Source organism: Macaca nemestrina, chromosome 13 (genome assembly GCF_043159975.1).
Source record: "Macaca nemestrina isolate mMacNem1 chromosome 13, mMacNem.hap1, whole genome shotgun sequence".
Taxonomy (NCBI): domain Eukaryota; kingdom Metazoa; phylum Chordata; class Mammalia; order Primates; family Cercopithecidae; genus Macaca; species Macaca nemestrina.
Genome location: NC_092137.1, coordinates 12,807,926 through 12,880,014, shown reverse-complemented (window position 1 = coordinate 12,880,014; position 72,089 = coordinate 12,807,926). Strand labels below are relative to the sequence as shown.

Sequence of the window (72,089 nt, the reverse complement as noted above, 5' to 3'; positions counted from 1 at the left end):
CCTCCCAAATTGCTGGGATTACAGACATGAGCCACCGCACCCAGCCTATCCTTCTGTTTCAGAGAGTTATCTCAAAAACAAAAATCAAATTATTCGTTTCCCAGGCTCAATAATCTTCTATCATCCCACTACACCTAAAAGAAAAATCTAAGCCTTCTCCTCTTCTCTCTCTAAAGGCCCCTGTGACCTCCTCAAGCCTCATTGTACCACCTCTCTCTCGTTCGTGAAGGTCCAGCAACCCTGGATACTCTTTCTCTGAACAGGCAAAGTTTATTCCCAGCTCAGAGCCTTGGCTCCTGCTGTTCCCACTTCCTGGACCAGAGTTCCCAGATTCTTCTCATAGTCATTGCTTCTCGTCCTCCCGCTTGCAACAACTTAGTTGCTATATCTTTTTTTTTTTTTTTTTTTTTTTTTTTTTTGAGAGAGTGCAGTGGCCCTATCTCAGCTCACTGCAACCTCCCCCTCCTGGGTTCAAGCAATTCTCCCGCCTCAGCCTCCCTAGTAGCTGTGGTTACAGGCATGCACCACCATGCCTAGTCAATTTTTTTATTTTTAGTAAAGACAAGGTTTCACCATGTTGGCCAGACTGCTCTCGAACTCCCGACCTCAAATTGTCCACCTGCCTCAGCCTTTCCAACTGCTGGGATTACAGGTGTGAGCCACAGCATTCAGCCATTGCTATCTTTTTGAGAGGTTTCTCTTAAGCAGGCCATCTAAGATAGCATCCCCAATATTATTGTGAATCATATCTCTCCATTTATATTCTTGATATGATCATCTGAATTTATCTCCTTTAATGATTTGTTTATATTCTGTTTTCCCCAAACTCCCACTACAGTGTACATTCATAATATGAGATAATTTTGTCTTTTTTTCTTCTTTATCACAAGTGTCTCTATTATATCTGGCATGGAGTTGGCCCTAAATAAATGTGATCAAATAGCATGTATGAAAGGTGAATTGAGTACCTACAGCAGGAGTTATGAATGGAATAGCTACGCCAGGCTTCACTTTCTTGAGGACCACGCACTTAGCAGAGGGACCAGAGAGTATGACCCAAAGGAGTCACAAGAGTGTAGGCACTGAGTTGAAGACACAGCCATGTGGTGGTTCTCCCTTCAGATCTAAACTTTGAACATTTAGTTCAGGAACTAGGAAAACTAAACTTGAATGTTTCTTGGTCTATATAATAGAAATGTGGTATTGAGAGCAAAAAATAACAACCCTGCACCTCAGTACTCTCATCTATAAAATTGGAACATATGATCTGCTTTATAGGATGATGTCATCATTCTAGTGTCACACTGAAAGTTAGTGACAGAAGTGGAATTAGAGGGCTGATCTCCCACGTTCCTACTCTGCTGTGTATTCTCTGCCCGTATGTATGTATATTTGTGTGTGAGCGTGTCTACATCTCTGTGGGTGATTGTACAACACCATCTCCAAACAATGCTCCTGTATTAAACCACAGCTGAATCTGACAGGATGAAGCATGAGACCTCCCTAAATCTCCTGACTCCTGCCTGCATACCTGAAGCAAGTAACGATGACATTTCTTATCACTAAAAACTCTTCTCTAATTCTTGAGAATTCTGTGACCAGATGGCATGAACAGCTGATTCTCCTTAGAAAAATTAGTAAGAAACGGCAGGAAATAGAAGAATACAAAAATACTTTCCAAAGTTTCAGGGCAGAAAACAAAAATTGTGCAGACGAGAATAAAAAAGACATATTAAGTAAACCAGTTCTAGGGGTTCAACTTGAAGGGGAAAACAATACAGAGAAGGCTATCAATGGCAATGCTGTAGGTAGTCTGGATACGGATGAAAAACATCCCTCCAGGTAAAAGCAATGCACTTCAGCGGAGCTAACACCAAAGCTAAGTACACAGAGTTGGCAGAAAATAGATGCCATTGAGATGCCACCAACTTCTTCACAAGTGAATGAACGCCATGGAGCCTCTGTGGTGGCTAATTATCTCTACTTCCTTCTGAATGTATTTGCCACATAAAACCTTTTTCGTTTGCTTTTCAAAATAAGTTATCATTTTCTAGTAATGCATATGCTTTGGTGCACTTCATTGAATGGTAATATGAAGAAACAAGTGGAATCAGAAGCCTAAAGAGCTTAGAACCGATGGTTGCTGAGCACCAGCCAAATGCCAAACAGCACAGCAAGAAGCAACCAGACCCTCCAGAAACAGATCTGTGTTAGTCAAGAAAACCTAAGTCTCTCATTCTTGCAACAATTTCTACAAAACTGGTAGTGTTATACCACAGTTGAAGTAAGAAGACTGAGACTCTGAAGGATTAAATGACCTGCTCAGAATAAAATACAGTAGGATTTGCATCCGGGTTTGTGTGGTGCTGAAGAAAACTGCTTTAATTTTTTTTTTTAAAGGTTCCTTAAAGTAATTTTAACAAAATTAGTCAAGATGATTCTGAAAGAAGGTTGCACAGAGCTTTGCTATCTTTCTTCTCAAAATTTTCTCTACTTCATTTCATTGCCTTGCTTAGTCTTTTTGGACTCTTTACAGAAATGTGAAGTGTGGGCTTGGAGTGCTCACTTGCATCCTCCTCCTCCTGCATTATCTCCATGCTTGCTGAGAAGTTCGGATGCACAAACAAGCCATGGGGCAGCACAAGAGGTCAGAAAACCATCACTCCAACAGTGTTCTCCAGCTGCCTGTTTCTCCTGGTAAAGCACTGGCAAGGGAGCAAGTGTGAAGTTTTCCACTTCTAGCATCGTTCAGAGACAGCAGTGACTGTGAGCTGAAAGGCAGCCCGGGCGGCCTGATCAGCTCCACAGTTGCACAAGTTCTTCCTTGGAGAAAGTCATCGCCTCGCGTGGGGGCGGGCAGGACAGCAGCTGCCTGGAAACCCGTCCACATTTGTCTCTCTGATTTCCTTTTTTCACTCTCTTCTCTTCTTTTTTCTCTTTCTCTCCTCTCTTTTGTCCCCTTTCTCCCCTTATGTCTCTTCTATTCAGCCTCCCTACATCCTTTGCTGCAAGTTACTCTTCATTCTTTCTTCCTTTCTTTTCTTCCTCCCTCCTTCTCTTTTCCTTCTTCCTTTTTTTCTTGCCTTCTTTCATTTCTTTCTTCCTTTAACTTTTCTTCTTTTTCTCCCTCTTTCTCTTTCCTTGCTTTCTCTTTTTCTGTCTTTTTGCTTGCTTGCTTGCTTTCTGAAGTCCACAACTAAGATGTTTTGCACAACACATTGCCCAGTTTTACAAAAAAAAAAGAAAAGAAAAGAAAGAGAAGACAACCATAATTTTTAAAAAATCAGAAGCCATGTCGTGCTCTCTCTTCTGTATCTCTTCCTTCTGATTCTAAAAATGATTTAAGTCTTCATCTCAGAATTAAAGGGAGCTCCAAAGAACAGCTAGTTAAATTCCCAGCTGGTGCAGGAATCACCTTGACGACACCCTCAACAGGTGTTCTCCAGATAGTGGTCAAACGGATGCAGATGTGGCAGAGGAGAGTCTGAGGAGAGACGAGGGCCAGGCAGCTCAGCATAGCACCATGTCCCCCTGAAGAGTGGAGGCCCTAGAGAAGGCAGCCAGCTCTAAGCTGAACACTCTTTCTCGACAATCACTTGGATCTGTAGAAAAACTGACAGGCTTCAAAATTGGCGTGGCAAAGTGACCTGGGCGAATTAAGTGGTCCTAGGTTTTCACTAGGGTGTCAGGACAAGCGAGTGAGATGCTATTGTGGAGAAAGACCATTGAAAAGGCCATGCACTGTCTTTATTTTGTAGATGAGCAGAGAAAGGGAAACGTATGTGTCAGTTAGTGCAAGAACCAAGACAAGAATTCAAGCCCCTTAACAGTTATTATTACCTTAGTCCATTGCACTCAGCTAAATATTCGTCTCTCAAAAGAAAGCAAGTTGGTCTTACCAAAATACTTGGCTGAAGACCTTCCACACAAACGCAGCTCCGCAACTATCCTCCTCTGCCACCTCACACTCGTGTCTCCTTTTTCTCCCTCTCTGCCTCTTCTCCTACCCGATCTCCTCTTCACTGACTTAGTCTTCCCTTATCCTAGCTGATGGCTTAGATCTGCCAATGACATATGGTGGCCTTCCTAGTCTACTGGTCATCAACACCTAGCCAGATCTTTGTCCTGAATAAGAAGAAAGAATATCATGCTAGAGTGAAAAGACAAGAGTCAACCCCATCAGTACCAGCACTGAGCCCCAGAGCAAACATTCATCATGGGACCCCATCTGCCTTTGTGTGCAATCATGAGGTATGGGGGACTGCTCTTTTTCACTGAGTTATTGCAGGAGGAAGCATTAGTCTCTAAAGATTCTATATCTCTACATGCATCAGCCTAGATGGGAGTTTAGAGATATCTACCCCAACATTTTTGGAATGTAAAACAAAGCCTAGAGAAGAAAATAACTTGCCAAAAGTCGCACATCATTTAGTGATGAATCTAAACTGAAAACAAAGTCTGTCTCTTGTTCCGGTCTCAAAACACCAACCATTGGGTGAGAGACACAGAAGTCAGTAAATGCTGGTTTCTTCATTCATTTTCCCTTTCCTCCCTCCTTTTGCTCGCCTTTCCTTTTTTCTCCTCAGATTAAAGTGAGCTATAAGCACTCAATGTTTGTTTGCCTGGGATTTTTCCAACTTTGGTTAGATTTATAGATCTATATTTTTCTCCTTTCATTCATGTCTATAAATGTACTCAAAGGGCTTCTGAGGTCCTTTCTCTGACCTTCTTTTCTTCCCATTCTACACAGAGTGGGGGCGAAGCTAAACAAATGACTTCCCAGATAATATTCAAACCCTGCATAAACTTCCACAGGAATCTGGAAGGAGCACCAAGGAGCCAGACATGCTCCTGGCATGCTGAAGACACCGCACTGCTGGCACTGCCAGGGTGCACTCAGGAGAAAGAATAGGATAGGCAGAGAAAGAGCTGAGGAAGATGGAGGTGGTAGGAGGAGGAGTTCCCAATTCTCAGTGTCTCAGTCTGGCTTTGTGAATATGCAATGTGCGGTTGGGTTTGCCAAAGACAAAAGGGTAACATTTGCCTACAAATTCCAGTGGATTGAAGCCATATAAAATCTCAGTGCTGGGCCAATGAGAGCAACCATCATCTTGCCTTGTCCTGGAGATGAATTTCAGGGGTTCTTCTCTTCAAGGAAGTGAAGAGGAGGGCAAAGAGGGGAAGGCAGGGTATGAAACATAGGTCCAACGTGGCCTGGGCCTTGAAACCAGAGACCTGATCTGAACTCCAGCTCTGGCACCCACTACCTGAGTGACTGTAGCAGAGGCAATTGGTAGGTTGACTGGCCTTATTGTCTCAGGTCCACCCAAGTCAGATGGACCTTGGGTAAGCTACTTAATCTTTGCAAATCCTCATCTCCTCACATATATAAAGGGTCTGATGATACCTATCTACTTAGCAGGACTGTTATGAAGATCAGAAATTATTAGCATGGAGTACAGAATGGTTATTACACAGAGGGACAAGGGAGGGCCATTTCTGTAGTCCTTCATTGAAGTGGGAGGATTTTGGAGTGGAAACTCTTGCAGGCCATTGGGCATGGGCAGAGTGAGTCCTGCACTGCAGCCTGAGAACCTGCTGTCTTTGAGTTGTGTGCCTGATGGGAGGCACACAGAATACTCACCAGATGGGTGTTGTATAAATAGCGTCTTTGCCACACTACTGCTACTGCCCAAACTTCCTTACCAAGAACTAGGTTGTGCCTGCACTTGTGGGTACCCCAGTCCTCGCCCTGACTTGCTGTGGCCCCTGGTCACCCTGGGGGACACGTCCCTACATGAGGATTCCGGGGATTCTGTGAGCTGCGAGTGGCTCCCTGGCTGCAGCAGTCTATTCAGTCAAAAGAGAGCAGCACTGGCGGATCCGAATCCAAGTGTGCAGGCGCGTCTCCATCTGGCCAAGCATCTTCTGTCTGGGATGCGACCACCCACACCATTCTCTTCTGATCAAACAGTCGGACTTGCCGTGATTCAGCTTCCATTCCAGTTCTGCAGGACCCACTCTCCTCCAAAGGACTGGAAGGCCTGTCTAATGAGTGAGCAGGAAGTGTAGGCTGTGCAGTCCTCCCAGCTGAGACTCCCGGAGAGCCAACTCACATCTGAGATGTCGGTGGAATTTTTCTCCTGTCATTATTTTTAGCCTCATTAGTTTTGCATTGTTTTTGAGAGATGAAGCACAAAGAAGGCGTAGAGAGAGGCCGTCAGGCAGCTTGGCTTCGGGTTCTGACTTGCTCGCTTGTAACTGTGTGACCTTGGACATTTGTTTTTACCTCTTTGAGAATCACTGTCCTCATCCATGCAATGACAATAGTACTGCCTGCTCATCTTGCCATCGAATGTTGTTTCTAGACTCAAAAGAGAGAATATAATGACTATGAAAGAGCTTTGTCAACTGTAAAACACCAGTATTTGGTGATTATAGCTTACTAACCCCCATGAAGATATTTCCTTTTTTCCTAAAACTGCTCCTTTTAGATGTCACCAGAATGTGGGTTGGAGGCAGGGGTTGTGACAAGGGCTCAAGAGATTAGAGGGAGAGAGGAAGCTAAAGGTCTCAGAGTAAATGGGGGGCAGATTCTAGGTTTCTGGAGTTTGCTAAACTAAGCCCTTTCTTTCCCATCTTTCCTGCTCCCTACTCTCCCAGCGCTCCTCCTAGCAGAGACTCTGAGCATTGCTTTGGCAGACACTGATGCAGGTGCTAGAGACACAATGATGTGAAATCTTCAAGGAACCAAAAGTGTAAAAGGGAGGCAAAAACAAAAAGGAAACTCAAACATGGCGTGTGAGGCTATCTCCAAGCAAGTGCAGGATTCAGAAAGCCCAGGGAGAAAGCAACTGATCAGCTTTAGGTAAAGGAGCTAATGGAAGCCTCCTGAGAGAGGTAATATTAACTCTATTTTACAGGTGAGGAAACTGATGCTGAGGAAGGTTGGATGATTTGCCTAAGGTCAAAAATCAAGAAGTGATGTAGCCTGTACCCAATTGTATTCTATCCAGTTTCTTCTCTTTCCATTCTACCATTTTGAGCAAAGCTGGCTTTATGGGAGGAAGCATGATGCTATTAAAAGAAAATTCTATATCAAGGTTATTGGAGTGAGGAGGTAATCATCCTCGTTGTACCCTAATTCACACTGAGAGGCTTTTTATTCTAAGGCCTTGTCCCCAGGCTAAGCCTTTAGCTTCTTAGATGAAGACTACGGCATTCCTGATGCTAGCGCTCATCTTTCCTCCTCGTAGACATTGTACAGACTTCATCAGGTCAGTGCCTGCAGGAAAGTGGTATAAACTTGTACGCCACTTCTAGGCTCTACTCTGTTCTTTCTGTTCTACCTCACTGGCTTTCAACTTTCTCCCAAATTCACACAACGAAACTTGCTCTCCATTCTTATTTCCCTGAAGTTCACTATCTGAGGGTTGGAGGAGTGAAAAGAACAGCTCACAGAGTCAGAGACCTGGACTCTGCTCCCAACTCTGCCATTAATAGTCTGTCAACTTGAACAAGGTTACTGAGGTCTTTGAGCCTCGGTTTCTTTGTCTCTAAAATGAGAACATTAACATTGACCCCTGGTTGCATGATGTGAGGCTCAAGTGATATGATTTATTAGTGATAGCTAAGTCAAGTGTAAGGCATCTCGTTGTTACTAACATACAGTGCAATCTGTAGATATGGTTTTGATCTGGAGGGCTCTCATTTTCTTTAAAGGAAGGACCGTGTTGAATGCCTTTAATCCTATAGGTCTTAAATCATTTTTTTTGCAACGATCATCTTTCAGGCAGATGCCCCTTGCCCATAGGCTCCGGAAGTGTATATCAATTCAGCTGCAGAATGAATCAGTGCTTGCAATTGATTCAATCAATTGCTTGCAATCAGTGCCTAGTTTTTCTTCCTCTTTTTCCTGCAAAATGTGTTTTTCTTTTCTAATGAAGATTCCCTGCTGATAGCTGTTTGGGGCCCAAAAATTCAGCACTTGGAATGAGGTTCTGTGAATACATGCTGGAAAATGTGGGCCCAATACCAAAAATGATCGCCTCCAGCACAGTCTAGACTGTAGAGCCAGCCTCCAAGGGGAAGTGGTGGTAGCAGTGCTGCCTGAGTCATTAGGCAACTGTGCCAGAACCCAGGCTTAGAGCAACCAGCTTGCACATTGTCAGGAGTGCTCTGTAGCTGGAGGGGTCCAGCACAGGATGATTTTACCAAGGTGGACTTCCACATCTCATTTCTTTGAATCCTTCATTTGTGTGACATTGCAGCTAGCTGGCTGTGGTTTCTTCTGTAAAGTTTCCCTGGAAGATTTAGAGCAGTATGGGGGAAGCCCTCCCTTGCCAGGTTCTTTACCTACCAAGTCTTTAAGCTATCCAAGCTTACACAGAAACGTGGGGAGGGGATACACAACGCTCCCCTCCTGCTAGAAGCAGAATTTGATTTCTGGCATAGTTCACTGAACCCCCTGGCTCCATTGTGTATCTTGGGGGGAAAGTCTGTGTAATTTCCTTTCAGCCTTGGAGTAGTAGAAGGTCAGAAAGACATAGGTTTAACTACAGTGTATACCACTTTAGATTAGAGACCAGCTTCCCTGAGCTTGTTTCCTCAGCTGTAGAAAGTACATAATAATGTTGCATTACTTAAATCCAAGATGCCCTTATTTTGTGCTGCCTAAGAAAAAAAAAAAAAAAGCAATGCTGCCAGTTAGATGGAAACACTGTCGACAATAAAATACATCCTAAAATCAGAGATGTTAAAGTGTTTAAAAAAGAAAAAAAAAGCCTAAGAGCAAATGAAACATGTCCCCTACCTCAGAGGGTTCCTGTGAAGATTAATTAAGATCATGCATCTGAAAGTGTTTTGAAAACTGTCAAGTGCTGTAGATACTCTGTTATATTTAATAGAGGGAGTGCATTGCCATGGAAAAGCACCGGCTTTGAGGTCAGCCAGACTTAGTTCTAATTCCAAGATACCACTCCCCAGCTGTGGGATGTAGGACCACTCCTTTAACTCTCCTGGATCTCAGTTTTTCACTCTGCAACAAGAAAAACTAATTCCTTCTCTGTTTCTCTTGCAAGTGCGGGATCACAAATATGTAGAAGATGTACTAACTTGAAAAATGATTTCTCTTATTCAAGTGTAACTGGAAATCCTGCATTTTTATTTGCTAAATCTAGCAACTCTATGTAAACTAAAAGGATCAACAAATGTAATATGCAAGGCAGTCTGGGGCACAGGAATAAGACCTGGGAACTTTAGAAGAGCAGGAAGGATGTAAAGGGAATTCATACTGATCTAAGGCTAGGGATGGATGTAAGCTTCGCGTGGTGGGCTAGAGACACCAGAAGGGGAGCCTGAGAGATGACAGAGACAAGAAGACACTGTCTCAGAAGGCTTCAGCCTTGGCTGGCAGGAGTCTGGAGGCGGGTGCTCAGATCCACACTTTGCCTGATGGTGTCTTACAAAAAGCCAGGAGCAACAGACTCCAAATAAATGTCTTTAAAAAATGGAGATGACTAAGTGAGTAATAGCTGCGGGAAGAGAATTCAAGAGTTGCATTGAGTAAGAAAATGTTCCAATGTTTTTCAATAAACCAAGGGAAAGTGTAAATTATTCATTTGTTATTTTTGTAAGGGTTTCAAATCTATGATTTTTTTTTTCCTGTTTTGTCTCCAGCTTTTGTGTCCACAAGAATGTCTCTCCTCCATTGAAAGGAACTTCTTCTTGCAAATGGAGTCTCAAACCTCACCAAACTTGCAAATGTAAAGTTCATTTCACCCCTCTCAGGCCCCACTGGACAGAATCCTAGGTAGGCTCTAAGCTTAATACTACTACCTTGTTACGAGGAGAAGGCAGAGTTTGTGTGGCGCTTGGTTTGTTTTGACTTTAAGAGTTGCTAAATTCAGGTCTTTGATATTTGACCATGTTTCAGAGCTATTGAAATAGACTTGGGTTTTCGTCAATAATAAATGAATGGCATTTTTGTTTTCTCAGAAGACACTCATACCTGTGAATGAGTTAGACCGGGATTATGGTTTCTGGTGTACCTGTGGGGCCACTGAGTCTCAGGCTACACAGAGCTAGCCCAGGCTCCTTCAGTAGGTTGGTGAGAGCTGGATGCAGGCCTGGTTCCCCTCTTACTAGCTGTCTTGGCACTTCAGTCAAACCACCTGAGGCTCCATTGCCTCATCTAAGCAATACAGCAAATACTGCCTATTTGCCTGGTTGTTTGTGAAGGTCATTTGAAATATTTTGTATAGAAGGGTATTGTAAACCACAAAATGGTTTACTGGTATTAATAATTCTTACATATTTAGCTAGTTTATTGGCAGAACTGGAAGATGAATCTTAGCCTTCTTAGACAAATCCTCCATTTCCCATTTTCAACATACCACCTTCATGAAGGTAGAAGAACCAGATGTACAAAGTAAATCCTCTTCTCATGTAGGGATCTCTGGTGCCTTCTCTGGAGGCAGGGAAAGGCAACCTTGACTTTGGAATCCACTCTTATAAGGTGGATGGGGTAGAACAAGTCTCTTTGACCATTGACAGGCCTAAGTGCATGTCATAAAGACAAGCTACAGAGAAAAATCGCTTTAAGGAAAATTTAAATCTCTTGTTATTTCTTGAGGAAGATGATTACTCATATAAAGCAAATTATTAGGAGTGAGGAATATTCAACATCCTTCTCAGCAAAATGTAAGTTTTATTAAGAAAAACAGGATAAAAGGAATATATTTTTAGAAATGAGACTTTGTTATTAAGACTAATTTTCAAAAACTGCATGTGAAAACAATATTGTCATGTAACAATCAAATAGGCCTAGTGTTCTAAGACCAATACTCTTAAAATATGATCCATATATGACCATTTAAAGCCAGAAGAAATCCTAGTAATTAATTATACAAACCAGGACTTGGTTTGTATAATTTCAAAATCTTTTACAGATTTTGAAAACAAAGTCCAAATAAGGAAGGGATTTTGACAGGGCCACATAGCAAATAAGAAGCTGAACTACAAACAGAATTTAGGTTACTTGCCTCTTAGGATCATTCATTTTTAGACAAGACAGCTCTTTTTGCCTTTTTATAAAATTTTTATGGATTTTCCTGTCTGGAAAGTGGAGGGATTGCCTCTGATAATATATTTCCAATATATTTCCAATATAATATAATATATTGGAAATCTTCTATCAAATAAGTCAAGATCCAAGAACTTGAATGAGGACATCAGGAAATGCATCCAGAATCACCATCACTGATGTCAAAATTTTCTAAAGAAAACTTCTTTACAGTGACTTTCTCAATTAAATTGACCTTATTTATGAGTTGTCATGGTTCCATCTTGTTACGAGACAGGAAGGAAACAGTTGCACCAAAGGGAAAGTGGTTGTAGCTAATCTTCCTCAGGGTCTGATAACATCTAAATTGATTATTTAATTTGCAACACAGGCATTTTTCCTCAACACTCTTGGCTCTTAAAAGCATGGCTCTCTCATTTGAATAACATCTTTAAAAGATGATGGATGGGTGCATTTTTCACAAAAGACTGATAAAAAGGCCACCAACCGTGGCAGGGATTTGGTGGAAGGACCATCTGCTGGTTCAGAAAAAAACCAAAATACATGAATGCCTCATAGACAAAAGTGGCTGAAACAAAAGTGGCTATGGAAAACTAAACAAGATTGCAGTATTAGCAAAAAGTGTGTTGTATGAGCAAAGTGTGTAACAAAGACAATAAGAATCTTGTACCCACTCTTCTATCTTTTGCCTAAAGTGTTGAAACTCTTTGTGTTTTCAATGTTCATGTATTTTCCCAGCTAGGATATCTAGTATCGCACAATGATCACTCTTTTTTTGCCTTTTACATGAGGTAAGGGGTTTGAATTTCAGTTTTTTCTGTGCGTTATTTTGAGCTGCCTGGAATCATCTTTGCTATTAACTAATTTTGAAAAAAAAAAAAAAGATGAGTAGAATAAGGTCATAGATATCTATATCAACTTAAAGAAAAAGAAAATGTGTAATAGACCTTTGGTCTCCCACTGGCCTGCACATTCTCATTCTGTCTTTCCGTATGACTATCCTGCCATTCTTTTTGATCCTGGTGGGACTGTCAATAATAGTGCCCTGTACACCCTCCACAGGTGTTGACACCTGAGCACTAGCGAACTAGTTAGGGCATCCCTATACGCTTGCCTCCAGTGACTCGTCCAGAGACAAGCAAGCAACTCAAGCAGAACCCACAAGATTCTTCCCTGAGAGTGGTATATAGATATAGGGAGAAGGAATGTTTCTTTCTGCTGGAAGGTTGTAAACCTGGGGCTGCCAACAGTCATACTATCTGCCATTTGGAGGTAGATTGTGACTATGAAGCCAAGTAGAGATAAGCAGAATGGCAAGGCAGAGAGAAAGGGAGAAAGAGAAAATCCTGATGTCCTCATTCAAGTTCTTGGATCTTGGCTTATTTGATAGAAGATTTCCAATATATTACATTGTTTCTATTGTTGCTGTCAAGAGAATTTAACTTTTTGCACTTACAGCTGAAGATTTTCTGAGTAATACAAGGAAAGAAGCATGAACTCATTTAGTGGATTAACTAAAAAAGAATTCTGACTTCAATAGCCTCACAGTAGACCTTGAGGCATCTCTGTGGGACTCTAGTACTTCAAGTAACCAATTTTAAAACCGCCGGTATAGTAGTATAGATTCTAGAGCTCACCAGATTATAAACTCAATGAGGGCAAAACCGTAGCTGGTACCTGCTTTATTCTCTGCCATATTCTTGCACCTAGCACAGTGGCTGGGTGTAAATGCACAAATACTTTTATATAGAGTGAATGATGGTGCTATTTTTTCATTTACATATTCTTAACAAAGTGGTGTGTTTACCTTCTTAAATATGAATTGCTTCAAGAGCTGCTGAAAGGTTAATTTGGAACACAATGTGTATGATGTCTAGCACTGTTCCCTTTGTCATTCATCCCCCCAAAATTCAGTAGGTGTCTGTTGCATTTACTAGAATACACATGAGGTGGAATCAGGAGACCTGTACTTTAGGGCCAGCTCCATCGTGGTGTCATTTTATGCAAGTCCTTCTCTTCAGAGGGCCCAAATTTCTGCAATGGTAGCATGAGGGAGCTGAGCTGGATGAGCCCTGAGGTCCCTTCCAAGTCTGCCATTCCATGGCTTAGTATAGAGCAGGATATTGATGACTCACTTAGCAGGATAAACAAGTTCTCCCCATGTACCGTCTGCTAAAGTAATGAGCGGAACTCTTTCTAAACAGAAAGAAATTTTCACACCAGACAGAATCCAAAACCTCTGAGGGTTAAATGAGGGGAAGCATAATACTAAGCAGATGAATCCTCTAAAATAATATTGCAACACCTCCTGGCATCCCATCCTAGTTTCCATAGGATCTCTCCTGAGCGATTTAACTGCTATGCATGGGGACACCTGAGGTCACTTCTAGCCCTGGCCCTGGCTCCACCAGTTGAGCATACCTTCTGCATTTTGTTGTTTCTGCCTATCGGCCCATTAGGTACATGAAACATAAGGACTCCCTTACAATGGACTCCCAGGGAGATTATGGGTCCACTGGCAGCCAGTTTGTAATTACTCCTTCTTTTTCTCTCCTCTAAGGAAATGTCTGTCCCAGAGGTTCCCAGGAAGCAAATTAAGATAGACTAAAATGGTCATCTAATAATAATAATAATAATAACAATAATAATTAATAAAGTCATTATTGCATCTCTGTGTACACTATGCCAGGAAAACATTACATTAGACACACACATATCATCCCCAAGTTACAGATGAAGAAACTGAAACACAGAAAATTTCAATAACTTGCCTAACATTATTCAGCTTCAAAGAGGTGAAACCAAAATTCAGACCAAGAACACTTTACCCCATTCCTGTGTTTTCAACCCCTGTCTTAGTCCATTCAGGCTTCTATCACAAAATACCATAGACTAGGTAGCATATAAAACAAGAGAAATTTATTTCTCATGGTTCTGGAGGCTGGAAAGTCCAAGATGAAGGCACCGGCAGATTCTGTGTCCAGTGAAGGCCCATTCCTCATAGACAGCCATCTTCTCACTGTCACCTCACATTGCTCAAGGGGTCGGAGGTTGCAATGGGGTTTCTTTCATAATGGCATTAATCCCATTAATGAGGGTTCTGCCTGCCCTCCCCCCCTCACCATGACCTAATCACCTCCCAAAGACCTCACTTCCTAATACCATCACTTAGGAAGTTAGGATATGAACATATGAATTACATCCCCTATTATGTCTGTAGACATGTGAAGCCATGTTTTCCTTAGTATGTATAAAGGAATAAGCTTCTGGAAATTATTTTTTATAAGGAAGAAACAATTTTCTCCAGGTGGTATAATACTGACAGTGTAAAATATGAATCTTGGTGAAAGCAGCCACTTCATTAGACCTGGGATCCAGGGGGAACACAGCCCAAGTGGACCAAGTCCTGTTTAACTCCCTGAGCTGATCCTCTGTCAATCCTCTGTCAATACGCCTGCATTGATTCTGCCCAGTTGGGGTTAGCCTTTTGGGGTGCTCTACAACATGAACACCTCAAAATTCAAGGCTCAGGCTCAGCTGTCAGCAAACCCAGAACAAAGGGTCATTTATCACCCCTTTGGTATATATTTTAATTTTGGGAAATTAATCAATGCTCAAGGATAGAGGTATCTTTCCAGAGAGTCTTCCTAGAAAGCCCCGGTCCCCATGAAGCTATCTCTCTTCCTTAAGCGTATATACTCTCTGGCATGTTGTACCGCCCATTTCAATGTTGAGAACATACTTTTTAAGGCCCCTAAGAGACTATAAGATGTAATTAGGCAATATCTACATCTATGTCTATGACAACATTTATCTTGAGAACTTTGCTTATGATATCACTGTATGCACTTTATAATTCCTGAAAAAGAATTGTTCAGTTTCAAAACAAGAAAGTGTGTTTTCTTTGATTAGTGAATAACTTTTATTGACTCAAACATGGTGCATTTTACAGCCAATTGATTTTGGATTTGGATAGCAGCTGCCTGGAACACACCATAGTCTCCTACCTGTAGGCCTTTGATATCTTTACCTAAAAATACTCAATTTTGCCTCATGGACGCTTACTCATTCTGCAGCACTCAATTTGGTCATAATCTTTTCCAGTGAGTCCTTCTTTATCTCTGTGCAGGCTGGATCAAGTCTTCCCATACTCCTCAGGTGCACCTACGGAACAGAAATTCTCACGGAGTACAGTGGTCATGTAATTTGTCAGCTTCTCCTTTATAGCCTGAGCTCAGGAATTTTCTGGATATTCTAGCTCTGATGCCTGTATTTCCTGTGCAATATGTGATGCAGAAAAGTTTCTCAGGAATATTTGCTGATTGATTGTCTGACTGAATAAATACACAAAGGAAGGAAGGGAGGGAGGAAAAGGAAAGAGGGAGATGAAATTTAAAATGACGATGGAGAAGAGAAAGAACTAAATTTATCTTCAGTCCTAAAGATTATCACCTTGGATTTTTAAGATATTTACTTTTTCCCCCTTTATCCTTTCGATCTTTTGATTTCTATTCCTAAAATTATATATAATTATTTAATAAAGAAAAAAGTAGAGTAACACGTATATTTGTAAATATGTATAAGATCTCCGTGGAATGACTTAGGTATCATGATAAACACAATGACAACTTTGCTAAACCCCAGAACTAACCAGACATGGAAGTGAATTGCTTATGCACCTACACCATGGGAGTTAACCTATTGTTAGCAAATGGGCCACAGGGAAGCTGAGTCAATAGCCTTCATGGATGAGAACTGCAAAGCTGTGTCCAATATCAAAGATACAATTTCCAGGCCCTTCTCCCTGGGAAAGGTATTTGCAAGCCAGTAGGAATGTTGAAGACTTTGAGACTGCCTCTTGGGACAATCTGCAACTAAACAGCTCAAACTAAAGAACAAGGCAGGGCCATGTGTCAGCCTGGCCCTTTCCCCAATCCTTGATCTCTGCAATTCTTGTCCACCACACCTACCGTGCTAATCCTATCAACAGATTATTTTTAAAACTAAGGAGAAGCTTACCAATATTTCAATTGTATAAATGACAGTTGGGTTCAGAGAGTCTAAGTGACAGCCAAATTCACATATTGAGAGCATTACAGTATTGAAATATAAGACACAGCTTTTCTCATTCTAAAATCCATGCTCTTTCTACAACATACTGCCTTTTAATTGCCAAGGAGCACCTCTGTAGGATTCAGTGATATGGGTTATTGAGTCAAGTGGTCTGATCTGGCCTTCTGGTGTGTTAAGACTCACAGAAACATTTCCCATGGAGTAAAGTCAGAATCTCTTTGGAGATGGATGATATGTGTGTGGCTTTAAAAAGTATTAAAAAAAATTGCACGTTTATATTTGGAAAAGGAGAGATATGCAACCTAAGAAATGCAAACTAGAGAAAATAAAGCTTGACAAAATTCTCCCTATAATGACTATAAGCTAAAGATAAACTCTTGGCGGAAATATCAGAAAATCCAGCTAGATGGGTGGAGTCGAGAGATTGTTAAACTTATTTAAAGTAGCACAGTCCAATGGGAGGCTTAGCTACTGGGAGCAGTTGCGTATAGCCACTGGGCTGGACATCCCTGAACCAGTCCTCTAAGTCTCTAAGTCTCTAGAAATTTCAATCTGACCCTGGTTAACAACATAAAAACCATACAAAAGACCCTTCTTACTCACATTGAGACAACTTCTAAACTATTCTCCTGAAAATTGTTCCTGGCAAAAGGTATCAAGCCACAACAGCTTTGTGAAGGTACAGCAATCTGTTAAACTTAATATTCGCTCTTTCTACATATACTTGTAGATGGCCAGCCATTGACCAGACCTATGTGAAAGCTCAGAAACAAAAGTTACAGGTGGTTGTTTAGGAAGCTCATATATTCTAGATTTCAGTCTTTTAACTGGTATAAAGAGCTTAGACATTCAATCAGATCATGACTGTACTTTATAGTATTTACAGCTTTGTATACCATCCCAGCAGCCAGCAGAATCCAATATATTAAAAATGACAAAGTCTCCTAGATAATGAAGAAAGCTGTGTGCAATCTCCAACTCACCGGTTGCTTCTTGCTTTCCTCCTTCATTGCTGCCTTCCGGCCCTTGCCATAACCAGCTTGGCCATGAGATACTTATCAGGCTCCCATGCTCCAACTAACTGTTAGACTTGTTTCTCTGGTTTGACACTAAGGATATCTCTGGTTTTTTTTCATGCATTTGACATATTTTTGATAAGTGCTGCTGTGTGAGGACCCATGTGGACTTCTGGGTATACAGAAATGAAGGCAAGCCTGATTTTCTGGAGGCAGCTCCACAGCTGTCTGGAAGAATGATGTGAGAACAAGTCACTATGTCTCTTCCCTTCCTCGGCCCTCAGTGTTCTCATCTTTATAAATGGGGCTCCAAACTAGATGACTCTTAAGTTCCTTTGCCAGATGAGGACTATTTAAAGCCAGCACCTGGGTGGTAATACACAGAGAAGACTTAAGTTCAATGGTAGTTTTTATGGTTATTAAGGATATTATATTTTTAAATTTCTTGTTATGCCCTTAGTCTGGTTTTGTTAGATGAGCAATATACTTGAAGTCAAAAGACCTGGCCCCTGACCCTGGCTCTGTGACTTCTGCGGAGGGATGAGAAACAGAGAACATCTCAGGTATGCTGGCCTCACAGGGCAAATTTCTTCATCTCCCTGTCTCTGCTTTTCAGGGCACTGTGGGGATAGGAGCGGTGCTAGCAGAAAAGGATACACTTCAGCAATTGTCATGCATGGGTGGGTATTCTCCCTCCACACCTCTTCCGGGGTCATCCCCAGGAGAGTCTCCATAGGCCACCTTTATAGCCTCTGCCTCTGCAGACAGGGCAGAGGGAGGACCTGGAGCCTCAGATTACTGCCAGGCCCGTAGACCTCACACTTCCTTCCCAGAAGAGGAAAAGCTATAGCCTCAGGATGTAACTCCATTGTTTCTCCTTCCTATGGGCTGGGTTGTTCCAGGAAGGAGCTTCAACTTCCCTTTGAAGTCTGAATTTATTATGATTATTTTTTAATGAGAAATGATCGCAGACCTTGGAATCCTATTGGCTCTGAATACATAATGCCTTGAACGTGTGTCTCTCCAACTAGCTTTTAGGCCCCTTCAGAACCTGAGCTATCCCTCACACCAGCCTCACACAGAAATGAGCAGGACGTATTTAAACTGGAAAACCAAATCTTCAGGGTGGAAATTACATTTTCCTAAGAATTATCTGCATTGACATATTCCACAAATAGTGTGGATCAAAGCAGCAGACCCAGGAAGGTGAAGCTCAGATTCTACTTCAAGAAAGGATAGGTTGAGTTTAACTAGTTAGCAATGTCTAGTAGTTAATTCTTTCAGGTCCATCTCAGCACTGGAGCTAAAGTTGTGCTGTTCTCAGAGTGGCCCCAACAATGACCAAGCGAGGGATGATGTTACAAAGACCCGCCCTGTCTCTAATGGGCAATATTTGCTGTGGAGCTCCCTTCTGGGATGGTAGAGACTTTTTCAGGTCTGCATCAATGTCTGATGACTCCTGCCCAGCCTTGCTTCCTCTGGCTTTCATTCACAGGTATTCCTCCCCAGTAGAGCACCTGCACATACGATTGCAGCTTAGCTTCTACCTGGAGAAGACCCAACTGACACAGTGACACCAAAGTGGGATGGTCCAAGAAAGCACGTGGTTAGATGGGTTTTGGAGACTGGATCACTTGCCAGTCTGTGGGCAGTGAAGACCCCACACCAGGTAGTATGTGGGGTACAGATAATCCCTAGCATAAAGGGGTGACTCAGTTGCTAACATTTCCACTATTGGTAACTTTAGAAAAACGTTCTGGTGAAGAGATATGACCAACACATTGATTCAAGCATTTTAAAAGTGTGGGAAAAAACAATGTGTAGAAGGACAACGGGATTGCATTGCAGTACCAAAGGAAAATGAAAAATCGAGGACCATTAGCAAAGTGTGAAGTGAAGAGGATCTCTTGGGTAGCTTACAGAAAAGTTCTTCAAATGGTTTAGTGAGTATCTTAGTCCATTCAGGGTGCTGTAATAAAAATACCTTTAACTGAATGGCTTATAAACAACAGAGGTTGTCTAAAATTGGAGTGTCAGCATGTTCAGGTTCTGGCGAGGCCTCTCTTCTTGTTTGCAGACAGATGTCTAAGGGTATCCTCACCTGAGGAAGAGAAGACAAACTAGCTCTCTGGCCTCCTCTTATAAGGGCATGAGAGCTCTGCGCCCATGACCTAATCATAACCCAAAGGCCTCACCTCCTAATACCATCACCTTAGGGGTTAAGATTTCAACATGTGCATTTTGGAATGACATCAGTGTTCATTTTTTTGTGGTGGGAAAACACAAAATGCGGGCGTTCAAACTCAGGCTTTAATACTTAGTGCAGGGCTTCAGTGGCAACTGAACATTCAGCCAGTGCAGGTCTATTTTGCCAAACTCCTCGCCCTGCTGGGGAAAATCTGCATTCCTGATACATCTTGGTGCATTTTCCCTGATGATTTTAGCTCCCAGGAATCCTGGAGCCTCAAAGCCCAAACAAGTGCTTCTCCCCTGCCCATTAAGAACCAGCATTCTTCATGTGTAGTTTTGATGGCAAAAACCGCAATTACTTTTGTCCCAACCTAACAGACATTTGCAAAGGCGTTTCCCTTGCAAGACAACATGTCTCCTTTCAAAACCTCCTCTTTTGGATGTCAGGTCAATAGTTTATGTTACTAGCTGCATAACCCAAATATATAATCTATATACATATACACTTTAATGACTTCTCACTCCTTCCACCCAGAGAACTCCAGTCATTTATGTGGGCAATTGTACACTAGGGAAAGAGGAATATCTACACATTTCAAGGACCTTTGGACACAAGGTAGGACTGACACTGATACCAAGAAACCCAGAGTGCCATAATGGCTCCTTACAGCATCTGATCAGGGAGGAAAGGGACTTCCTTTTTTCTTGAATTATGGTGAGTGATATCCTTACTTACTACCCATTGTAAGTTGAAAATATCATAAGTCAAAAATGTATCTAACACACCTAACCTCCCAAACATCATAGATTAACCTAGCCTACCTTAACTGTGCTTGGAACACTTACATTAGTGTACAGTTGGGCAGAATCATCTAACGCAAAGCCTATTTTATAATAAAGTATTGAATATATTGTGTAATTTATTAAATGTATTAAATTCTATACTGAAAGTGAAAAATAGAATGGTTGTACAGGTACTCAAAGTATGATTTCCACTGAGTGCACCATCATAAAGTTGGAAAATTGTAAGTTGAAATATGTAAGTTGAAGGTTGTCTGTACAATCCAAAACCAGGTACAATAATTAGCCACCGTATGTTAGTGAAGACCAGCAAATATTTTTGATCCTGGATTTTAAAGATTCTTGGATCAAGGTGATTAGGATATAAAAGTTGATAAGGAAGAGTTTACTGATTTGGTGACACTTCCTTTGAATACAGAATTTGCTACCTGTGAATGAAAAAGCAATGACCCCTCAAAGATGTCTAAGTGCTAATCCCCAGCATCTGTAAATATGTTTGGTTATATACTAAAAAAATCAAAGTTGCAGACGGAATTAATGTTGCTAATCAGCTGACCTTAAAATAGGGAGATTGGCCTGAATTATCCAGGTGGGCCCAATCTAATCACAAAGGTCCTTAAAAGTTGAAGAGAGAGGCAAAAGAAGGGTCAGAGAAAGAGATGTGATTATGAAAGCAGGGTCAGAGATGCTGCATTTCTGGAGAAGGAGAGCAAATGAATGCAGTTGACCTCTAAAAGCTGGAAAAGAAAAGGAAATGAATTGTCCCGTAGAGCCTAAGAAAAAAAGACAGCCCTACCAACAACTTGATTTTGGATTCCCCTGTAGAACCTACAGTAAAAAAGACAGCCTTTCCAACACCCTGATTGTAACGCAGTGAGACCTGTGTTTGACTTGTAATCTACCTAAGTTTGTGATCATTCGGCATAGCAGCAGTAGAAAGTTAAAACACACCCAGCAAGGATCCTTGGGGATGGTGAAAATATGCTGAGAGGGAGGTTCCTGGAAACCTGGAGAAGGTAATGGCCAAGAATGAGCCATGTTAAAATGCCTGAATTATTACGGCACAATAGAAAAGGGGCTAAAGCCTCAGGGAAGAGAGGCTGCTGGAGTGGATGTATTATGTGAGGCCAGAAAATTCACCAGAGGATTATGATTTATGGTGGCTCAAAAGTCCATCAAGATTATCAAGAGTGTACTGTATTGTGATAGGGCTATTTGGTACTGAAATGTGCTGATGAGAGGCATTACTAAGGAGATCCTTGGTAGCATTTTTTTAGAGGTCTCAGCTGAGGGTGGAAGAGAGGCTGCTATGGAGCTAACTTTCAGATAGTGATAGGGAGGATGGCGCCTGAATCAGTAGAGGTAAGTTGTTGACAATGAATTGCCAAAACCTAAGAGGCCACAGTTACCATGATGTCTGTAAGACATTACAAAGAAAATAAGAATGATGAGCAGGAGAGACTGAGGGCAATAAAATGACTTCAATAGAATGTCACAAAATTTTGCTGAGCTTCCATATTTCAGTAAAGTTTTAGACCCAGACCCATTACCGTTAAAGGCAGCTGGATCCTCAGGAGAAAGGGCCATGAACACCACAAGAAATATATACTATACGTCTTGTATAATACTATAAATTATTCCTATATACTGTAAATACTATAATGATTCCTAAGTCTCTTTCCAAATGGAACTAAAGCCATTCATTTGGGTGACTATCACTGAGGAAAGAGGAATGTTGAAACACTTCAAGGACCTCTGAACTCAGGGCAGGATACTCAGAAACCCAAAGTGCGATCATGAGTCCTTATTAAAGTGGAGACATATTGGAGCCAAAGAATCATGAGTCCTTGCCAAAGTCCAGCTCAAATTGGAGCCACCAGCTCTGCAGACATACTTGATGGTCATTTCTCCATTACCAAAATGTATAATTGGATTTGACATATTAAGCAGTTGTAATAAGCCCCAAACTGGCTCTTTGGCCTGTGGCCAGCATAGTAGAGATGGCCAAATAAAGGGTTCTGAAATTGGTTACCCACCCACTCCTCCCTGAGTCAATAAAGCAAATAAAAAATAACATTGCATTTTCAGACAGATGATGGTAATCAATGCTACCCGAAAGTGTCTAAAGAATGAAGGAGCGATGGCCTCTGTCACATTTCCATTTGATAGAGTAATTGGCTTCCTGCAGAAACCAGATAGATCCTGGGCGATGGCTGTAGATGACCACAAGCTCAACCAATCATTAGCCTCAATCAAAAATGTTTTGCCAGATGTAATGTCATTGCTAGAGAAGATTAAATGGCCTCGGGCACAGGCTAAGAGGCCACTGATTTCGTAACTGCATTATTTTCTATCAAACTCACAAAAGAAGATCAAAAACAGTTTGCACTGACATGGAACGGACAACAATATATAGTCACCAATTTTCCCAGGACTGTGTTAAGTCTGCTGCTTTCTTTCACAATGTAGTCTGAAAAGATAAAACCATCTGAACATCTCACAGATCATCACATTATTCCATTACATTGATGACATTATGCTGATCGAGATGGATGGGCTAGCCTTATTAAGATACCTATCATTCAGAGGGTGGGAGATAAACCTTAAGACAATTCAGGGCCTGCCACTTCAGCAAAGTTTTAAAGATCCAATCATCAAGGATGTTCTTTTCAGAATAAAATATAAATGGGTGCATCTTTCATCTCCTACTTCAAAAGGAAGCACAAGGTCTACCAGGCCTCTTTAGGTACACAAAGAAATAAAAAATGGTAATGGCACAGGTAAATATAAAGATGTTTGTTTGTATTATTTTAAACACACTAAAAATAATCGTTGGTTTTAAGTAAAAACAATAACAACGTATTGTGGGTTTTATAACCTGAAGAAATAAAATGCATGTCAAAAAGAGCCCAAGATAGGAAAAGAAACATTAGAAGTCTACTTCTTATTGTTATAAGGTTCTTATACAATATGTAAAGTGGCACAGTATCACTTGAGTGTAGACTGTTGCAAGTTAAGGAAGTATAGTGAAAATCTGACAGCAACCACTGAAATAACAAAACACAGCTACAGCTAATAAACCAACAAAGGAGAGACAATGGAATTATGTGCTCAATTAATTTTTTTAAAAATGTAATAAGAAAGAGAAGAGGAAAACGAAAGAATAAATGGCACAAATAGCAGACAAATAGCAAATTGGTTGATTCAAGACCAATCATACCAATAATTGCATTAAATGTTACGAAAAGGCGGAGATTGTCAGACTGGACAAAAATGCAAGAGAAAACTATAAACTGCTGATAAGAAAATTACCATAAATATGAATATATAAATAGGTTAAAAGTAAGTAAATGGAAAACAAGATATATCATGATGATACTAACCAAAAGAAAGCTAGAGTGGCGGCTGGGCACGGTGGCTCACACCTATAATCCCAGCACTTTGGGAGGCTGAGGCGGGTGGATCATGAGGTCAGGATATTGAGACCATCCTGGCTAACATGGTAAAACCCCGCCTCTGCTAAAAACAAACAAACAAACAAAATACAAAAAATTAGTGGGGCATGGTGGCGGGTGCCTGTAGTCCCAGCCACTAAGGAGGCTGAGGCAGAAGAATGGCGTGAACCCAGAAGGCGGAGCTTGCCGTGAGCCAAAATCACACCACTGCTCTTCAGCCTGGGTGACAGAGCAAGACTCTGTCTCAAAAAATAAAAAAAAAATAAAAATAATAATTAAAAAAAAAAGCTGGAGTGGCTATACTGATATAAAACAATATAAATTTCAGAGCAAAGAGTGTTATCAAAATTCAATGAGGTGATTTCATAATTATAAAGTGGTCAATTCATTAAAATAACAGTACAAAGCATTTTTGCACCTAATAACTGCTACAAAACACATAAAGCAAATACCGATAGAATTGAGAAGAGAAAGAGCAAAACCAACAACTATAGTCAGGGATTTTAATACTTCACTTCTCGATAATTGGTATAACAAGTGGACTGAAATTTAGGAAATATATAAATGATCTCTGCTCTCATTATGTCTATTCAACATTGTTCTGGCAGCTTGAGCCAGTGCAACAGGCAAAAATAGTAATAATAATTAATTAAAAGCATCAAGATTGGAAAGAAATAAAACTATCCATTTGCAGACAACATGATCATCTGTGTAGAAAACTGCCCCAAAGCAACTAATACAAGTTTGTTTAACAAAGACTGCAGAATACCACGTCAAATACAAAATTTAATGGTCTTGTGAGTCTAGACATATGCCAGACTTATCAAGTTGTATACAAGTACGTACACTTTACCATGTGTCAATGGTACCTCAAAAAATGTTTTTGAAAGACATTAAGAAGAGGCAAATACGAAAGGGAGGAATAGCTGGCAGAACTGTGGAGTGAGTTAGACTTTTAAATTACAAAATGAGGTATACCAAGAAATCAGTTGAAGATTGAACGAATGCAGCAGAGAATGTGATAATTGAAGTTCAAGTATGCACACACACATGCCTATAAAATGGGACCTCTACTCTGAAAATATCATAATGAGAAACACTTCATGAATATTTAGTAAATAGTAATTAAGGGTAGAGCCCCACATGGTCTTGGGAAAACGTATGAGAGTACAGGAGAGTTTTCTGCCAGAAACAAGGGGTGAGGTTTTGAGGAAAAGAATTCTTATAAATGGGCTAACTTGTGTTCACTGCACTTCTGGATGTGAAACATACCTGGGACGTTGGTATGCACTCATAGCTGCATAGCCACGTAGCGGCTACGTTTTTACCTGCCAGTATCACTTTCTGTAAATATTATCTGACTGAAAAATGAAGACGTTTACTTTCCTCATGGTCTGTGTCTTCCAGGTTGATCCCCAAGCAATGGTAGCGACCTGATATTTAGAACACTCTCCATTATCCCACAGGAGCACTAGACCTGTCAAGGCTATGCTGCTTGTGAATACTATAACTAGTATGAAATGCAAGTTTTTACAGGAGGAATCATGTTGTATTTTTCTTTGTAGCCCTATAGTTCAGCAATATTCTGGAATTCCAGGAGAATCCCCAGTGTGTTTGTTCTTAGTGTATCACACGTGGAGCAGCTAAAACAACAGAAATTTGTCCACTCACAGTATTGGAGGCTGGAAGTTTGAAACCAAGGTATTGACAGGGCTGTGCTCCATCCAGAGCCTCTAGGGGAGGATGCTTCCTTGCATCTTCAAGCTTCTGGTAGTCCCAGGCCTTCCTTGGCTTATGGCAGCATCACTCCAATCCCTGTTTCCATATTCGCGTGGCTATTTCCTCTCTAGATGTATCTCTATTTCTTCACCCTTTCTTATAAGGACACCAGTCATATTGGATTAAAGCTCACCCTAATTATGACCTCATTGTAACTTGATCATAATTGCAAAGACCCTGTTTTCAAATAAGGTCACATTTATAGGTATCAGGGTTAAGATTTGAGCATATATTTTGGTTAGAAACACTTCAACCCATAATACCAGGAAATATTATGAGTTAACTAAAAAACAGAGAATAAAAGTTAAAGGTGCTCCACCTTTTGTCTGTCTACATGCAGATAGTAGTGCCTAGAACACAAGAATGAATGAAGGGCTGGGAGGTTTCTTGGAGGTTCTTGTAGGCATGGTCTGGGCTAGAGGTCTCTGAGGTTAATATCATGGACAGTACAGTCTGGGAGGAGTAGCATGATGGATCAGGCTCCTTTCTGTGAGGCCCTTCTTCAACCTCTACCTATCAATCTCATGTGGGTCTTCAGAGCCTGGGTTTGCAGATTAGGGGCTGTGGGGATACCTATGCTCGCTGGATGGGAAACCCCAGGGGTCATCTCCTGCTGCTGTTGACTCACTTCCAGTCAAGTCCTAGTTTACCTTCACCCTTAAATCCAACTTAGATTTTTAATTTTAATACCTAAAAGCTGCCATATTGCTGAGGCCATCTGTCCTTGTAATTACATGTGTAGACCACTTTACAGTTTATGCAGCATGGTAATTTACAAGAAGTTAGTTATGTTCGCAACAACTCTTTGTTTCTATTTCACATATGAGAAAACAGAGATTCAACAAGTGAAGTGAATTGCTGGGGGATCTCATAGTAAATAAATGGGCAGAACAGGAAATGGAGCTAAGGTCTTCCAATTCCAAATCCTGTTCTCTTTTCCCTACATCAGATGCTTGCTATGGAATGAATCTGTGTGTCCCCTCAAAATTCGTATGTTGAAACCCTAATCCCCAAGATGATGGGATTTGGAAGTGGGGCCTTGGGGGGTAATTGGTCAAGAAAGTGTAACCCTCATGAATGGGATTAGTGTCTCTCAGGAAGACACAGGAGAGAGATTGCTTCCCCTCTCCTCTCTCTTCCATGTGACGACACAGCGGGAAAATGGCTGTCTGCCCCCCAGGAAGCCGGTCCTCAAAAAACACCAAATCTGCCCTCCTTCTGATCTTGGACTTTGTGGCTCCCGAACTGGGAGAAACCAATGCCTGTTGTTTAAGCCACCCCATCTACGATATTTTGTTACACCACCCGAGCAGACTAAAATCATGCTCATCCTATAAAAATGATAACAGTCTGGTGAAGAGAAGTTTCTCCTTGAAGAAGGAAGAAGATTTAGGTGCTCAAAGGCTTCTCTGTCCAAATCTGGTTGAATTGTGATTAAGTTCAGGGAAAGGTGAAAAATTCATTCAGTTTCAACGATATTTTCATCTCCTCTCTATTCCCTTGGGTCTGGGAGCTCCAGATAGCATTCCCAGAATGGGTGGGAAGAAGAGAGAGGAGGGGTTCTGTTAATAGCTCCCAGGTTTTAGTGTTTGTGTCTCTTTGCCGAGAGGTATCAGCATGGAACAGCTTTGGGGATGGTGACAACTGGGTTTAAATAAAGGATTCACCATTTATTAGCTGTATGGCTTCGTTGAATTCATTTAACCTCTCTCAGGCTCACTTTACTCATTTGTGAAGCTTGCTACCTTTCTTGAAAGACTGATCTGTGGATTATATGAATGTTGGTTCCTATTTCGTCTTTCCCTTCATTTCTTAGGAAAGGTCTTTGTTTCAGAGTTTGGTTCCTACAGTGGGGTCATATATATGGCTGAGGATTCAAGTGCACAGAAATGACACCTACCTGACAAGGGGCATTTATGGGCTCAGTGAGGGATGCAGGCTCCAAAGTTGAATTTTTTGGCCTTTGTTTGCTGTTAGGACACTGGACAATTATCCAATTTGTATACATCTAAGAGCCACAGATGATGAATAGGCACACTTTTTAAGACATCTGATGTGTAACTGATAATTCATAATTATTACAGATATTATCTGATACCTGTGAAAGATCACATCTGTAAGATATTGGTCACTGAGCTAATCACTGAAGAGGGTGGGCTGGGTCAGGGAAGAAGGCCACAGTGAAAGGGACCTAGGATTACAGTGAAAAGAGTTGGGTTAATAAGAACCCCTAGAGTTTGTACAGGGCCATTGTTTACAAAGCTCTTGCTCACTTTGGTCCTTCAGGTCACACTCCATTATCTGGGTGACTCTCGGCCTTTGTTTCCTCTCTAGACCTTAGTTGCTTTATCAAAAGTTGTAAGACTTGGACCTGATAGTGGTTTTCAAACATATCATCTCAGTCCATTCAGACTGTTATAACAAAGTACCTTAGACTATGTAATTTATAAATAATAGAAATGTATTTCTCCCAGTTCTGGAGGCTGCGAAGTCCAAGATCAAGGTGGCAGCAGGTTCAGTCTGTTGAGGGTTACTCTCTGCTTCAAGATAGTGCCTTCTTGCTGTGTCCTCACACGGTGGAAGGGACAAGGCAGCTCCCCTCAACTTCCTTTATAAGGCCACTAATCTTAATCATGAGGACAGAACTCTCATGACTTACTTCCAAAAGGCCCTGCCTTTTAATGCTATCACATTTGGTATTAGTTTCCAGCATATGAACTTTGGAGGGACACAAACATTCAGATCATAGCACATATATACAAGCGAAACTTTTCATTTTCCTCCCTAGAAGTGTACATAACAACTGATAAGTAAAAACTGATAAAAGTGGAGCTGCTTCGGTTGCAGCAGGGGAGGGTCTCTGTAACCTCTGTTTAATGGATCCTAATAGAGTCTCCATTCCGGTACCACTGTCCAGTCAAAAGAACTCTGCCTTAGAATCCTTGTGGCTGACAATAGTAACAGTCACTATTCCAGCCTAGGCAGGGCTAAGCCCTTCACACACTTTAGCTCAGTCAACCCTCCCAACAGCCTTGGTCCTCACAATAGGTAAGTATTTCACAGCAGCGTAGAAACTCAGAGCCCAGGCCTGCTACTTCCCCACGCCTCTGTCCTCACTCCTGTGGCCTAGGCCCCTTGCCCTGGTCCCAGGTCCAGATTGGTAGAAAAAGGATAAAGTGTCTATCCCCAAAGGGATTAGAAAATGAAAGGTTTCTACTGGCTAAGTCTTCAGAGGGAAAGGGGGCAGGAGCTTCCTGGGTCCGGGTTTCCACCGAGGTGGAAGCTCATTATATAGTGGCTTGGGGTGTGCGTGCCAGCAACCCACCACCCCCCGCCCCCAGCAACCACACAGGTGAATGTTTGACAGTGCGCAATTCAGACGGGCATTCATTAGGCAACAGACCCATGTCAGCTTAATCACAGGCAGGGAGAAGAGCAAAAAAATTGGATCAGCCTATATGTGCCCTAGCAAAAGTCAATGATAGGCATCAATACTTGCAAAAGGCTGCTCTTATTATAATAATGTGCATCTTAAGACACCTGGGGTTGGAAGGAAATTTTGGAGCATATAGAGGACACCTCCCCTGGCACAAATTATATCCATGAAGTTATTTACTAAACACCTCCATGTGCCAGGCAGTGGGTCAGGTGCCTGCTGCTGAGCCAGGTGCTAGGTACACAGAGGGGATGTCACTGAATAATAAGCACTTTGTGAATTTAGAAGACTGGTCCAATTGGCCAGGAAGCCTCTGCTTCGGCCACATCCTCTTGTACACCACAAAATCCAGTCTTTGCAAGATCTTTTATGAACTCCATCCAGGGCTTGGCATTCATGGTGTTAACTTGGACAAGTCTCTAAATACTTCTCACACCATCCTCTGCATAGAGTGCTGCTACTGTCTCTCTTATTATCTAAATTATTTTCTTTCTGGACTCTGCTTCAGGTGCTACCCATTCCAGGACACCTCCTGACAGACCTAGACAGGAGTTGCCCATCTGATGGGCTGCCATCAATCCCGAGTGTACCCCACCACTCCATTCTACTCATTGCATTTGTCTGTTTTCATGTCTCTTCACAGCACACACTGAAATAACAGAGGTGCTTAGCAAACATTTCAGGAGAGAAATGAGCTTCTCTGGGCTGTAGTTACTTCTGTTAAGTAAGGTACACTATAGATGCGACTGTCTATCAAGCCCCAGCAACCTTGATATTCGCGGATCTCAGACTCGAGTAAGGGCTGCCGGGCAGATGTTGTTGCTGGGAGTTGGGTGGTCTCCTAGGAGGGTTCCAATCAAATTTGCAGCACAGGGCTTTTCCTAGGGAAACCATGTGTAAGCCTGGATTACTTGTGCCCTATGTAATCCTGGTTACTCCAGAGCTATTGTTACTCTCTCCCTAAGAACATACGGACTCTTAACATTGTAGCAAGAGTAAACAAGCTTGGTGGCTAACCAGACATGGGGTCCAGTCTTGGGCCTATCACTTACAAGTTGTTTAACCTTGGACAAGGCATGCACATTTCTGGGTTTATTTCCTAATCTGTATTAGGAACGTAAGTCAGGTCACCTACAGTTGTTGTAACGATTCAGTGTGAGCTATTGCATCCAGATTGGACAGCATATGCCCCGATATGATGAAAGGGAGATTCCGTGTCTTAAATTAGTAGCAGTGGCTCACCCTGAAAGAGCAAATGCCTGGAAGAAGATGTGAGCTTCTGCTTGGTGTGTGGTGATCACAAAGCACAGGTGGCAAAAAAAAAAAAAAAAAAAATCATCATTTTCCAGACTCTAACATTTTAGTTAAATACGCACAATTTTATTGATTGAAGAGATTAGGACAAAAACATTAAACCAAATACAGGACAAAGCACCAGAGGCCATAGATCCCCACCATGCATGTCACCAATCTCTCCTCCTCCAAGGTACTTAAAAAATAGGGGAGAGGGAAGAAAAAAAGGTCCTTCTTGACACAGCACCATCTTCAGAATGTTAAAAAAAAAAAAACCTTCTCTCCTTTATATCTTCCATTAGCAAAATAGAATCAAGGGCAAATCCATGGCCGCCTTGTCTCCTGGTTACGAAGGGTGAAGCCGCCCTCCTGGGAACGTGAGGACAGGGCTCCTGCTGCGCAGGCATAAAGCATCCAAGAGGCCGCACATACATGCCACACACTATAATGAAGCACAGATTCAAGTAACATTTACATACTAGAGTCCACGTGTCACCTACCCGAAAACAGGACCATTTCACAAAACATATACAGGCAGTCAAATCCAAACAAGTGAGGTACTGGGAACACAAATATTTATGCCAAAAGAGTTCTGTATCATACAGCAATAGAAAAGCCATAATAAAAAACATTTTGCCACTCGAAATCAAATAAAGCTATCTAGAAAAGCCAAGTAAAAGGTTATTTCAGAGACAGAAATACTCAAACAAGGAAAAAAAATCGTAAATGTTAACTACAGCATGTAATATGTCATCCCAAGTCAACCCGTAATTGAAGTACTGGCTTAATACATCACAATGTGACATTTTCCTTAATAAATAGAAGAGTTCTTGAAAATACAAAGGTGCGTATTGGGATAGAGAGCTGTTTTTATTTATATCATCATAGCTTTCAGCTAATTATCCTTCCCGCTCGTCTCTACTGGGGTTTTTTGTCCAAACCAGAGGGCCTTACAAGCCAAAAGGATCATTCTCCGTAAAGAAAACGAAATAGCTGCCCTGTATTTTATACACGTGGGACAACCTGCTTTGTTTCACTAGCTTCTAATAAAACAAAGACAAATGTTTAGTTGCGATCAGAGTGCTGCAAAAGCGTCAGACTCCAGGAGCTTGCTAAAATCTCAGGCCATTGCTATCACCTCAGCAAAGAGGAATGCCTGTCACACAAACCCTCATCGTTCAAAAGCAAAACATGAAAAAGGAGTTGGATTTCTCTTTTCCTTTCTTCTTCCCTTTTCTTTCCCCCTTTAAACTAAGATAGCAGTAATGCATCTGGACGTTTGACTTCTAATAGCTTCCTGCCACGAACCAATTGACACAAAACAGAATAGCTTGTTAAAGGACAGATTTTTTTTCCCCTTCAGGGAGCAAAGCATTAACATGTCATTTCCTGACCAGGATATTAAATAGTTTATTTAGAAGAAATGAGTTGAAGTGAGCGATTAAGAGACACAAACTGGACTTTTGTTTTCTTTTAGTGTAGCACCCAGGTTTCATGTCAGTCTGTGTGCACCGAATTTTTTTTTTTAAGTGAACCTCATTAATTACCAGCTAGGTGGTTGGCTTGTTTCAAAGAAAAACAAATTCTTGGCCAACTGTTCCTTCCCTGAATCCTAACAAGAAGTTAAATGCTAACAGTGCGATGCCAGGATGTGTGTTTGAGGCAGAGAGTTTTCATTCTGTGAGGATCTGCAACTATTTTGGAACAAAATGAAAAGTGGGGTAGGCGGAAGTGGCCCAAGTGGCAAGGGGTGGTCTCCCAGGCTATGTTAGGGAAGACAAGCTCCGGGGGGCTCCCATCCATCTCACCCCAATCCCCATCCCACGCCTCTTGCCCCCTTGCTACATGGTCAGTCAGCTCCTTGAAGGTTATCCTTCTCTGAACCAAGAAACTTAAGAGTGTGAATGTCTTTTTTGCTACTCAGCCAGGCAATTCGTGTCCCCTGGAAGAACTCCTTTCCGCTGCCCTCGCTCACTCCTGGTACCTGCTAAGTCTCTGTGGGGCATGAGCTCAGTTAAAGAAAGGGTCCAAGTTCTCTTCCATGTTGACGTCCGGCACCAACTGGTCAGACACTTCCTTAGCACCATATCCTGAATTCGAGACGCTAAAATCTGTAGAAAACCAAGGATGGTCCAGAATTTCCTGCGAGGTCAGTCGCTCCGAGGGCTCCCGCCGCAGAATGCTTCGGATGAGGCACTTGGCCTTGGGTGACAGAGTCTCTGGAATGTTGAACTGGCCACGCCGGATCTTGCTGAAGAGGGAGCTGGGTTCAATGTCATGGAAAGGGTACCGCCCCACCAACATGGTGTACAGCATCACCCCCAGGCTCCACACGTCGGCTGCTTTGCCCGAGTAGCTGCCACTGGTGTTCAAGATCTCTGGGCTTACGTAAGCCGGGCAGCCATGCTTGTCGGAGAGGGAATCATCGTCTCCCCGCAGAATGTAGGCGTCTTCCAGGCTTTCCAGCTTGACCCGAGTCCTGCAAGAAAGGAGGAAAACATAAGCTCCTGAGGGTGCTCGGAGACACGTTACCACCAGCATCATAACATACCCGACTATAGTGTTTCCGAAGACTTCTCATTCACATTCATTCATTCATCTGACCAGCCAAACATTACTCACTGAGCACCCTCTAGCTGCCAGCTCCTATTCCAGGGCTGACGACACCCACATGGGTGAACAAGACTGACAAGGTCTTTTCATGCAGCTGACAATCCACTGGGGAGCTCAAACCTTGAGCACCTTAGCGAACCATGAATCACATTATCATCACCCTTGTGAAGACGGAACAAGAGATTAAGTAGCTTTCTCAATGTCACATTTGCATAATGCTAGGGCACCACAGAATTCAAACCGAGATCTAACCAACCAGGAAGCCCACAGCTTTGTCTACAACTTTTAGCAGACTTGTAACTAACGTGACAGAACACAGTCCACAACGAGCTTTCACCTTACTTGCATTTTGGCCTCACTACAGCCCTTTGTATTCGACATGTAGGATATTAATATCCCATTTTACAGATGAGAATATCGACACTCAGAGAGTTTGAGTAACTTCCCCAAACCTGTTAGCTGGGAAATGGAGAAGACTTGATCTCACATCTTCCTAAGTTGATGCTGCTGCTCTTTCTTCTATACCAGCTGCCTCTCTTTAGGACCAGAAAGGAAGCAGGGGAATGTTCAAGCAGGAGTGGACTCCAATCACCTGGTCCTTCTGAGGCTGACACCCTCATATCAAGACCACCTTCTTTCCCTGGCCAGGCCCAGTGTCTCAAACCTGTAATCCCAGCACTTTGGGAGGCCAAGGCAGGCGGATCACCTGAGGTTGGGAGTTTGAGACCAGCCTGGCCAACATGGTGAAACCTCGTCTCTACTAAAAACACAAAAATTAGCCAGGCGTGGTGGTGCACACCTGTAATCCCAGCTACTCAGGAGGCGGAGGCAGGAGAATCATTTGAAGCCGGGAGGCAGAGATTGCAGTGAGCTGAGATCGTACTACTGCATTCCAGCCTGGGTGACAGAGTGAGAATCTATCTCAAAAAGGAAAAACAAAACTGTCTTCTTTTCCAGATTTCCTGCTGCCTTTATCTTCAGTCCTGCCCCTCATACTCCCAAGACCTTGTCCTTGACCAGGTTCTAACATCTGACTAAGGTCACCCACATCTTCTGCCTGTGCACATCTGTGATTCCAATTTCCCACATGTCTGTGTGCGTGGGGTGTGTGTGAACAGAACCATGAGCCCAAGATCCAACTCAAACTAGGCATCCTACCCCCAGTCTTTCCCTGCCATTTAAGGTCCATCGTGGTTGCTGACAGGAAAGTGGGACTCTCCAGCGTATGCTCAAGAATAGAGGTAAAGAAATCCTGCATTAAAGACCCTGGAATCCAGCACGCATCCTTACACAGTAAGATCTGATGTCATTGTTGTGTATGACATAAGTGCTCAGGAAATACTTTCGGAAGTGAGTTGAATTCTTATCATTAACTATACCTAATCTACTGTGAGGGCCGGGATGGCAGTGACTTGTTCAAGGCTACGGTGAAAGTCACTGAGAGCTTCCTCCACCCAGCGCCCCAAGTCCTAAACCAGCCTCCTCTCCTTAGCTCAGGGGCCTCCTAGGAATTCCTGTTTTCCTGCCCCACTGTTCTTTGAGTGGAAAGCTAGGAATTGCTACCTTCCCATACTTGAAATTGAAATCTTCCTCCGACTCTCCTGGCTGGGGCACTGCCTCACAGAGTTGTAGGTAGTCCTTGGGTCTCATAAACTTAGTTAATCTATCCCATTATCAAACCCCTGGGGGCTTGCAGAGAAGGTGAGGAGGGATGGGGAGGTGTTGGAGTTAGGATTAAGACAGCATCTACAAGGGCTGTCTCACTCGCATCTCGTATTTCCTTCATCTCAAAAGCGCACATGCAGGCACACATGCAAGCATCTGCCCTGTTTGCCCCGAAGTGCAAAAAAAGCTCAAATAAGCAGAGAATAAGAAAGAGCTTGGAAAAACCACATTGGGTCATAAGTCAGAGCTTGTGACTCAAGTCCATCTCCTGCTGTTTCTCTTCCTCCATCTGCCTGAAGGTCTTAGCCTTTCAGCGTGATCACCACAGCCACTAAGAGTCATAGAAGTGGGGGCAAGGTTCAAATTAACCAAAAGATTGCTGCTAGGAGTTCTCTATAGCAAAAGGTTTGGTGAAATCCTGGGTTGACTCTAAGACCTCATATTTGGATTACAGGAGTTCAAAGCTCAAGGAGTAACTACTTCCCGTATTAATTTCCACCAACAAACAAACAATAGTTGTGGTCATGGGAAAAGGCACGGGGATAAGAGCTAGGAAGGCAGTTTCCAGGCAAGGCTTTGTCTCTCACTTGCTGTGTGGCTATGGCTGAGTCACTCAACCTCTCTGTTTTTCAGACCTAAAGAGGAGCACTGGACAAGGAAGTCTTTTAAAAAAGTTATGTGGTAAAATAGACACAACATAAGACCAATGAAGTACACTTAAACCATTTTTAAGTGTACTTCATTGGCATTAAGTACATTTACACTGTCATGCAAACATCTGGACAAGGCGGTCTTAAAGTCTGTCAGTTTTATCATTCTGGGATTCTGTAATACCCATCTCTCCCTTTTTTATGTGCTCACTTACATTCTATTATAATCTATAGAATACATACTCTTCTGCACCTATAGCTAATGTTCTACAAAAACAGGAAGGATCTACATGTGCTAATCCGGAATGGAGCTGATTAAAAACCAGCATCTTTTGTCCTTTTGTTTTTCCTAATCTAAGGTGGCAGGTGGAGCTGGCCCATGAGACTTACTAGCTGTCGAGATGCCACGGAGGTGAAAAGGTGAAACCCAAGGGGCAGAGGAAAGGAGGAGGAAGGCCGGGATCTCGAACCACAGGCACGGTGAGTTTTCCCCACAGCTTCCTCCACCCCATTCTCACCCAGCGCAAGCCAGACCCCTCACCTCCAATTTCACTGTTCTAGCAGCAGAATAGCTATGGAAAGAATTACAACTGTGGAAATAATAGTAAGAAGAAAAACAAGCTCTTCCATCTGTGGGACAAGGGGCGGTCCGGTGGAACAAGCATGGATCTTGGTATCAAAGGGCCCAGGTTTTGCCCAGGTTCCCCTGCCCCAAACCTGCAGTGGTGATGCAGCTCATCTTTGGCCACGGCTGCAGGGTGACCCCCAGGGACTCTCGACCATCTCTTGGACCACACTCCCTTCTCTCTCCATCCCAGCCTGTTTGCTGTTCCTCACATGCCCTGCTTGGCCCCAGTCCTTCTGAGGTCTTTGCCACAGTGTCCCCTTGCCCTAATTATGCTTCCCCAACTGTGTGACAGCTCACTTTTGTCTTGTCTCTGCTCGAATGAAGTTTATTAAACTTCATCCTGTCCATCCTACATTACGTAGCCCTCCTCCTCTTTTCAGCATGGGATATATTGTACATTTACATTTCAAGATTTACTATGTATCATTATGGTCATCATTTCCAGATGATCACCTCACTTCCCACCTCCAAGAGCCCATGGGCACGCAGCTGATGTCATTTTGTACGTAGAGAACAACACTTAAGTTTGCTGCTGTACCTTGAGCACCTAGATGAGTACTTGGCACACAGCAGATACGCAATCCATCAATGACAGGGACAGTCCTGCTGTCGACCCCAGGGGGAGCTTCAGTGTGCTCACCGGGAAAGGAACAAGGGCCGATGATCTGCCTACCTGGCCAGGGTTTAGTGGCAGTCAGTGAGAGCTTTACAGAAGATGGGCTTTGTAAATGACAGCATTGAGGCATCTCCCATGGTGATAAGGGGGTGGGGATATCAGGCATCTGTCAGTAAAGGTGGGAGGGAGATATGACTACAGGGACTTGAACTTCTCCTGGCTCAGCCTTGGCAGGGTGCAGAGCTCACCACCTCAAGCTTTTTATGCAAGGGACTCTCGACCATCTCTTGGGCCACACGCTCTCTCACTCCCTCCCAGCCTGTTTGCTGTTCCTCACATGCCCTGCTTGACCCCAGTCCTTCTGAGGCCTTTGCCACAGTGTCCCCCCGCCCGGATTATGTTTCCCCGACTGTGTCAGCTCACTTTTGTCCCGTCTCTGACCAAATCTGAGGCCCTTTTCCATTCCTATCCCCTTCCAGGTCACCATTTTAGATTCTGACTTTCTCCTTCACCTCCTCCTGCCAGGTGTCCCCACATTCAAAGCATCCTAACCCCTTTGTGGAAGCCTCAGAAAATGGTTAAGGCCTCCACTCCGTCCACTAACACTGACCCTCCCCAAGCTGGAGTTTACCTTTCACCTTTCCTATCTCAAGATGAGCACACGGAATCTAGGCCCGATACTTCATGAATTTGAGAATAAAATGAAAAGACCATCCCACATGCTGCCAAATACCAGCTGCCCCCAAGCTCATCTAGCCAACACTTCACGCTCCTTTCCCTCAGAGGATGCAATTTTAGTGGGGAGGGCCCAGGTCTGCTTGTCACATTTGGTTCAGCACATGCTGCAGAAGGACAACCACAGAAACCAGCCCAGGTCAGAGAGCAAAGCAGTGTCCTAAGGCACAGACACCTGGGTTCAAGATCAGGCCTTGAAAATTACAAAGTACCAAATGTCAGATATCATCTATGTACCCAATGCGTGCAAGGCACTTACACATACCGTCTCTTCAAAGTTGAGGAGCTCCATTTCCAAGGCAGGTACTACGATTCCTTTTCTCACGGACAATGAGCCTAATGCTCAGAGTCTGAATAGGCTCCTATGGCTAGCAAGGCAAGGCAGTGGCTGGGTGCTCACCTTTCTTAGGCCTGACCCCACCTACTCAAGAAGCTGGCGGAGGAAACCACACCAGGGTTGCTCAGTTCACTAGGTTCCATCAAGGCGTGCAGCACATGTGCCTCCCCAGTGTCAGAGGACAGCCAGTCCTTGGGACAGGAGCCTGCTCTTTCTCTAAGGGAGAATCTGCATCCCAGGCAGGACAGGGGCAAAAGAAAAGAGAAGCTGGGAGAAAGGATGGGGAGGAGATGCAGCCTTGCTGTCCTTGGTAGGTCATTCTTTTGACCTTGCTTCCTTCTCAGAACACTGTGAACTTGTTTACATCACTTCTAGGCAAGGGTTGAGGCAACTGGTCTGGATTACGTCTTTCGACAAGGACCTTTCAGGATGTATACCACGTGAGAGGAATGGAGGGAGGTCCGACAGGCGGGGGTGAGTGTCAGCTCTGGTCACTGTGGACTTGCTGTGGAACTGCAGGGAGGCTGCTGAAGGTCTTTGGACCTTGGCTCCCTCCTCTGGGAAACAGGGCTGCCAGTCACGAGTCTCAAGAATGTGTATGGGGAGTCCCTGGTGGGGCTCTAGCACATGTCAGAAATGGGAGCAGAAATGAATGAACAGTCTTGCAATGGCTCACGTCCCCTCACAGTCTGGGCATTATGAATTTTCCAGGCAAAGGAGTTGATTTCCATAAAAACCAACAGAAGCATCTGTGGACCTAGTAATTCAAATGTCCCACTAGTCATGCAGGCATTTAAAAGACATTTACCAAGCATTTTACTCTGCTTGAGTTGCCCAACCAGGCAACTCAAGGCACTGGGGAGACACTGCGGAGACAGACATGACAAGGAACACCCATCTTCTCCGTTTTTGTGAGAATTAACTGTCATAATGCAAGTACGGTATCTACCGAGGAGCCCAGCGTGGTAGATCTGCAAAAAACTAGCGGCAGCCATGATTACTGATCTTATTATTAAGACGAACCTTCGCACCTACCCTCAACCCAAAAGCCTCGTGGAGAAGACAGGTGAGGAAGCGTGAAATGCAAGTCCCCAGCACACGGCAGTAGATGTGAATTCTCGTTCCTTCCTGAGTCTTTTGCTCTTGTTCCTCCCGCGGGCTGGAATGCTTCTCCCCAGCTCCGTGCCCAGCCCAGTCCCCTCACTTTATTCAGTTACGACTACGGTGATCAGGATATGCTTCCTGGAAGTGGTGGTACCAGAGATAGTCCGAGAAGAATAAACATTCCCCAAAGTGACAAGGGGTTGGGGGGGGGTGGTAATTTTTGTGACTAAAACGCTGTAAATGACAATGGTTATCTCCAGTAACTTCTCAGGGGAAGAGACAGCTCCCTGCCAGCCACCAGCTTGGGGTAGGATTGGTTTGGCCAGAGAAGCTGGATCCCCGCAGGCCTTTTGCAAACTGTGCCTGGCATGGGAAGAGAACAGCCTGCTTTGCTCTCAACCTGCTGAATGAACAAGGCTTACACGTGGGCAGCCTGTGTACTCAATGACGGCCCAGCCCAGTGCCAGGCCTTGTGTCACCGGATCCCGGTGCCAGGTGAGGAAGCCAAAACCAGCAGGGTGTGGTTCCTCTCCCAGCATCTGTGGAGCAGCACAGATCGGCCCTGAAAGCCCCAATTCTCCCCGCACCCCCATCCACTCTCAGCACAGGCTCCAGAGCTCCCTTGGGCCAGTAAGTTGAACTACCAGTGTGGCCCCTGGTTCTTTTGGCCTCAATTTCCCTTCTGTAAAATAAGAACAAATAGCTGCAAGGCCTGAAAAGGGCTCCTCTAGCTTCAGAATTCCAGATTTTAAAGTTTCCTTTAATTCTTAAGCTCTAGTGATTACAACACACCGTATAATATCCTAATAATAATTATAGTAACAATAATAGAAACTATGTGTGAAGCATCTACAAGATGCTAAGATTATTAACAGCCTGCATCCTTATTTCTCAAAAGTAAAAGACAAGTATGATATACGCATGTTTCCTAATAAATAAGGAAGCTGAGGCACAGGGAATTAAATGCCCCAGGCTGTACACAAAGAAGCTGAAGAAGCTGAGCTCTGAAATCTACATCTGGACTCTACTGCCATTGCTCTTTCCAAAATACATTCTGGTACTAAAATCACTGATTTACTTAGGGCCAAAGAAAGAAAAACTTTTAAAGGGAGACCCTGAGATGATGGAGACAAATCTGTCTCCATCTGTTGCCTCATTGGTGGCCCAGTTTATTCAGCACTAGATCTGGTACAAAACCATCCCATTCACAGCTAACTGCTATAGCTCATGAGGTTGATACAGGTGGTTAGACCTGCCCATTTACTGGATGAAGAAACTGAGGGAACAGAAAGCAGATCTGACTTATCCAAGGCCACCTCGCAAGCCAGTGGTAGAGCTGGGATTCAAACCCCGGTTTTTAACTCCAAGTTTAGTGCTTGATCCACAAGATCAAAAAATAGTCTCCACGAGCAAATCATGCTGTGCTTTTAAATCTTTAAACAGCACCCTGGGCTCTTGGCAGGAAGAGATCAGGACAGGGTGGGCCAGGGTGGGGCTGAGCTGGGAGTTCAGCCAGACAAAGTGGGCCTGGCAGGGATGGGAAGTCCGGTGGCCTAAGGTCAGTGAAATCCAGAGAAATCACTGAAGGCCGTCCGGTCAGGCGGTCCAGATAGGCTTAAGGGTCAAGTGAAAAGGTCAGCTGCTGCCAGATCTGACCTTGCCCTGACTGTTACTGAAACACTACTCTGGGCAGCCAGTCCAGCTGTGAAAGCCAGGGTCCCGCCCGGGACGACTGCTACCAACGGCCTGGGAAGGACCACCTGGCACCGTAGGCACCATTATGCCGGCCTGGCAGCCTCATTAGAACTTCACAGGCCGCTAAACGATTCCAAATAAATTGTCGTGCATTTAATTCTGGTTCCTGTATGCACAGACTTTCCCAACAGTCACCTCTGAGAGCCACCTCTGCACCAGGTCTTGTAGAGTCAGTGAACCACCCCAACTCCTACCGCAAGTGGCCCATAAATTAGCAGGGAGAGCAACAGGTGAGCCACAGGGGAAGCATCTCAGGGCAGGAGAGCAACAGGTGAGCCACAGGGGAAGCATCTCAGGGCAGGAGAGCAACAGGTAAGCCACAGGGGAAGCATCTCAGGGCGTCGTGGTGGAGAGAGAGATGTCTACAGGGAGAGAATATGCTTCGTTACCTTACAACACCACACAATCTGGAAGGTGGGTGTGCCCACACCGATTTGATGCAGGAGACGACAGCAGCTTAGACAGATGAAGGAACTTGCTTGGAAACAGCACAGTGGGGATAAGAAACCCAATCTGACTCAAATACTCAGGTGTTTTCTGCAGTGCCATCTACCCAGCCACGACAGAACCCCTGCCCTGTCCGCGTGCAGGGGCATGTTCCTGCCCCTGACTCCCATCCGTGGTACCTGGATGAACAGGGGAGTCTCACTGTACCTGAACACCTTCCCACGCCCCCACGCAGACACCACACAGCACAGCCTGCAGGCCGCTGGGGCTTCACAGAGGAAGTCCATCCTGTCGCCATAGGAACAGAAAGGGAAACCCAAGAAAGAGGATGCCACGCTGACAGGAATTCCTCATCAATACTCCATTCACTCCCTGCATTGAGACATTCAGCCACGGCTCCTGAAGAATCCCTCCTCCCCTGTGTAATGGACTGACCTCTCCACAGAGCTTCTGCGGGCTCAGTGCTGGCCAGGGACACCCAGCGGTGGTGCTGCTGCCCTGCCCGGTGGCTTAGGAGTGCTTCAGGGTCCAGAATTTTCCCAGTCTTGTTCCAGGTGTGGGGTGGGAGCTCACAGAGCTCGGCGAGGACTGCAAGTGCATCTCTGTACCCACTCGCAGGGCCAGATGGGGACGCTGCCCTCGACAGGGAGCCCCACGCAGGCTTGTGGAGCTGTGCGCTCAGGCACGTAATGAATGAGATCGGGTCGAAAAACCTGGGTCCTGCTCTTGGCTGTGCCACTAACACATCTGGGACCTTGGGTACGCACACTCTCCTCCTCCTTTTTTTGGAGATAAAAGGGTCGGTTTTAAAGCCCCACTTGTTGCCCCCACCTCTTCAATCCCACTGCCACAGTCTCGGTTTGAGCCACTTTTTCCTGGAACCCATGCCCGGCTGCTATTACCCAGTCCATCCTTCACACATACTTCCAGAATCACAAACCTGTCCCTGCATTCCAGAAAAACCTTTCAATGGTTCCTTCTGGGCAAGCTGGAGGTGAGGGGTGTGTCTTTCAGGCCCTGGACTCAGCCTCATCTCTGTCCTAGCACAGGTGACCCTCCAGCAGCACAGCCCTCCTCCCTACACATGGTTCTTTGTGCCTCTGGCTTGACTCATGCCTTCCGGGACCTCCCCATCCGTACTACAGCACTCAGGCCAACCTCGCGCAGGAGCTCGTCACCTCCCAGAGGTGACCATTCTCCACACCGTACTCCACTGTTGGAACTGCTAAATACTGCCTACAGCTAAGTAACTACTGAGTCATGATTACGATCATTAGGCAAGGACTCTCTTGTACTGATTCCTGTACCATCAACACCTAGCACTGGAGGACAGAGTAGGTGCTTAATAAATGTCCGCGAGATAGAATGACCCCCATATCTAAGATCCCCCGACTCCAACATTCTGTCTGGAGTTCAGGGCATCTAGGCAAGACTCTGCTCAAGCAGTGCAATGGCTAGAGTCCAAAGAAATTTCAAATAGACTGGACTCTGTTCCATGATTTCGAGAAACTCCCAAGAGTATTGAGTAAAAAAAAAAACATCGAAAATGAGTTTCCATCCACTGCCTTCCACTGTCAATATGGCTAGTGGATTTTTCTTATGATATTCATGCCACTGGGACAGAAGGGGCTATTTGTATATCCACGGCATCAACAGTTATACTTTCCTAAGTACTGCTAAGTCCAGTGCTAGGCATGGGGGATAGAAAAAGAAATGAAGCCCACTGTATAGTTCCCTGGGATTAAAAAAAACAACACCACCACCCACAGAATGGGAAAACAGGACCTAGGACTGCCCGCGGGCTTGGCTCATTGGTGGCCCAGTCCATGACTGCTCAGGAAAACCGAGTCGTAAGCCTAGTTTTGACCCTGGCTAGTCAGGTCCTCCTGGTGCACACCTGTTGCCTAACTGCATGAGAAAATTCTTTCTCAGGGTTGGGCATAAGAGACGGTAGTTTACCTGTTGTCTATTTCCTGGAGACAACCTAGTATTTGAGAGCCTGGGCTCTGGAGCCAGGGACCTGGGTACCAACCCCAGGTCTGCCACTGGTTGGCCAGTAGACTCTGAGAATCAATTTTCTTATCTGTAAAATGGTGAAAATAAGAGTATCTTACTCATTGGGTTTAAATTGATTAAATATGGTAGGTAATTAGAATTAAATTTGTGAATCACATTATGGGTAAAACATATGGTGGACCCTGGATATAATTTCATCGAAATGTAGGTCTCCTGAGAACAGGGTTTCTGTCTCACTGGGCTCTGTAGTATCCCCAACACCAAGAATAGTGCCTGGCACATAATAGGTGCTCAATAAGTATTTGTTAAATAAATAATTGAATCTCCAGGTTGTTGGGTTATGAGGCTCAACGACATCAGAGGATGCCCAAAAGCAATAATGACGGCTATGTATTCAAGTAGCTGCAGGGCACCAGACACTGTGCCGGACACTTAACATGTTAATACATTGTTAATACATTGTCTCTTCTCATGATTTCAGAGAAGGCAGCCTAAGACCATAGGGCTAAATGGAGTAATAAAAAAATCTGACCACTGTTTTAGTCAGTGGTCTGCTTGGTTTGCTTGGGGACACACACTAGCCCATCAACTAGTTACAAAGGACAAGTAGTCAGCATCCCAGCAAGAAATCCTGCTGAATAATATCTACTATTTAGTCTACTTATAAGCGTGGAACCTGGAGGAAGCTCTCCCCTCTCTCACTGTGATTAGAAAAGCCCTTCATGAATAAAATTACAGCCTGCCATAGACACTGAAAACAATGTCTTAAATAAATGTCACTTTTGCATAAATCATTAAAAGGGAAATGATGGGTAAATTTCTCACTTGATGGGAAACTTTGAAAATAGCTCTCTATGAAAAGGTATCTCCATAGGGGATGTGTAAGTTTCCTGGGCTCCCATTGATTCCAGGCAATGACTTGGACACCAAGGCTCTACTTACCCCTGCCTCTCTCTCTCTGTCATTAGCATCCAACCTGAGCTGCTCCCACTCAGAAAAGGAGACATTCCGTCAACAAATAGCGAGGCCCAACCTGTTCCAGGAGCAGTGAACATGAGACAGCCTATGTCCCCAGGAAGCTCCCAGCAGGGCACAAGGACCGTCTACAGATGCACATACGGACCATCACAATACAGTAGGAGATGAGCTCTGATGAGGAAAGGGAGTGCTATGGGAAAGAGATCACTGATCCTCCCTGGGGAACAGGAGGGCTCGCCAGCCCTCCCCAAAAGTTGGCAATACCTCAAGTACATAAAGGGGTTCCTTATAAATAAGGGAATTCCAGGAGCTCTGTTTCCTTCAAAGCAAAAACGAAAGGTATTTTCCCAAAACACAAAGTGCCCACAACTTGAAAAAATGTACACAGCTTTTAATGAAAGAAAAGCTGAGTCTGGTCTCCAGGGCTCTGATGCCTGCCCTCTGTACTTTGTTAGATATTGAGACCTCAATGGAGGCGGGCGCAACTTGAAGATCTAAAGGAAGAGCCAATAAAGATACTAAGAGCTGAGAAAGCGTGCCTTGACCTCTGTTGGTGGGGGAAGGAGAAAGGCCTCCACCCCACGGGGAGGCACAGGTCTGTGGATCTGGGCAGGTGGCGTTTATTATACCGAAAGCCCCCAGGCCACTGAGTGCCTGCAAAGAGTCACAGCTTCCACCCTGCAGAAGCAGGCACTGATTGGCTTCCACAAAGCAGAGGAAATGAAACCTGTCACATCAAGAGATAAAGATCTTCTACCCAAAGAAGAAACACGTAAAGAAGCATGTTTCTCAGTTCACATGGGGTCCTTCTGTGCAAGGAAATGTCAACACTGAACTGAGACTGGAGGCAGAGAGTGGCAGGCGGATGGCAGGAAGCCTTGAACCCAGAGAGAAATCCAATGGGCAAAAGCAAACAGGAAGTGCTGTGGGAACAAGGCCCCAGCCACCTTCCTTGAGCAGCATAAGAGTGCACCTGCTCAAAGGGCTCTTCGCATCCTGAGGGAGCCAGGGAACTGGCCCTGTGAGCACAGAGTGACACTGAGTGCAGACGAGGCTTCCGTCAGCAGGAGCTCCCACCCACTGATGGCTGACTGTGCGCTAGGCAGGAGCTCCCACCCACTGATGGCTGACTGTGCGCTAGGCAGGAACTCCCACCCACTGATGGCTGACTGTGCGCTAGGCAGGAGCTCCCACCCACTGATGGCTGACTGTGCGCTAGGCAGGAGCTCCCACCCACTGATGGCTGACTGTGCGCTAGGCAGGAGCTCCCACCCACTGATGGCTGACTGTGCGCTAGGCAGGAGCTCCCACCCACTGATGGCTGACTGTGCGCTAGGCAGGAGCTCCCACCCACTGATGGCTGACTGTGCGCTAGGCAGGAGCTCCCACCCACTGATGGCTGACTGTGTGCTAGCCATTGGGTTCTCTTGTGTTAATACATTTAATTCCATGAGGGAAGTCTTGTTGTTATTTCCACTTTGCAGATGAGGCAGTCTGGGCACAAAGCTTAGGTAACTTCTCAAGGTCCTTTCCTAACAAGTGCAAGAGCAGGGACTGGAATCCAGACAGCAGCTCTGACTCTACATAGAAGTAGCAGGACTTCTCCCAAGCTTAGGCCTTCCCGTGAATTAAAATGGAATTGGAGGGGCTTGAAACATGGGGCTTCTAAGTACAGACCGATCAAGCAGGTCACCCCAATGCCACAGCAGAGAGGGGGAGGCAGAGTGCACCGGGCATGCACTTTGGGTACTGCCTTCTATCAGATTCTGAGCCCCAACCAGCAGGGTGGTCACTACTACACACAGACCGTCTGAGATTTTACTACAGGAACTGTGGATGCACAGGGTGTGGCCAGGCAAGTTCAACTGGAGTTGGAGATTAACTTCCTTAAAATGCTGCTCAATGCCTCTGGGCCCTGAGGTTTTCCTTTTCAGCAGTATAAACAAAAAGAACCAAGCTCTGCCCTGCACAAACATCTCTGGGAACGACGGAGAAGCAGCAGTCCAATGCCGGTAACACAGACGCTGATCCAGGCATGGTGGGGTACGATCCTTCAACCCCTACATGTGCCTGTGGCCGCGTACTCCAGCACACATATGGTCAATCTGGCCTTTCTGAGCCTCAGGTTCCAGACCAGATGCACTTGACCTTTGGCATTAATTTAATGATTATAATTAAGCCAAACAGAGAGGAGGATGTGGCCTAAATCTGAACCCCTATGCCACTCTTCTCAGAATACGCTGCCCAAGAGACCGACTTAATTCTTCAAGAACCCACTGAGTCCTGGGAACTGCTCTCCTATAATGGTACTATTTCATCAATGACTCTAGGAACAGATGTCCCATCATGAGTGCCTGCCCTGCCCAGTGAGTCACAGAATCATCTCATTTAACCCTCACAACTGCCCGACAGGAATGCCATTATTATTTCTGCTTTGAGGAAACCGCAGCTTCGAAACATTCAATGACTTATCCAAGATCAGGTAGCTAAGAAGAGCCAGAAGTTAAACCTAAAACTCAAATCAAAGTAACATGGAAACAGAAGACCCTGAGCTGCTGCCTTTCTACCTAGCAGCACAAGGCACGCTGGCATCAGGTCCAAACACACTAGGAGTCATCCGTGTCTGCCTGCAAAGCTACCAGTGGGGGACGGGAGTGAAGGCGCTGGCAGTTCCACTAAGAACGTTTCCATGGATGGCCATGGATGCAGAGTCCCAGACGGCACACAATCGAAACTTTAGGCACAAGGAGTCAGCCCATAGGCAGGTCTTGTTCTGCACCAGGTGGGCCTCAGCCAGTTTCATACGTAAAGCGTGCACTTTCAATCGCTTTCCAGATCACCAGAGTTCAAGAAGCACATCACTGGGAGGGAGAAGACTGATACACAAAAGAGGTGTGCAATGGTCAGAAGATGAATAAAGCAGCACTTCCCAAATTCGCTTCTGTGCTTTTTCACCGTGGGACCAATGCCCGAAAGGTTAGAAACAGACATTGACTCCACGGTTTAGCTTTCCAAAAGCCTTTAAAATGTAACCCATTGCTTCCTTACACTTTCAGTGTTCTTGAGGGAGAAGGAAGCTTTAGCTCCACTAAGTGATGCAATTAGGATGGAAGATGAGAGTTCCCAGCAGCAAGCATGGAGCCAATGAGGTTCTGGGCCCTTGACACTTAGCCTCACACTCTTCCCTCAGGAAGTGCTGGCGACGGGCTCCATGTAGGCCACCATGCAGGCCAAATAAGAGAATCTGCCATGACACTCAATGCTGCCAGGAGGCAGAGAAGGAGAGATACACTGTGGGACAAAAAGCAGAAGTTTCACATTCTGGAATCAAGAGGTTAAAATACAGAACAACAAGAAGAAAAAGGTGACTAGGCATGATTCCTTAGTTGATAGTTGGATTTTAGAAAAACAAAAAAGCTCTTATCAATCAGCTACTGTTGAGAACATTCAAAATGTCCTTGAAAACGGAAGCGACCTTCTCAGAGCTGCCCAGACAGACACTTGTCATGTTCCTGAAAGGCCAGCCCACTGGGACCTCCACGTGACTTGGGCTGGAGGAAGAACTCTGGATGAAATGACAGGATTTCTAGGCTGGCTGAACCCTCAGACTGGCTGTGCGAAACTGAGCAAGCAAGGTGACCCTGCCATGAGGCCAAGGAACCTCACTGATCAGGTGGAGGAGTTACCATTTTCTCCATGGTCCTACAGGGCATAAGCCTCAAGGCTGGCCCATGGGGCAACAGGGCTGCATGGGCAAAGGGGCTATCACACATGCCACCGTACTGTAGGGACTACATAGGCCAGCTCCCTACAGTCCCTTACATTTTCTTTTTACCTTGGAAAATGCTCTTTAAAATGAAAAAAAGGCTTTTGCTTTGACATGTTTAGTCCAGGGAATTGTTTTGGTTTCCCATTCACATTGGATACTCCTTGCTGGTTATCTCTGGACAGGGTCACGTTCTTTCACAAAAGTCAAACATAACTTCCAGATGGAATGTCAGAGGTACACACTCCTGAGGTTGGAAGCTTCTTCCCTGGGCCCTGGGACGTCAAGGATTTTGGCTGTGCCATGACACATTCATAAAGGAAAAGCAAAGGCTGGGAGTAAAAGCCCTCCACAGCCCAGGTGAGACCTGGCTTCATTGGCTCCTAGCTAGCTGTGCGCACTGGGGCATGCTTTCACCTCTGGAGTTCTGCCTCCTGGCAGCAAAACAAGAGAGTGCCACACAGACTCTGCAACCTCCGGGTCTACTTTTGTTCCCATGTTCTATGACTTGGGGACCTCCACTCTGCTCTACTCATCTGCACAAATATGTATTCACTATGGGGCTCCTATTCCTGAACAGGCCATTCCTTCTACTCGTTGGTGCCCGAGAGTTCCTTCCTATGGAAACACAATCAAAGATGACACTTAAAAACACAGATCCCTGCGAAAGGGCATTTGCTGTCCTCATGCCCTCTGGCAGACAAATGAATTTCTTGACAGCTGACTTACTAGCGAATGAGGCCTTACTTCGACTCTTTCCTGTCCGTAACTTTGGGACTTCACCACGTTGCACTTTGGAGCTCTCATCTATGCAATGGACATGATAATACTCACTTCTCCAATAGGAAGAGGTAATTAAGTTAAACTTTAACCTTATGGTAAGGGGTAAACAAATGTGACCTCTTATTTTTGTAGACGCAGTTATTAAATCTCCAAGAAAGGTGGAACATAGAAGGGTAAAGAGAATACCTTTGTCAGTATTCTGTTGAGGGTCCACATATATTCATCTTCCAAATGAGAATATTCAAAGAAGCACATATGCCAATTTATTATTAATTGAAAAGACCTTAGAGCCAATATAGCATACAGAAGGTAACAGAAGGAGAAATATGACGCTGGCAGAGGGAGGGTGGAAACAGACGAAGGACCAGTCCAAGATCACAGAGGGCATCAAAGGCAAAACCAGGGGAAACATGTCCAGGCTCCACGGGCAGAGGCATCTGAGTGGAAGAGAAAAGGTAAGTGTGGTTCCACACTCTAGATCTTCCAACAGCTGCCCCTTCTCAGTTTGTTAATAAAGGGAAAGGCATTCACAAGCAAAGATCAAGATATGAGCTGGTCTCCACGTTATGTGGAGCCTCATTCACGAACTACAGTGAGCAATGAATATAGATCTGTTACCTCTGTTCCTCCAAACTCATATTCTTAAAAAGAAAAAAAGAGTGCTTGAAGGAGTTCTTATAATCAAAATCAGCTGGGAGAGAAAGCAGGGCCCCAGCAGTGTCTGCTAAATAGAAGGTAATGAGTTAATGGCATAACCCAGTTGCCTGCATCCTGTCCAGCTGTCTCCTCAAATAACCAAGACCTCTGCAGTGCCATGCATTTGCATCAGCAGTTTCCTCACCTGGAATGCGGTCTTTCCCACGTTTCCTGAAATACAGTCATCTTTCAAGTCTTGGCTCCAAAATCACCCCTCCTATAAAACCTTCCTTGACTCTCCAAGTCCTAGGGAGAACTGACATGTCCCCACCACCCCACCCAGCATGGACCTCTATTCTGAGCTGGTAGCATTTCCTTCATCGGTCAGTTGACTATCTAATTCATCTAGATATTAATAGTACTGAGAATTGTGACTAATAGCTAATATAAGCTTAGGTAAGAGCTACTGAATGAGTGCATGGATGAATGAATTATAAATGACTGATTGTGGGTGCCGAGTGTTCTGCAGGTAGAATTTTCAAGGCCCTGCCTTTACTGACATTGAAAATGCCACAGAGGTTTGCAGCCACCTTCGGAATTCAAGACACCAATCATACGTATTCACTGGGTCGCAGAATATCCTGTTACCTGTCCTTTAAGCACCAGATGACACCTTTAAAACAGTAGCTATTTGCTTTCCCGAAACACTTGAAAATTGCAATATTCACTTCCTTTTGCCCTCCTAAGATTCCTTCCCCTCATCTGGACCACAGACAGTAAAAAAAAAAAAAAAATGTCCATTCAAGACTTTTCTAGGAAGCTGTTGTTAGAAGCAGTCCATCACAGTCCCCAGGTCTGGATAGGAATGAGACCTACCTCTCTTCATCCTTAAAGATGAATTTCCGCAGCTTGAGGTCCCGCAGCACCAGCCCCCCGTCATGGCAGTGGGCCACTGCCGAGGCAATCTGGTAGAAGAGTCTGGCTGCCTCCTCCTCTCTCAGCTTCTTGCAGGTGCGGACGAAGGAATGCATGTCCCCATAGCTTCGCTCAAAGAACACATAGGCTTTGGTCTCACCCAGGATAATTTCAGTGATTTGGTTGATGTTACTATGAGCAGACAGGCAAAAGCACGGTGCCAGGGATTCCTGGTAGCAGCTGATATCAAACACCTACGACAGGATTAACAGTAAGACCAGAGTCAGAGGTGCCTCTTGTACAACCAAAACACAGAACATTGCACCTCCCACAGGCATGGGCTTTTGAGATGACAGAAAATATGCTGAACTTGGACCCAGACCATACTGGCCCTGCCTTCTACCAGCTGTGTGGCACTGAACAAGTCACTTAACCTCTCTGAGCCTCCAAATCTTTATGTATAACATGGGAAACTGATACTTGACTTACAGTGTTAGGAAGATTATATGAGAAAATGAAGGCGATAGTGCTTTGCAAAATGTAATACAGTACACAAATAATAATTTTCATTATTTTTGTCTCTAGCCCAATTGCGTGTTTATAGAACTAAGGCAAAAATGGAAAGTGATCCACCTCAAATGACATCAACAACACTTTATTTACCTTCAAAAACAAAAAAAAAAAAAGGAAAAGAAATGCACATAAACACGCGTTATACGACACATGAGCAATTAAGAGATTAAATCGCTAGCTGTTGCCTAATGGTCTCTAATTCAATACTTTCATTTTACAGATATGGAAACTGAGGCTCAGAGAATGAGCCAAAACTCGAGCCCCCAGTGGCAGAGGTAGGAATACAAAACAATCCTTCTTAATAGGGCAGCAGCCTTGCTTCTTCCTCTCTTCCCTCCACAGATATCTAACTCAATGAACCAGTTATGCAATGATTTTCTATGAATCAAAATTAGCCTGTGAAATGCCAACTCATTGTGGGGTTGCTTAAAAAGAAAAGGCACCCTCAATACCTTTTGAAACAGACCTAACAGAAATGAACACTACAGAGAATTTTTGAGGTTATAAAAAAAACGCTTTCATTCATTTCAAGACCTCCACTAAATCAGGAATACAAGTCCCTGGGTCTGGAATGTGGTTTTTCTATCTGCCTGGGATGTGGGTAAGATGAATCTATTCAGTGTGTGCGTGAGCCAGGGGCATGCGTGGGTGAGCTTCACTGGAAAGCATCTAAGACAGGAACGCCCTAACAATACACTGCATGCTATCAGTTCACAATCATTTAGCTGCCTAAATCGCTTTTTCACTAGTTAGAGCATACTTTCTTTGATCATCATTTTGCAGTGTGGTGGGAAAAATGCTGGACTGGAAATCGGCAACCTTGAGGCACTAATCCGGGCCCTGCCACCAGTAATCTGGATGAGATGGATAAAGAGCTTAGGGTTGCCGGACCTCCCTCCGCTTCATAAAATGAAGATTGATTTAGAACAGTGTGAATCTTTTTTGGGTCCTGATGTCACATAAAATCTGATAAAAGCTCTGTTCCCTCTTAGCTGACAATGCCCATTCTCAAATGCATGCACAATACCGGATTCATTTTAAGGGGATTCACGGGCTTTCTGAAGCCCACCCGAGGCCACAGACTGCTATTTAAGAATCCACGAGTTAAGTTGCTCTAAGCTTCAAAAAATTGAAACAAAATCTGTGAGTCAAACAGGGATGTAAAACCTCAAGAGAGTTGGTGCTAACCCAGCCAAGGAAGCAAAGTTAACAGTAATGTTGTGAATGAACCATAATGAGGCATCTCAGAAAAGCGGCACAGCTGCTGCCACTATAACCTAGAATTTAAGAAAGAATACTTCAACATCTCCAGAGACCACAAATCACACACTGATACCGTCAAATGATGACCTAAGAGCGGTGACCTAAGAGGCCTGTTCAATTAGGAATCTGCAATGCTTGAATCAACTTTAACACCCTGACTGCAGGCAACAGAAACCCAGGGAAGGCTCAAAAATTTCAAGGAGTAATAAGCTTTGCAGTGGCTAACGTAAACACTGCATTATATAATGAAGATGATGTGTTCTGAAATACCGGGTTGCAGCTTCTGTCGCCACTGCTCAGAGTTATGATTATTTATAATCTACTTCCTGTTTCCAGGTGCATTTACAAAAACATAAAAGGTGACTTTTGCTCAGCACTTTTAGCCTATTATCCTGCTCCACTGCTGAAAAACTGAATGGAGACAGAATTTTTTAAAAAACTAACATATTTGTGGCAGCTTCAAATGTAGCCATACCTTTTGTAGAAGAGACCAAATTCCAAGATGGTGGACAGAGTATGAAAAATAAAATAAGTATTTATGTTTTCCCAGATGGGAAGGAGCCAAACTTTTATTAGTAGCTATCAGGGGCATTTAGGGGCTTGGAATGGTATTTAAACCATCATCTTCACATGCAAAATCAAGCTACAAGCCTGGTGCCAGCCTCTTTACATGTTTAATTTGAAGCCTTGGTTATGTAATGTGACAGTTCAGATAAGGCAGTAAGATTAGACCATCATTAATAACATTTGCAAAAAAAAAAGTACCCATTCTGCCAAGATAGTAATTATGTCAATCTGCACAGTAGCTACCAGTATTTCCATGAAAACATACAGTTAAAGACTCCTTAAAACGCCTTCATTCATTTATCTAGCAAAAGTAGGCACATGGAGACAATAAGCAGCCTTGATTATTTTGTTTAAATGACTCTGGAATCTCTATTCCTCCAAAGAGTGTCCTAGGGAATTCTCTATGCAGTCCTCTATAATAAATAGCATCTTTACATTTGATCTGTTTTTGCAAAGAATTTTTTCATTGGTCAACACACAGCTAGGAAACAAGAACCTTCTATTCTAAGACATCAAAAGGAACTGGATTCAATGTGTAGATTTCACTGAGCCTTAAAGTAAGCTAACAGACCACAGCATATATATCTCTCAGCGCAGTTCAGAGAAGCAGCCTTATAAACCTCTCTTGGAGCTTCTTAGGAGATACACAACTATGCTTGCATAGGAAGTCACCCACATCATCTTTGGTAAAAAGTCAGGAAAACAGAAGCTGCCGTGTCTTAAAGGGATGACCTCTGTCAAGCAGAACAATGATACTGCACTTAAATCCACTTGCAGCCACACTATAATTGGTGAGGGGCTGATTCAATCTTTGCAATAACTAAACCAGCAGATTAAGTCCAATTTGAGGCCAGAGCGCAAGTCTGCAAATGACACTGTAAGGTCAGCCCAAAGTGAAATATGTCTTGAAAAATCTGGAGAAAGAAAGAGCAGAGGCCAGAGTCACCTCTGGTTTTAAACAAAGAAGTAACAGCCAGATGCCCCTGCAGAATTTGGCTGCAGAGTCCCTATACTTAAAAGCATCTCCAGCCTTTGAAAAATATTAAAATGCTCTACTGAAGTTGAGCAAAAGGAATGAAAATATTCACTGCTGGGTGATTGTGCATATTTCATACAAGAGTGGCAGTTCTGTGGAATTCATTCATTTCAAAGGATGACTATCCTATTGTGCAACCTTGCAGACTTCTGAGAATTCAATCCAGCTACTGAATTTTGGTTAACCGGGCACAGTTGCTCTGGGTCTCAATAACTTAGAGAAGATGTAAAATACCAAAGCTCAGGACAAGCAAAGGGCAACATTTAGAGTCTCCGATTTCCACCTAAGGTCTGAACTAAACAATCGCAAAACTGACTGGAGATCTCCACTAAACCCAAATTTTGCAATGAAATACTCCAGTCCACTATGAAATAAGGAAAGTAGTCTGCGGTGAATGGCGAAAGTGCGATGTGTTATTTGCAGCACAACCGTGCCCAGTGACCATTTCAAAGGCAGAATGGGTACCCCACTCTCCCCTTACCCCTCAAAAAAAAAAAAAAAAAAAAAAACCAGCAAATCTAAAATCAGGTAACAATGAATCCTTGATCTATGTCCAATTCTGGGTAGTAGTATGCTCTATTGTAGTTATTTTCTTTTTTGGAAACTATTTCGCCCCTCATCCACTTGTCTGGGGCCCGGTGGGTGCACATAAAGATACACAGACACACATATACATATATCAGTCACTGTTGAGGGTTAAAGACAAAAAAGGAAACCTAAGTGTCCATCGCAGTGGTATTACCACTGCGGATCCCTGGGGGCTCCAAATGGGAGCTCCTTAACCTTCCAGGCAAAGGTGTGTGTTCAGGGGGGAACGGAAAAGGGGGGATGAGCAGGCAGGGGAGTCTAGAGATGGGGAGAGAGACCAAGACCAGAGAGAAAGACCCAAAGCATTCACTATTCACCAGAAAGTGCTCCGGCTTTGATTTCCACCCCAACCCTCCTCTCAAGGCTCCAGGCAGAAGAAAGGTCTTTGTAAACTCCTTCCCTGCGCTGGGCCCCTGGGCTCGGCCGGAGGGGGCACCTTTGTGTGTCTGTTTTAAAGGGCACCTTCGGAACAAAGGTTTAACACCTGCCCGCTGCTAAGAACAATGGCTGCGAAAGGAACGGAGTCATCAGTCTTAAAACTACCGGGGGATTCCCTAATCCTTGCTGGAAGGGGAGGGTGCTAGACACAGGAAGAAATCCCCCCGGGCAGCGGGACCCGGCCTCGCGCAGAGAGCTCCTGGAGCCTTCGGTGCACGCGTGTCCGTGGCCCCCGCGCAGTCCCGCCGCCCTCCCCTCCCCGGGCTCTCCCCGAAACGCCCCCACTGCAGCCCGCCCCATTGTCTGAAACGGTCTAAAAACTTCGCAACTTATCGAACCTGAGCAAATAAATAAATAAACCCATTTAATAAGGCCACGGTAATTATCCCGCGAATCTGCCTCTCCCAGACTCGAGGGCCTGGCGCCCTCCCGCTCCCTCGGGCCCCTTCCAAAGACAAAAAGCAACCCCCTGGCCCTTTACCTTGCACACCAGCTCCTCTCCGCTGTGCAGATGCACGGCACGAAAAACGTGGTCTCCCTCCAGAGGTTCCAACAATAAGTATTTCCCGATGCAAGAAACGCAATGCGACAAGTTCGGAGTCTCGGGCGGGCTCGGGGAGCCGAGGTTCGGGCTGAAACTCTGGCTGGGCTCCGCGGACCTTATAGACGACAACTCTTCGAAATCCTGGGTTTTGTTCCGCGATCTCCCATATCTCGCTATTGTGATGGGGGTAGACCTGTGTATGTTCATGAGTGTGAGGATCGCACACGACAAACAAAAAAAACCCGCCGGAGAGATGAGTCGCTGGCGAGTGCGGCTGCAGGCGCCTCGGTGCCACTGATTTTAAAAGGGAGCGAGAGGGGAGGGGACAGGAGAGGGACTGCGTGGAGAAAGAGTTAGAAGCCCCCAAATGGGCGCCGCCGGATACCTTGTCTGCTCCGAGCCCGGCTCCCGGGGGTCCTTGGTCGGCAGGCAACTCGGGTCCTTTTGTTACCCCAAAGCAGTCGGCGATGTGCAGAATCGCCGCACTTTTAGTTACTCTGTGTGTGTGTCCCCAGCGTGGATCTGGATGAGTACCCGGGCTGCTAGGGTGCTGAGCTGCAGCGCCAGGGCTCCCGACGCGACCCCCAGGCCGGCTTCCGAATCGCAGACGGGGCGGAGGAGCCCGCGGTAGTTTGTGCAGTCTTCGGGGCGCTCACGGCGGCGGCTCAGTCCCAACGCGTTAGAAGTCAAACAAAAAGAGAAAGGAAACAAGCACGGGTCTACCGGCTGGCGACGCACGGCAGCCAGAATCCGCGCTGCACCCCCTTTTTTTGGTGGAAAGGGTGGGGGGCGTGGAAGGGGGGGTGCGAGAGAGGGCAGTTACCTACGTTTTAACTGTAGATGGCGTCTGAGGCTTTTCCAAGATCGCGAGCTCTCCAAAAATTAAACAAACAAACAAAAAAAAGAAAAATAGCAAGGGAGCATTTAACTTGGAGCGGTCAGCGCTGCCAACAAAAGATTGCAAAAGCCGGGCACAGAGTTGCGGCGCGGGCTGGGCGCAGGTACCGCGACAAAGCCCTGGGCTCGGCCCGCCGCGCGGAGGTCAGCACAGGCTCATGCTGTCGCCGCTCGCTTGCGCCTTGGGTCTTCCTCCGAATGCAGCCAGACGTGCAAGAGAGAATAAGCACAGATCGGCGGTCTCCGATTTCGCCGGCACGAGCTTGCGGGGGTCCTGCGGGCGCTGCAATGGGAGCTGCGTCCCCGGCCCTTCCAACGCGCAGCGTTCCTTTGCCCCTCTCCCGCTGGAGAACTGGATCTCGTCTTGGAATAATTTGCAACCACTCCGTCTCCCACTACCCCGAGCCCAAATTGCCCGGTGGGGTTTGTTTTGAAGAAAATTGACGGCTTGTCTCCTCCTTCTTTGATTTCTTGCTTGCCCCCCCCCAGAGAAAAGAGGGGACCGTGTATTTAAAAATTAAAGGGGACGGCCGACGGTGCCCGAGGCCAATCCCCGCGCTCAGCACGCCCGCATCCCCCGGCGAGGCGGTATTAATAGTTACTTACGTGGCCGGGGATCTCGGAGCGAGCGGGGCCGTGTGTGCGCGTGTGCGCGCGCGCGCCTCGCTCGCGCTCGGTCTCCCCATTCAATGTCACCGACACATTTCCACGGAGCCTCCGCCCCCCCGCCGCCCCCGCGACTGGCTCAGCCCAGAGCCGGCCCCGCCCCGCCCCCGCCCGGGCCCCCCTCATTGCGCCGGGCGCCCATCAATCAGCCCCGCCGCTGCCAGTCCTCGGGCGGCTCCCCGCGCCGCTGCCATTGCAGCTCGGTGCCGGGGGCGCCAGCACCGGCCTCGCGGCTCCCTCACCCGGCCGGGGAGGTAAACAAAGTGAAATATCCTTCCGCGGCCCGGGGCCCCGGGCGCAGCACGCTGGGTCTTGGCTGCGCGCCCCGCAACAGCAGCGGCTCCGAAGCGGTCCCCCAACAATCTGCTCCCGCAGCGCCGACTCCGTAGCTCGTTCATACTCCTGGCGCTTTTCCCCAGAAAGCCAGGCACGCTCTGAGCATTCGGCCCCCAGGCTAAGATGTGGCCCTGAACGAGGAGCTTTGTTTTGGAGGAATGTGCTTGCATCGGTATTGCTGCCTGGAGTTTCGAGAATTCGTTTCATGGTATCTCTCCGACATCCTCCTCTCCATTTAAAAGGAAATCCATTGCTTCCTTTTAGTTGGTGCCACCGCTTGCCCCCGATCCCCACACCTTGGGCCTGTATTTCTAATATTTTCAGCAGAAGAGGAACTGAAGGCATCTTTTGACTCAGGTCAAATCTAATCACGAATTCTTCCCTTCCCAAGGCATTGATTGCCTGGAGGGCCTTGGAGGCCAAGCTAGACAAAACCTTGCACCCACACCTCCAGGGAGCGCTGTTGGGTCCCATCCAGGGTGCTGGGCATCCTGAGTCCTCTTGTGTTAGCCAGGTGAAGGCTGCAGTTCCTCCTCCCCCACCTCGCCACACCACCCCCCTTCGCCACCCCCCGAATTATTCTTAACTTCCTTGGGAGATTCCAGTCCGCGGGCTTGGACAGGAACACAGGAGGAAAGGGGCTTGAACTCAGGCAGAGGCTTCAAACGCCAGCCTTGATCTAAGATATCCTGGTGAATGAGAAGCAATCTAGTAGAGGACAAACTTAAAAAAAAAAAAAAAAAAAAAAAAAAAAAAAAAATCTCAAGGAACTGAGAAAGGGGAGTTGGAACGACTCCTAGAGCCCTCTGAGCTTTTGCATGCGTGTAGTATATTTTCCACTGGAGGAGGGGACTACAATATTTATTGCCCACTGTAGGACACTTTCAGTAAAAGAAGGGAGCTATTTATAATTATGTCCACTTGGGACAACAGTCACTCTAACGATCAGGAGTCCTGGGAATGTGGCCAGAGATGGAAAGGCCACTGACTATCAAGCTGCCACCCGGCAGCACAGAGTTAAAAGGAAAGTTAAGAAGTGGCCCCCGTGCCTTTCAGCCCATCTCACTATCCTACTCTCCACAAACCTGCCTAGGATTCAATCCCAGATCCCAGGAGAATAGATTTATTTCCCTAGGCGATCACCAGGACCACTGGCGGAGCAGGGTCCCCTAATCCAGTCTTACCCCAGGAAGTCATGTGGCCTGTGTTAGGAACAGACTCTGTGCCTGTGTTAGGAAGCAACCTCTGCTGTTGAGTCAGAAAGAGAGGTGCCTAGCCTCCTCTATGCAGTGGCCAAGAGAGCTTTGTAATAATTAGGGGTTGGGAGACCTTTATGCTAGCCCTGGCTGGGCCTCTGATTTCAAATGGAAATTGGGTGAAGACATTGTTTTTTCTCCCTAGGTCCCTGTTTCTTCATCTGTAAGATGAGAAGCACAGTACCCGCCCTGCTCACCTCATGTGGTTGCTTTAGAATTATATTTTCAATTCCAGGAAATCTATGAAGGCTTACTATAAGCCGGGCTCTGTGCTGAGTGTTAGGGATCCAATATGAGTAAGATCTGGTCTCTGCCACCCCAGAGCGCAGGGTCTAGCCCCGCAGAAAGACTGGGAAACAAATAATTTCATTGTGTAACAATGTGGCAATTAGAATATCAAGGCCTCAAGGGAGTATGGAGGAAGGAATGACTTTTCCTGAACCTCAGGGAGTTTTCCCAGAAAATGTGATTTTTATTACCTTGAACTAATCCAGAGCAAATATTTATTGAAACCTACTATGTGCCAGACATTGGATATGAAGATACAGTGATTTAAAAAATATATTTCCTGTCTTCATGAACCTTGAAATAGCCCTATGAGTCATAAAATAAAATGAATAAGAGATTGTTGTTGGCATTTCAGGCAGAGGGAAGGAATGTGGAAAAGCAAAGGAGTGGGATGTTCTGAAATTTCTAGTAATGCACCATGTTCCAGCAGTGGCAGCTGGGAGCAGTAGCCAGGCATGTGGCTGGTAAAGTAGACTGATTGGGATTAGGTCAGGAAGGGGTTGATAGACACAGCTAGCAACAGTGGTCTTCCCAGTAGAGGAGATGGCAAAGCAAGGCTGACATTGGGAAGTGACACGGTTGGTTGTGGGATTTAGATCCTGCTGCAGATCACAGGGAGCGATACTACTAGGCTTCCAAGGAAAGAGAGAGCAGAAATAGTATAAACCTCTAGTGATGCTGTACATGATTAATAGTGAATTTATGACTTCTGATGAAATTACACAGTGGCCATTCTCCTGCCTGTCCTTGAAGGCCAAATTCATGGCTCAGTGCTATGTTTGTTGATTAAATTCATGGAGCTATTGCAGTGCAGGATAAATTAGATAATTTATACCGAGTGCCTTAAATATTTTTTATGTCTGTTAACTCAGTAATTCTTAGCAAATTGGAAAATAATAAAAATTAAAAAAAAATGTAGTAGGAAGATCTGGGTGGGGATCTTTATTCATTCACTTTTTAGCCATATGACTTTGGTCAAATTTAGAATATCTTAATCTATAAAGTGAAATTACAAGTAGAAATTTTGCCTTAATGCATAGCAATTATGGAAGATGTTTATTAAGCAGCTGGCACAATGTTTTGCCTATAATAAAAACTAAAGGCTGGGTGCAGTGGCTCACGCCTGTAATCCCAGCACTTTGGGAGGCCAAGGCGAGCTGATCACGAGGTCAAGAGATCGAGACCATCCTGGTCAACACTGTGAAACCCCGTCACTACTAAAAGTACAAAAATTAGCTGGGCATGGAGGCGCGTGCCTATAGTCCCACTTACTCGGGAGGCTGAGGCAGGAGAATCTCTTGAACTTGGGAGGCGGAGGTTGCAGTGAGCCAAGATCACACCACTGTACTCCAGCCTGGCGACAGAGTAAGACTCCATCTCAAAAAAAAAAAAAAAAAAGGCAGCCGTTATTATTATTGTTGTTGTTGGAATGCATTCATAGAAAGCAATCCAGCATGAAATAATAGTAACAGATAACATGTTTACAGTAATGGCAAGGTGTGTGGGAGTTGTTAAACATAGTTACAGAAATGGTTCTATACAGTATGCAGCAATAATAAAATATGTGGCAATTAAAAAAGAATCATATAATTACAAGGTGATATATTTAAACCAGTCTACTCTGAAGTAGGACAAATCCAGTTGTCTTGGGTCAGTAGCATGTTGTACATGTTTTCTAGAACATTCTTTATTCTGAAATATATTTAGCTGCTCCTTCACTCACTTATTCACTTCATTGCTCATTAGTTCCTTCATTTACAAACACACAGTGGGCCTCTGCTAAATGTGAAGCCCTAAACTAAGTGCTGTGTGTGTTGATCAAATAATAATAAATGGTTTTTGAGAAGAAACCATAAGACTATTATGTCACTTTAAGACCTTTACCATATGTGACAACATTTCCCCTCTTTCAACTCTGGCAGCAAGTCATGTGTAGACTCAAAACTCTGTGACAAACTTCTAGGTTAAGTTGTAGAGAGTTCCATCTAATGCTGATGTGCATTCAGACTGTGTCCTGCTGAACTCCAGAACATTCCATTCTCATTGACAGCTCTGTGAATGAAACCCTGAGGTTGTGCAAAATGCAGTTGTCCTGGTCTGTTTGGGCTACTATAATAAAATATATGTTGGTGTCACATAAACAACAGGAATGTATTTCTCACAGTTCTAGAGGCTGGAAAGTCCAAGTCAAGGCATCGGCCCATTTTGTGTCTGGTAAGAGCCAGAGTCCTGGTTCACAGATGGCACCTTCATACTGTCCTCATGTGGTGGAAGGGGCAGGACAACTCTCTGGGGTATCTTTTATAAGGACACTAATCTTATTCTTGAGATCTCTGCACTCATAACCTTGTCACCTCACAAAGACCTCATGTCCCAATACGATCACATTGGTGATTATGTTTCAACATGTGAATTTGGGGGGACACAAACATTCTGACCAAGCAGCTGTTAGAGCCTTAGACGTAAACCCATTGGCCTGAAATTCAAGAACTTCCCAACAACTTCATCTCTCACTCCTGGTGAAATGCCGGCCAGCTGCTCATCACCCCATGGACTCCAGGCTCCTACTTTTGTGCTTATGACTTGGATCATTTCCTCCTCCGTATTTGGTGCCTCCATGTTTCCCTGGAATCTTTTCCAGGACATTCCCTTCACCTTGCTGCACTCCCTCAGCTCAAGGTTACATTCCCCCGTTCTCTTATTTGGCTATGTGGATGTCTCAGGTTTTAAATGACATCTTCAAAATCCAGGTGACATGGTTATGCTCGGCCAATAATGAGGAAGTTTGTGGTGTTAATGCCTGAGCTCCCATCTAGATACTCCTGATGATGGAATCTACAGATTGCCTAGTGTCAGAGTCAGTAAAGGTAACCAAGAAGATAAGTGCTCCCACTTACTGCTTCATGCAAGATTTAACCAATCCATGTATGGGAAACCCAATCAGGATACATCCTGCTCTGTAATGTTTTAGGAAGTGCCATATCTTGAGCTGAGTCCTTCACCATTGCCTGAGTTCTACTGTTAGTGATACATTACTTTGCATTCAACTTTATACTCCCTTGCTGCCTTCCTTGAATGTTCTGCTAACTTATGAAGAGGTTCTGTCATCCATTTGTGTAGGTAGAGAAGAAGGAAGAGGTTCAGGGAAAAGGGTGAGCACCTTCATGGGTGCAGCCACTGGTCCACAAGATCCACATGATCCTTTGCGGATAGTCATGCTGCCTAGCTGCATTCGGTGATGATGGGGTCAGTGGCTTGCTTCTATGCTTTGACTCGTGTTGACTATATTAACTGCTTGTCATAAATTGCCCCATTACTTTGAGAATATTCTCTGTTACTAACTTTAATAATAGTTGTATTTTAATTATCCCTTTTGAATGCTAGACCAGCCACTTTGTTTCTCTCTAGTTCTTGTACAACTCTTCGAATTATTACTCCACTTTACGGATTGAGGAAACAGGACCCAGAGAGACTAATTAATTTATTCCATGGTAGCCCATTACTCAGTGGCCCTGGAGGTCATGTGTATGTGCATGTGTGTGTATGTGTTTGTGTGTATCGAGAAGAAAGGCGGCAGGAGAATAGGTTTATTCTGAAACTATGTGATTATTTTTTACTATATCACGTTGCTTATCACTAGGCTTTCTAGAGTTGACTGAACCTTTGGATTGAATGGCCCACGTAAAATCCTTCCATAATGGTGATTTCCATTCTCAGTTTTTTTAACAGCTCATGTTGGAGAAGCAGCTGCTTATTTACAAGGTGCTTTTTAGTAGTACCTGTTAAAAGGTCACCTTTTAGATGTCACCTTTTTGTGCAGATATACTTTCCTCTTTTGCAGTGGTTGATGTATTTACATGAAATTCTGTGCACAGGGCCCCAGTGCATGATCCAAAAATTGTCTTCGATTTAGAATGCTGTTTGGACACAGTAGGCAATAGAGGAGGAAAAGGGACACAAGGAGAAAGTGCAGGGGAGACAACAGAGAGTGGCAGGAAGGAGAACTGTATCATACAAAGATCGCAGGATTTTCCACTTGAGTGACCTATGCCTTTTTGCTTGTTTGTTTGCTTGCTTGCTTACTTTACCATGGCTAGGCTGGGGATGTGTTTTTGTCTCTGGATAAATTGTCCACTGGGAAATGACCAGTGTATAAATACAGAAGAAATAGCAATATTAGCACCACTTCCTTCTAGGCCCTGGTTTCGTAACTCTTCTTCTTACATAGGAAAATAGCTGTTGCGTGCTCACAAGTGAAATGAGATACAAGAAAATTTTGTTGTTGTTCTTAAATTAGAGTAGGGTGGGAAATCCAACATATGGGAATTTTCTGAGTGTTGCAAATTGCCTACCATCCTGTTAAGCATTGCTGAGCAGCTAATCAAGAAAAGTAAAAACAGGTAAAATGAAGCAGCTAGTCCAGGAAGTGCTACAAATTTACATATTATATAGAGTGCTAGGTTACTGTAAATGATTCCATTTGAAGGGTGTTCTGGTAAGTCTGGTGCATGTTCCCACACTTAGCACACAGACCTCAAAGGCGCAGACAGACCTGGGTCCAGATCACCGCTGGTTTCACAAACTTCAGAGGTCTTGAATGGTATTTAACTTCCCTGACCATCATTGCTCTTGGGTGGAATGAAGATAATAATATCTTCCTTATGAAGAAAACAGGCAAAATCAAATTATCACTTAAAATTCCCTTCAGCTTTTACAATATAACCTTTAGTGTGGGAAAATCAGGCATGTAACAAGTAAACCAATATCTGAACACCAACGCATTGAGATTCCATCCCATTTGGGCACCAAATCAATCATCAACTTGGCTTTGGATGACCCTGAGAACTCAGATTAAGGTTAAGAATTAATACGTGTACCAGGCTTGCCAATTTAACAAGCACCCTTATGCATTTTGTCTTTTTTAATCCAAACAACAATTCCTTAAAAGAGGTTTTGTTGTTAGCCTCAATAGAAGAAACCTGAGTCTCAAGGAATTTACTAGCCCATGAACACCAACCTGGTCATTCTAGTGGAAAATCCTGCAATCTTTGTGTGGTACAGTTCTCCTTCCTGGCACTCCCTGTTCTCTTCCCCTGCACTTTCTCCTTTTGCCCCCTTTCCTCCACTTTTTATTACCTTCTGTGTCCAAATAGCATTCTAAATCTAAGACAATTTTTGGATCATGCACCAGGGCCCTGTGCCTGGAATTTCATGTGAATACAACATTAACCATTGCAAAACAGGAAAACATGTCTGAACAAAAAGGTGACATCTACAGAATAGTGGTTTCTGATTATGAGTCCTGGATCCTCACGTGGACTGTAGTACAACAAGTGTAGCATGGAGTCTCAGCTCCATGTAATCTACTCAGTAGACTATGGATGGAATAAATAATATGGCTCACCTATATCTCCACATTCTCATTACAAATATTTACACCTGCTTTTGTGGTTAATAAAATACAAAAATGTAGACAAATAACAGATTTCATTTTGTTTTTCATTTAGGCAATTAAAAACTATCTAATTGCTACATTCTGGACAGTATGAAATTTGATGTCATTCAAATTTCTCATGATTCGATAAAAGAGCTTACTAACAAATGTGAGTTAGACAGGATTTTGACTCCAGGAAGTAAACAGCTTTCTAAATAGCGCAGCTGCTCAGTGACTCCAAGGTGTGATCTCTGACAGACCCTGCGGAAACCACATCTAGAAAAAAGCCGAATGCAGAAGTCAACCAACTATCATTAAATAGGCCAAGCATTTGCCTAAGCACTTCCTCTGAAGTTCAGTAGTTGAATGGCCTTAGGTAAACTATATAATACCCTTAAATCTTATTTTTGGCTTCTTTAAAATGACACAACAATACTACAGACCTCATAGAGTGATTGTGAGGTTTAGGTGGCACACAGGTAAAGTGCTCACTTTCTGTCTGGTTGGCAGTGAGTGTCGGCTCTCACCACCACCACGGCCAATATTAGTATAGACACATTAGTTAAACTTCTCTTTCTCCTCCTGTGATGGTTAATACTAGATGCCAACTTGATTAGATTGAAGAATGCCTAGATAACTGGTAAAGTATTGTCTTTGAGTGTATCTGTGAGGGTGTTCCCAGAGGAGATGAACATTTGAGTCGGTGGACTGGGAGAGGAAGACCCACACTCAATGTAGTTGGGCAGCGTCCGATTGGCTGCCAGCCCCACATGGCTAGAACAAAGCAGACAAAAGAAAGTGGAATGAGCTGGCTGTCTGAGTCTTCCATCCTTCATCACTCTCTCATGCTAGATGCTTCCTGCCCTTGGACATCAGACTGCAGGTGCTTCAACCTTTGGACTCTTGGACTTTCACCAGTGGTTTGCCAGGGGCTCTCGGGACTTTGACCACAGACTGAAGGCTTCCCTACTTCTGAGGCTTTTGGACTCAGACTGAGCCACCACAGGTTTCCTACCTCCTCAGCTTGCAGATGACCTGTCATGGGACTTCCTTTACCTTGTGATAGTGTGAGTCAATTCTCCTTAATAAACTCCCTTTCATATATACATATATCCTGTTATTAATAATTCTGTCATTCTGGAGAATCCTAATTAACACCTCCCCTCTCCTCTTTTCTCTCTTTCTCCCCTTCCCTCTTTCTCCTCGCTGATCCTGTGTAAGGCAAGAAAAGTTAAAGATCTGCTATGATCTCGTGTCTTCTGGCTGCTGTCAGCCTGGTGGGAGAGGCAGAAACCTCAACATATAGATATGGCAGACAGAAGGCATGGCAAGGATTCTCAGCCAGAAAATGGAGATTCATCAGGAGCTGGCAGAGCCGCTCCCAGGCCAGCCCCACGTGCTGCTAACATGTTCCTTTTCTCCAAGTTCACTAAAATTCCTCAGGGAAACACAGGCAAAGCACACATGAGACTGGGAAAGCATCCCATTGTAGGAAGCTCATCTCCCCTCCTGCCAGGGTCCCTTGCTAGGTCATCTCAGACAAAAAAAAAAAAAAAAAAAAGAAAATGAAAAAGAAAAAAGTTTTACCCTGATGCTATAAGAAAAGCCCTAAGTCCCCAAATGGTGAGAAAATCATTCTGCATTGCAGACCAAAGTATTCCATCCACAGTCTGCCACCATCTGGGATACAGGGACTCTTGGAGTTAGGGATATTACAAAAGAATCCTGGTTAGCTTTGCACTCAGACCAAAAGAGGCTTTCTTGATTAGTTAGGTATCCAGGATCCCAACTAGGGTATGGAGAGCCAGGCACTTGTTTCAGGTACAAAAATTGAAAGGGAGAGCTAAAAACCATCAGTAATCAAGACAAATATTTTCACACCATATTTTTAAAAATAAATAAATATTTTATATTAATATATAAAAATATATATTTAAAAATAAATATTAAAAATAAATATTAATAAATATTTATATTTATTAAATATAAATCTCTGATGAAAAACCCATCGAGATTTTAAATAAATAGAGTGAATCAGTATGATGGATTTTCCTTTTGTCACAGGCTCCAAATGTCTGGCCTGGCCATCTTACTGATTCCGTCTCTCTCCCTGGGGAGGAGTAAAGAAGGAAGGGAGAGGTAATACATTTTTCTGCATTTAGTTTATGACAAGCACTTGCAAACCCTACCTCATATCTTCCTTGTGGTAACAGTGAAATACAGGGAGGATTAACCCCATTTTTTGACAAGAAAAACTGAGGTTCAACAAGAATGAGTAACTTTTGTTGGGTAGAGACAGAATCGAAATTCAGAGGTGTCTGAGCCCATGGCCTATAGCAAACTTGTCCAGCTCGTGGCCATGGACTTCATGCAGCCCAGGATGGCTTTGAATGAAACCCAACACAAATTTGTAAACTTTCTTAAAATATTATGAAACTTTTTTTAAAAGTTCATCAGCTATCATTAGTGTTAGTATATTTTATGTGTGGCCCAAGACAATTCTTCTCCCAGTGTGGCCCAGGGAAGCCAAAAGATTGGATACCTCTGGCCTATAGCTTTGTCATGCTACTGTGAATCTACTTAGTCAACTACACTGCTTGGCTCAGTCTTGTCAATGACAGTACTATTCTGCTTCTGCTGCCATAACAACATGGCATAGTCTGGGTGGTTTAAAGAGAAATGTATTTTCTCACAGTTCTTAAGGGCTGGAAGTCCAAGGCCAAGGTGTCAGCAGGTTTGGTTTCTCCTGAGGCCTCTGTCCTTTGCTTACAGATGGCTGACTCCTTGCTAGGTCCTCCTAGGGTCTTTATGTCAGTGCCTGAGCATCGCTGGTATTTCTTCCTCTTGTTGTGAGGACACCAGTCCTATTGGATTAGGAACCACCCTTATGATCTATTTTAACCTTACTTGCCTCCTTATAGGCTCTATCTCCAAAAATATAATCATTTTGGGGGTTAGGGCTTTGAGATACGAATTTGTGGTGGGTCACAGTTCAGTCCATAACAAACAGTTACTCTGCTTTGGGACTCTGTTACTATAGACATCACAGAGGCTGTGCATATCACTGCCCTCAGAATTTATAATTGAGTTGCAGTACATGAAATTTACATAAAGTAATTCTACTGCAAAGCCAACAGTAGACACTACAATTAATTATCAAATGTAAAATAAACGAAGGCAGGGAATGTTATTTGCCATTTTATCCTTGAGAATACCCCTTGTTACAGAGTAGGGCATATATATGTATCATATGTGTGTGTGTATATATGTACGGGTGTGAGTGTGTATATATATGTGTGTATATATGTGTGTGTGTGTATATATATGTGTGTGTGTGTGTGTGTGTGTGTGTATATATGTATGTGGAAAATTCAGAGAAGAAAAAGAATCTTGCCAGCCAGGAAGACAAGGAAGGAACACTTTTGAACTGGCCTTGAAATTTGAGTAGACTATCAGCAGGTCAAGATAGAAGAGCGTTTCTAAGAGAAGACAGTGTGCCAAGCCCTGGAGGCAGGAAGACACAGGTCTGCTGAGATAAGAAACAGCAGTTAGGTCTGTCTGAGGTAGAGACAGAAGCTGCAGAAAACAAACACAAGGCTGTAGTCAGACCATGAAAACATGTAGTTCTTGAAATAAAACCCTAGGACTTCACTCCTTTAGCCAGATGCTCCCGTGGTGTCTGGATGAAAGCTCCTTATGAGCCAGAAGTCACATGGGGTGGTAGAAAGTGCAGTAGACTGGAAGCTGAGCTAGTTGAATTGTATTCTTCTTTTATACACTTGTATTAGTTATATATTGCTGCATATCAAGTTATCCCTCAAAACTTAGTGGCTTAAAACAAATCATCATCTCTGTGGGTCAGGGATCCAGTCATAGCTTAGCTAAGTCTTCTGCCTCAGAATCATTCAAAAGGATGTAATCAATATGTAGGCCAGGACTGTGCACTCATCTGAAGGCTCAACTGGGGAAGGACCTGCTTCCAAGGTCACTCATGTAGTTACTAGCAGAATTCAGATTCTTGAAAGTTGTTGAACTGAGGGTTTCATTTTCTTCTTGGATGTTGTCTGAAAACCACTCTCAGTTCCTGACCACATGGGCCTCTCCATAGGTCAGCCCACACATGGCAGCTTGTTTTATCCAGGGCAAATGTGAGAAGAACCAGAGAGACAGTATAAACAAAATAGAAGCCACACCCTCTTCTAGGCTAATTTTGGGGTAGAGATTATTATGTTTAACAGGAAGGAGGCAGAAGCTAAAAGCTACTGACATAACACTGAGACACTTGGTATCTCCCTAATACTGTGAAGATTCTTCCCTCTGGCATAGTGGTTCTGTGGCTGGGTAGTGGGCTGACTCTGCCTCTCTGCCCCTCACCATCTTAGTCTACCACCTCATAACATCCGAGTATTTCCCTGGACTCTAATAATGGGCAGAAAATTTTCTAATTTGGAGACGAGAGGTCTTTGAGACGTGGAGCCTGTCTTATTTCCCTCTATACTCACAGTGCTTAGGATGGTGATAGGCACATGGTGGTTGTCATCACTGTTTGTTAGATAAATCAATATGTAGCATTCGTTTAGATGCCTGGCACTAGGGACAGAGCCTGGGCTTTTTACTGGGGCAGAGAGTCCTGGGATTTACACAGGGTCCTCTGCTTTTCTGTGTCCAACAAGGACCCTCCATCTGTGCCTGTGTACAGGGAGCTGGATCTTGCCATGGAGCCTTGAAATGCTTGTTGGATGTTTCAAAATGATAACTTTTAAGCTCGCATTTCACAACTAAAATGATTCCATTGTGTTCTGAAAATCTTTTTAATTGAATGTTCTCTTTGTCAACCCAATAAACTGCTAGTTTTGCAATAAGATTCCCCTGGCACCTTTCCTGGAAGGTTCAGTGTGAGAAATTCACTCACATAACAATATAGTAGCAAAATCCTGTCAGCTAAGTTCTGTGGATTGATTGCCTTCTGTGTGCCAAGCACTGTGCTAGGGGCTGGACACAGGACAGTGGGTCATATAGGAACTCACAAAAGAAGGACAGAAGCCTCTTTTATGCTGCACTGTTTTTTCTTCCTGGAGATTTTTTTCTTTTGTTTACTATCACAGGAATCAACAAGACTTTCTTACATACACAGGGTGACCATAAGTGCATAAGTGGAGAGATAAATGTGCCAGAGTAAAGACAGCCATACATACTTGACACTTGTCCCATTAAAAAGCGAAGTCTATTTCCTTCCACTTGAATCTGCACTGACCTGAGACTGCTTGGACCCATAGAAAATGGCAGATATGACATATAGCCAGTCCAAGGCTTTGCCTTGGAGAGACCTAGAAACTTCTGCCTTAGTGTCTTGAAGCCTCGAGGTGGCAGGATATAAGTCTAACCAGCTACCTGGCCAGAGAAATGAGCGGGAAAGGCCCCAAGAATATGTGAAGAAGGAGATGGGCCTGGTAGAGCCCAGGCTTCCAACCAACCGACAAGGCTCCAGGCATGGTAATGAAACCACCTCAATACTTCCAGCAGCACCAGCAACCAACAGAACATCACTAAGTGACCCCAAGGTGTGCCATCTGCCCCAGTTCCTGCTGCACAAAACCATGATATAAAGAAGTGGGTTGTTTTACATCAGTAAGTATCGGGTTAGTTTTATACTCAGTAATAAATCAAGGGAGCATTTTACAACAATTTCCCAGAAGATGGGCACAATAGGGGCCCCACAGGGTAGAGTGAGAAGAGTTACTGAAGCCTTAGCATGAGACTGTCTCAGAAGTCCCTTTTTTCTTTTTTGTTTTTTGTTTTTTTTTTTGATTTTCAGAAAGCCCTACAGTAATAATACCTAATATTTCTTAATTGCTATAAATATGGCTTTATTTCCTGCCACTTAGGGCCATGCATTATCCTGACTAGTAACTAATGCTTATGCCCCTGGCTGCTGGGAATAAATATTCTTATAGCCTCTATAAATCTTGCTGATCATTCAAGGTTCCTCTTGGGCACTAGCAACCTCAGGAACTTTCATGTTGACCTGAGAGTCTCTCTACTTTTCATAACTCTATCTTAGCCAAGTTGTATTTTGTTGAAATTGTCTCTATTATCTCCACAAGTTTCTATTTTCCACTTGTAAGATGGTTGAAGATACAGATTGCATCTTCCTCATGGTTGCATGTATGTGCAGTTTTAACAGAATCTGCACATTGTAAATGACCAACCTAGCATTTGCATGTTGTATTACAGTTTATAAAGGGTTTTCATTATTATCCCTGTTGAACAATTGAATTGAGGCTCAGGGAGGAAAATGACTTTCTTAAAATCCCTGGGTCACAGGGGCTCCTCACTCAGAGGCTTGCTAATTTTCTCCCCCACATACTGAGGATAGGGAGAACTTCTTGGTGGGAGGGAGAGAGCCGAAGCCCTATCCTCCCCATGGATACATGTCCTTTGTTTTCAGTGTCTGGGAAATGCCCCAGGATTCCCTGCTGCGTTACCCTGGGAGACTATTGCTCAATCCCAGCAGCTGTTCTGGAGGAAGGAAAAAGCAGACATTCTGAATGTATCATACATACAATGCAATATTGAATTGGAGGTTGCTAATGAGCAAGAACTCTTTTATTGTGTAGTCTACTTCCAGTGAGGTCTAGCTCTTAATTTTCAGTGGGCGTAGCAGGAAGTACTAGTGTAAAAAATAAAACATATATATTACTAATACTGTTGCTATATAAAACAATATTTGGCCAAGGTGGTTAAGATATGATTCAGTCCTTGTTCATCAAGTTGCTAAATATTATTCAGTGAGTGGAGTCACCATATGGCATAACTGAATTTTCTTGGGAGACTGGGTAAAATATTGTGTTGGATATAGAATTTGGAATTGTGCATGTCTCTGGTGGATAGAGCCTGGATCAAGCCGCAGACTGCTAATCCCGTTAATCCCTCAAGCAAAGACTGTAATGCACGTGGCAAATGGAAATGCCTTAGCCCTGCATGTAGCACTCTACGAGGTCGGGTTTCTTCTCAGAAACTGAGGAAGGGTGGGCAGAGCCACACATCTAGACAGATGCAATCTTTAAAGAAAAGTGTGTGTGGGCAAGTACAGTACCAGCTGGGAAAATCTAAATGACTGAAACCTATGACTCAGAAATCTTAAATTGCCTTAAAATTAATGAAGCTCTGTGGGGATGACTCAGTTCATTCATGTCCTTAGCTTGCAGGCTCGAAAGCTTGCAGAAGGAGCCATTGTCTAAAGTTTGGAAGATCAGATTCCACAGAAGGAATGGGTCACATCCTTGGGGGTGGTCTGGGGTGCATGTGCTGGAGAACCAGGTGAGCTGGTTCGCATCCTTCCCAGGGACTGAGTGACCTCTGGCAAGTGAAACTTTCTCTGAGCCCGAGTTTCCATTCCTGTAAAATAAAAAACAGAGATTGGATTTCTAACTTTTCATCAGCTCTGATATTCTGATTACTTCAAGTCCCAGCAAGAAACAGAATTTGCCCTGGGTGGTTTGGATGAAGATATTTTAATAAAGGGACTCCACAGATGTGTATGCTAGTTAAGAGAACAAACAAGGAAGAGTAAGGCACCCAGAGATGAGTAAAAGCTTCTGCTATTACATCTCCATGGTCAAGACACCCAGGGAAAATGGTGTTACTGGAACCCAGTGAGAACCAGATCTCTGGAGGAGAGCCTTCTTCCGCCCCCCACCCCGGAAGGAGCCATCTTCCTGGGAGGAGGAAGCCCCTGCCAGAAACAGTCTTAAGCAAGAACGAAGCCAAGAAGAAGTGACCTGAAGGTTATCATATTTCCCTGGTGCTGCTCTTTGAATGAATCCAACTGGACGCCATTCAGGAAGAGAAGTAGGCTGTCCACAGGAGTTGGCCTCATGTGGCACAGAGAAGAGCAAAGAAGAAGGGTGGAGAGTGGGATCTAGAGTGGGTGAAAACAGAAAAACCAGCACACGTTTTATGCTTTTATAAATTTCATTTCTGAGTTAGGGAAAAAAGCAGAACAAATATTTTTTCTGGAATAGCTGAAGAATGACTCTCAACTAACAGAATTTCTGAGTGTAAGGACAAGGTTTTGCTTACTTGTTTAACCCATGAGAATCTAGCATGATGTTGGTGCTATGATAGATAATCAGGGAATATTTATTGAATTAGAGGCTGATCACAAATCAACATTTATAAACATCTACATGTGTATGGAGCATGATGCATGGTACATGTGAAGTGAAAATCTGTTGAACAAATAATGTGTAAGAGTCAAAACAAATTATGTAAGTCTTTCAAATGAAAACTTCTGTAAACCTCAGACAAATACTTGGTATTTTAGTTCTAGAAATCATTTTGAATATGATTTATAGTTGTCATTGCACAATGTGTAAATTTTTTGGACTATGAAAATGGGATCTAAAGTGTTAAGTAATAAATAAGCAAGGA

The 72,089-nt window shown here is 44.1% G+C and overlaps 1 protein-coding gene and 1 long non-coding RNA gene across 2 annotated transcripts; one reads left to right on the top strand and one right to left on the bottom strand.

The window, feature by feature from the left end:
• The first annotated feature begins 28,349 nt into the window (after nt 1-28,349).
• Nucleotides 28,350-35,748, top strand: LOC139357770 (uncharacterized). The gene is made up of 3 exons (XR_011611462.1): nt 28,350-28,445; nt 35,414-35,534; nt 35,616-35,748. It is a non-coding gene; the product is annotated as an uncharacterized lncRNA (long non-coding RNA).
• On the bottom strand, nt 30,192-55,169 carry LOC105486467 (tribbles pseudokinase 2). Its single transcript, XM_011749330.3, has 3 exons — nt 54,717-55,169; nt 49,732-50,024; nt 30,192-32,605 (listed from the first exon to the last, which is right to left on the bottom strand). Exons 1-3 carry the CDS (start codon nt 54,984-54,986, stop codon nt 32,137-32,139), a joined length of 1,032 nt encoding a protein of 343 aa, XP_011747632.1. The 5' UTR covers nt 54,987-55,169; the 3' UTR covers nt 30,192-32,136.
• Nucleotides 55,170-72,089: the final 16,920 nt, after the last annotated feature.

Bases quoted from the DNA above. Each gene is read 5' to 3' on its own strand.
- LOC105486467 (XM_011749330.3), bottom strand. From the start codon at position 54,986: ATGAACATACACAGGTCTACCCCCATCACAATAGCGAGATATGGGAGA. The intron at 50,025-54,716 runs GTAAAGGGCCAG...ATCCTGTCGTAG, and splicing joins GAGAGGAGCTGGTGTGCAAG to GTGTTTGATATCAGCTGCTA. The intron at 32,606-49,731 runs GTAGGTCTCATT...CCTTTCTTGCAG, and splicing joins ATCTTTAAGGATGAAGAGAG to GACTCGGGTCAAGCTGGAAA.